General features: G+C 48.9%; 2 protein-coding genes across 4 annotated transcripts in view; one reads left to right on the top strand and one right to left on the bottom strand.

Moving 5' to 3' along the window:
• Window positions 1-20746: 20746 nt before the first annotated feature.
• Window positions 20747-54601, top strand: MED4 (mediator complex subunit 4). The gene is made up of 7 exons (XM_075334396.1): window positions 20747-20852; window positions 24251-24317; window positions 27219-27389; window positions 39009-39066; window positions 47819-47905; window positions 49629-49760; window positions 54081-54601. The coding sequence occupies exons 1-7, from the start codon at window positions 20782-20784 to the stop codon at window positions 54251-54253; spliced, it is 759 nt and encodes a 252-aa protein (XP_075190511.1). The 5' UTR covers window positions 20747-20781; the 3' UTR covers window positions 54254-54601.
• Window positions 54602-69489: 14888 nt separating this feature from the next.
• NUDT15 (nudix hydrolase 15) overlaps window positions 69490-72089 on the bottom strand; it is a 16141-nt gene continuing 13541 nt past the window's right edge. For 2 of the 3 annotated variants that reach the window (XM_075334393.1, XM_075334394.1), the window contains one exon: window positions 70905-72089. This exon is cut by the window's right edge and continues 481 nt beyond it. Coding sequence is in view for 1 of the 3 variants with exons in the window: in XM_075334395.1 (XP_075190510.1) it covers window positions 69520-69623 (104 nt within the window). In the remaining 2 variants the exon portion in view is untranslated. Of the gene's footprint in view, window positions 69624-70904 lie in introns of those variants that run through there. The other variant, XM_075334395.1, reaches the window with a different exon arrangement.

Raw genomic sequence — 72089 nt, 5'->3', positions numbered from 1 at the left:
AAGCTAACCAAAAATCCTTGTTGCCTTCCTCCAGGGGCTGATGTTCACACCAGGGGGTGGGCCAGGCGGTTGGCTCCGCCCACCGAGGAGGACACAGCTCTGGAGGCGGGAGAAACCAGGCAGTTGAGCCCAGGCAGGGCTTGTGTGAGGAGTCTAGTTAGGGGAGTGAAGGAGTAAACAGCTAAGTGAAAGTGAAGTGGTAAAGGAGGAGTGAAGTAAGGTGAAAGGTGACAGAAAGAAAAGCCTGAAGTGGTCCAGCTGTGTGCAGGACAGAGTCAGCAAGGTCAGCAACGGCGGTGACTGTCTGGAGGGGGACTGTGTGGAAGTTCCTGGAAGGACCGCGGACGGGTAGTGGCCCGGCGGTCTGGAGCAGTGTACCAAAGGACAGTCAGCACCAGGGCAGGGGCCTCTCGGACCCCGGCAAGGCTAGGAGTCGCCATAATTTGCCAAATCCGTCAGTGAAGGGGACGTAGATCCCCCAACAACCAAGTCCCGATTGAAGGCAACAGCTCAACCATTACAAGGGAGACACCGCCACCGCCAAGGCATCAGTTTCTCAGGGCCAGCGCCTGCAGGCAAAGAGTAGAGCTCCTCCGGTCCAGCTTGAAGCCGGGGAGCGGGTTACCGGTGGGAACCCATCGCTACCAACATAGAAACAAAGGTGCAAGGAAAAGGGACATCACCGTCACCTACTGGGAGAGCAAGTGCAGCCGTCCGTGGGAACCGTCTTTCCAGCCGTGTGGTTTACCGTAAAACTGTGTCAACGTCTCAGGTTGAGTGAGTACCACAGTGCCGCAAGGCACAGCGCTGCCCCCGCGTCCCTGCGCCCACCAGGCCCTGCACCTTCCACACCATCACAGGGCCCCGGGATCACCAACCCCTACCCACGGAGGGGCAACACAACACCTGGCTGCTCCGCATCACCATCCCCGGGATCCCCATATTGAGCAGCGGTGGTGAAATCACCACAACCGTGGGTGACGTCACGGACAATAAACAATCCCCACACCCAACAACCCCCTTTCACTCACGGGCGAGGAGCGCCGCTCGAGAACCCCCGGGATCCGGCCTACAGCTCGTGCCACCACTGAGCAGCGGCCGCCGGACCCGAGCAGAAGGGGGTGAGCGTAGTGTGCTGACACCCTCCTCCCCGCCCGCGACATCCGCGCGACCCCCCACCTGGGTCCGGAGATTCCTATAGCCACCGCGGTTCCGGATCCGAGCGGCCTGGTTGCTGACACGGGGGCGGTACAGAGCCATTTTCAGAAAAGTGGGGTACAGAGAGCTCACTTTGTAAGCAGAGAGGAAAGCTGCACAGCTGCAGTCCTGAGAGCAAGTGAGGCAGGATATGAGGTTTTGGCACCAGACATAATGACCTTAATTGACCTGCAGGATTGGAAACAAGTGGAGGTGATGCTTGGATTAAAAACACAGACGGACGGTACGGATAGCACATGTACATGCTACGTGTCACGTACATGCAGACATGGAACCATTGACTTTAGCAGGTCCGTGTCTGTGTGATGCCAGAGAAACGCGGACATGTCAGCCGTGTGAAAAAATGCACACACGTACAATACACATGGACACACGTTCCATGTGGTTTTACGTGTGTGTGCCTGTTACCATAGGGTAACATTGGTGCACGTGTGCTTGTGCCGCCGGTACGTGTAAAAACGTCCCAAACACGTACTGGCAGCACGGAGGTGTGTTGGCAGCCTTACAGATTGCTGAATGCCTGCGGCCGGCACTTTCACTGTCAGTCTTTTTTTCAAAATGCACCCCCGTCGGGGAGACAAAAAGTCGCACCCTTGGGGGATATGTACCCTGCCTACATCTCGTCCCAGCCCTGCCTAGAGACTGTGTCTATATGTGATTTTAAGTAGAATAAAATCCCTTTTTATGAGTTGGAAGTTTTGCCAATGGGTCTTCACAATTGGCAAACATATCCTTTTGTTTCCTATTTTGGGACGGGGAAGAAGGAGTAGTGTTCATCTATTGGATTTGATTAGATTAAATGGCACTCTGGTATGAGTGTGAAAAATCAATATCAAACTGTCTTTGTTTTTCTGAATTAGAAAATCAGCAAGTTCTTATATAGCAAACACCTATTGATAAATATGTTTATTAACCAGGTGCCTAGCCTAGGATATTTTCTTATAGGTTGAATAAAGTTGAAAAATAAGCTGCAAAATCCACAGCGGAAAAAAACACTGCTGACTTCCCTTCCTGAAAATTAAAGTGAACTATTTGCTGCATGTATATCCCATGGGAACATACCCTGTAGATCAGCAAATAGACACCGGACATGATACAGACTACTATTTTCAAAGTAGGAAACTCAACTTCTGACAAAATCATCTTCTATTAGTTTAGAACTCAGTTGTGCAATGTGTCAATGTGTGGACAAAACAGAGTTTATTGTCTTTCCTCCTCCTCACTCATCTCCTCCAACAAGCCTTTCCATCACACTTGATGGTTGCTCACTCTCCCCAGTCTCACAAGCTCGTTGCCTTGGAGTGACCCTCGACTCTGCTCTATCCTTCAAGCCACACATCCAAGCCCTCTTCACCTCATGCCGATTACAACTCAAAAATATCTCCCGGATCCGTGCTTTTCTTAACCAAGAATCTGCAAAAACATTAGTGCATGCCCTCATCATCTCCCGCCTCGACTACTGCAACCTCCTGCTCTCTGGCCTCCCTTCCAACACTCTTGCACCCCTCCAATCTATCCTAAACTCTGCAGCCCGCTTAATCCACCTCTCCCCTCGCTACTCCCCAGCCTCGCCACTCTGCCAATCCCTTCACTGGCTTCCCATCGCCCAACGACTCCAGTTCAAAACATTAACCATGACATACAAAGCCATGCACAACCTGTCTCCTCCCTACATCTGTGACCTAGTCTCCCGGTACCTACCTGCACGCAACCTTAGATCCTCACAAGATCTCCTTCTCTGCTCCTCTCTTATCTCCTCTTCCCACAATCGTGTACAAGATTTCTCCCGTGCATCCCCCATACTCTGGAACGCTCTACCTCAGCACATCAGACTCTCCACGACCGTGGAAAGCTTCAAGAGGAACCTCAAGACCCACCTCTTCCAACAAGCCTACAACCTACAATAGCCTTCAGCCCAGTAGACCACTGCGCAACCAGCTCTGTCCTTACCTATTGTACCATCACCCATTCCCTGTAGACTGTGAGCCCTCGCGGGCAGGGTCCTCTCTCCTCCTATACCAGTCTGTCTTGTACTGTTAATGATTGTTGTACGTATACCCTCTTTCACTTGTAAAGCGCCATGGAATAAATGGCGCTATAATAATAAATAATAATAATAATAATAATAATGTGTCAGATATGTTCCTGGCAGAACAATCTCTTGTAGATGTGGTGTCCCTGAGGCTTCGGTCGCCACAGGGTGCTGCACCACACTTAAGGTACAGTGCTTGACCGAGATCCAGAGGAGGTCAGTACCGGTTCCACTTACACAACTCATACACACAACCAGGTTGCCCTACCCACTGGGGACTGGGCTAGGGTCGGGTTTTTTAAGGCAGTCACCAAACATGGGGGGCAGCCACCCACTAGTGACAGGGAACCGGGGGAGGAGCATCCATCAGGGGGAGTTAGGAGCCAAGCGGGCTTTACATGCAACAACATCGCTAACGAGATGTCGTTGGGGGTCACGAAATTCGTGACGCACATCTGGCCTCGTTAGGGACATTGTTGCGTGTGAAACGCAGGAACGACTGTTAACGATCAAAAATACTCACCATATCGGTGATCGTTGACACGTCGTTCTAATCCCATTTTTCGATTCTGTTGCAGGACGCAGGTTGTTCGTCTTTCCTGTGGCAGCACACATCGCTATGTGTGACACCGCAGGAACGAGGAACATCCCCGTACCTGCGGCCGCCCGCAATGAGGAAGGAAGGAGGTGGGCGGGATGTTTGGTCCGCTCATCTCCGCCCCTCCGCTTCTATTGGGTGGCCGCTTAGTGAAGCCGCTGTGACGCTGAACGAACCGCCCCCTTAGAAAGGAGGTGGTTCGCCAGCCACAACGATGTTGCTAGGCAGGTAAGTCCGTCTGATGGGTGTTACCTATGTTGTGCGCCATGGGCAGCAATTTGCCTGTGACGCACAACCGACGGGGGCGCGTGCTTTCACCAGCGACATTGGTAGCCTTAGTAAGGCTTAAGCCACACGGCATGAAAATCGGACCGAGTGGAATGCGATAAAACAAAGCATAATGGGGCGCCCTGGACAAGCCAGGGGCCACAGAGAACAACACCCACACACCCCACACTCCCAGCAGGCACACCGAAGTCAGAACACAAAATCCTTGTTGCCTTCCTCCAGGGGCTGATGTCCACACCAGGGGGTGGACCAGGCGGTTGGTCCCGCCCACCGAGGAGTTCACAGTCCTGGAGGCGAGAAAACAGACAGTTCAGTTTTGGAGGTGAAAGTGGAAGGAGGTGAAGTGGTAGTGGAGCAACTAACTGACAGCGTCCGGATGTGTGGCCCGGGGGGTACAGCAAGGTTGGCAGACGGTGGTGACCGTCTGCAGGAGTGACCGATTGGAGTCTACCGTAAGGACCGTGGACGGGCGGTGGCCCGGCGGTACCGGACCGGTACACAAAGAGAAGTCAGCACCATCTGGCAGGGGCTTACGGACCCCGGCAAGGCTAGGAGTCGCCATGAATTTGCCAAACTCGTTAGTGAAGGGAACCTCCTGGGTTTCCCAACAGCCAAGTCCCAACAGAAGGCAACAGTCCAACCAAGTGAGGGAGACACCGCCACCGCCAAGGCAACCGTTTCTCAGGGCCAGCGCCTGCGGGCAAAAGGGGCTCCTCCGGCCTATATCCAAGCTGGGGAGCGGGTTCCCAGTGGGAACCCATTGGAACCATCTAACGTATCTAGGTGCAGGGAAAGGCAGTCACCATCAACCTCCCGGGAGAAAACAACACCGCAGCCGTCTGTGGGACCCGTCCATCCAGCCGTGTGTTTTACCGAGAACTGTGTCCTCATCATTGGCTGAGTGAGTACCACCGTGCCGTGCGGCACAGCGCTGCCCCCGCGACCTTGCACCTCGCCAGGCTCTGTAACCCGCCTGCCATCCATCCCTACCCCATCACCGGGCCCCGGGACAACCAATCCCCTACCCACGGAGGGGAGAAATAACAACCAAGCTGCTCCCTGTCACCGCTCCCGGGATCCCCGCGCAGAACAGCGGTGGTGTCACCAATATCACCACAACCAGGGGTGGCGTCACGGACAATAATCAAAAACCCCCACAATCAAAAATCCCCCTTTTCACTCACGGGCGAGGAACGCCGCTCGAGTCCCCGGGATCCGGCCCACCGCTTGAGCCACCACCGAGCAGCAGCAGCCGCAGCAGCAGCGGCAGCCGGACCCGAGCAGTGGGAGAGCGCAGCGTCCCCTCCTCCGCTCGCGACAATTCCACTCGGACCAATATTAACCTATGTCCCAGCACCCATGAGCGATTATTTTCTGGGCCCCAATTGGACCGAGAAAACAATTGCAGCATGCTGCGACTGTAATGCTAGACGCTTTCTCTCGCACCCATTCAATTCTATGGGGTGAGAGAAAGATCGCACTGCACTAGCGGTACACCGGTGTACCGCGCGTGCAGTGCGAGAATGTCAATGGCCGGCTACGGAGAAAAGAGGGAGATAAATCCCTCCCCTCCTCAGTGCCGGCCCGCCCCCGCAGCTGTGGTACGATCGCATGATCGGACCTTAGTCGCAGGGACACTCGCATGACACTCGGCTCCCGCTGTGCTGCCAGCAAGAGGCGAGTGTCATGCGAGGATCGCACTAATACCCCGTGTGACTCTGGCCTAAAGCGAGCTTTACACGCTACGATATATCTAACGAGATGTCGGCGGGGTCACGTCATAAGTGACGCACATCCGGCATCGTTAGTGATATCGTAGCGTGTGACAGCTATGAACGAGCAGAAATACTCACCTTCTCATTCATCGTTGACACGTCACTCATTTTCTAAAAATCGAACGTCTGGTTGTTCATTGTTCCCGAGGCAGCACACATCGCTCCGCGTGACACCCCGGGAACGATGAACACAGCTTACCTGCGTCCTGCCGGCAATGCTGAAGGAAGGAGGTGGGCGGGATGTTACGTCCCGCTCATCTCCGCCCCTCCGCTTCTATTGGCCGGCCGCTGTGTGACGTCGCTGTGATGCTGAACGTCCCTCCCCCTTCAGGAAGTGGATGTTCTCCGCCCACAGTGAGGTCGTTTGGAAGGTAAGTACGTGTGACGGGGGGTTACAGCATTGTGCGACACGGGCAAGAAATTGCCCGTGCCGCACAAACGATGGGGGCAAGTGCGATCGCAAATGCGATCGCAAATGCGATCGCACGACATATTGAAACGTGTAAAGCAGGTTTTAGAGAGTTCTCCAGCAGGAGAGAAGCAGACGGTTTTACTGGTAGCTCTGGTGGGATTCAGGAGTTCATACGGTCGCAGAGGTGTGACCTTGATTGCTCCTTCGGGATCAGCGCAGCACAGTGTGCAGGACCCTAGGGGAGATCATACTTCAAGTTGGTCTTCCAGAATCTGCTGCACAGGGAGATTGTACATCCCTCTGGCCAACACAGTGCCTGGAGCACAGTGCCACATAGGATCCGGGGCCTAGATTGGAGTCGGGCCCCACTGTGGAACCGCGGCACCTGCAAACTGGACGGGAGTTTTCACTCAGCACAGACTGGGGTCCTCAAGTAGCTTCAAGCCACGTGGATCCATCTTACACGGCGCAGAGAGAAATGGCCCATCGACCACCGCACCAGACTAACCTCTAAAGAATCCGGGTTCGATGGGGCCCATCACAGCAGGTGACCGGTACTTCCCGGGCGAGCAGCATAACTGTTAGCAAAACACCTGGAACCCGAACAAACTGTGTCCGCCTGTCATTCCCGGTGCCGCCGTCCCGAGCTTTGGCGCCCGCCATTACTACTCCCCTCATCATCCTCCCCGGGGCCAGCTCCACCCGTGGGTAGCAGAAATATGTCAGCTGCTACTACCATCCGCCCCGGAGGACAGCAACAGCAGCAGCAGCTAATTACCTGGCCGCATACCGCAGGTGGCATCAGGAAATCAACCTCCACCATCATCTCACCTTTATTGTACAACTTGGGGACACGAAACCGGCAAAAGGGCCACCCCGTGACATCCCCAGACACGACATCACCAGGCCAGGCGATGAGTAATTTAACCCCTTGCCCCGTGGGTGCTACATAGACACAATTTGGATGATGATTCATGAGTTACAGAATGTAGGCAGCCAAATATGGTTGATCGATCATGCAGCTGAACAAACAGGAACAATGGTAACACTTAGAAAAAAGCAAATATAAATGATATACAGCTGGCATAACATAGAATATGCACTAAAGTAATAGAGACATCTTTGTCCAATCACAAGGGCTCATTAAGACATCAGTATTTTTTCTCATATGCAAAGTACTAACTAATTTTCATCAGTGTTTTGGATCAGATTTTCACCAGTGTTTGGTCAGTGTGTCAACTTTTACCCTCAGAGTTTCCCCAGTTTTTCTCAAATGCAACCACTCCCAAAAAAATCCAAAATTGATGGAGATTTCTCAACCTTCTCTTAGCAGTCAATGAAAAGTGCACAGCACACGAAATTCTATCCATGAACAACTGATGCCTGTATGATCCCTAAGGGGTACTTTGCACACTACGACACCGCAGGTGCGATATCGGTGGGTCAAATCGAAAGTGACTCACATCCGGCGTCACTGTCGACATCGCAGTATGTGAATCCTTTTACATACGATTAACGAGCGCAAAAGCGTCGTTATTGTATGATCGGTGTAGGGTCCGACATTTCCATAATTTCGCAGCAGCGACGATACGATGTTGTTCCTCGTTCCAGCAGGCAGCACACATCGCTATGTGTGAAGCCGTAGGAGCGAGGAACATCACCTTAGCTGCGTCCACCGGCTATGTGGAAGGAAGGAGGTGGGCCGGATGTTTACGTCCCGCTCATTTCCGCCCCTCAGCTCCTATTGGCTGCCTGCCATGTGACGTCGCTGTGACGCCGCACGTGCCGCCCCCTTAGGAAGGAGGTGGTTCGCTGGCCAGAGCGACGTCGCAGGGCAGGTAAGTGCATGTGAAGCTGCCGTAGCGATAATGTTCGCTACGGCAGCCATCACAAGATATCGCTGCTGTGACGGGGGCGGGGACTATCGCGCTCGACATCGCAGCATTGGCTTGCGATGTCGTAGTGTGCAAAGTACCCCTGAGGCCGATGTCACACTTGAGAGAATTGAGTGGCGTCACCCGGCATGGCCTACCGCTCACCAAACAGGTACGTGCAGCTGCATGTATTTCTATTTTGTCATGTCCAGAGAGCAGCAGACCGTGCCGGGTGATGAAACTCGATTCTCGCGTGAGTCACTCACAAGAGTGACATCGGCCTAACAAAGGACAGTGTAACTAAATTATATACGGTACTATGGCAGAATTTTTGGTTTCATTGTACCAGTCAAAATGACATCAAATTTAGGTGAGACAACAACAAATAATAGAGTAGTACAAACAAACAAGAGGATAAAGAACAAATTAGAAAAAGTGAGAACATTTTTGAGACTTTTTTTTCTACCATTATCTTTCCCATTGTCCATCAGACTCTACTCCTAATATATCTCATTCATTTGCAAAGAAACTATATAAAAATATGCAACATGGCAATTTAAACGGTATCCTATCATTTATTGTTATGGCATATAACTAGGATATTTCATACCACTATAATTGGTAGAGATCTTACCTCTAGGACGTAGGTATCTTTTGCCTCTTTTGACCATCCACTGTTGATTTAAGGCTCATTTAGACGTGTTGTGCATCGGTCCAATCTCAGACCACAATGTAAGGACTGGCCATGCGTCTCACGACTGGGGCATGCTAGCTTAATATATTTTTATGAGTCTGTCACGCTCGGATCGGGAGAGCCGCGACGAGTATGTGGATTGCTGTCCAAGATCAAACCGATGTGCACAGAAGTCTGAATGAGTCCTTAGTATTTTAGGTCTCTCGCTAGCTGGTAAAAATACAACTCTACTGGGAAAGGATGTAAACAATGCAGATCTTACTAAGGAAATCCATTGTGAAGGAGATTCCCTTTGACAAGGGTCCAGAATTTGTGAAATTCTTGCTGATAGTTGATTTTTTATTAGTTTACCCAGGAACATTATTATGCATTAAGATCCTCCTCACTTTTTGATCCTTTAGTAAATAGCACTGGTATTTCTAAATATTTGGACACCAACCTCTCTCACAAGGATAAGTTAAGATAAGTTTGCAGTAGTAGTGTTTGTACTAGTTCATCAATCTATCACCAGTTAAGAGGACATAGTACAAATCTAAAGACATATAATACTTTACAGATCACTGCTTTTATTTCCACACTATTATTATTTTTTTAATTTTGTAAATTTTAGATTGTATGTGTCTCTGCAGGAACCAAGGGTTAATGTCTTTTCAGATGGCGAGTGACATTAAGTTGTGAGGAGTCTTATAGGTCATGCAATTAAATTAAATAATTTACAAATAATTTCCCAGAAGATCATTGCATGGAGAGACGTTACACCTTATACCTCGTCAGTCAGCCAAATCAGTCCACTTGCTTTGCACTGATGAGTGACAAACCTCCTGAAACTCATGTCTGCAAATAAGTTTAGCTCTTATCCTAAAGCTAGGTTCAAACATAGCGACAGCGACATCGCTGTTACGTCACCATTTTCTGTGACGCAACAGCGACCTAGTAAGTCGCTGTTATGATCGTTGCTTAGCTGTCAAACACAGCAGACGCAGCAGCGATCATAACGACACGCGTCGCTGTGGAAGCCATGCAGCACTTGGTAACTAAGGTAAATATCAGGTAACCATTACCCGATATTTACCTTGGTTACCAGCGCACACGCTTAGCGCTGGCTCCCTGCTCTACTAGCCAGGGTACACATCGGGTTAATTACCCGATGTGTACTCCGGCTCTGGCTACGTGTGCAGGGAGCCAGCGCTAAGCGGTGTGCTCTCACGCTGCCAGTGACGGCTCCCTGCTCACGCAGCTGGAGTACACATCGGGTAATAACCCGATGTGTACTCTGGCAGTGTGCAGGGAGCCGGCGCTGGCAGCGTCAGAGCGGCGGTGCTAGTAACTAATGTAAATATCGGGTAACCAAGGAAAGGGCTTCTTGGTTACCCGATGTTTACAGCTTACTGCAGGCTGCCAGACGCCGGCTCCTGCTCCCTGCTCGCTTCAGTTCGTCGCTTTCTCGCTGTCACACACAGCGATGTGTGCTTCACAGCGGGAGAGCGACGAGCAAAAAATGAAGCAGGACATTCAGCAACGAGCGGCGACCTCACAACAGGGGCCAGCTCGTTGCTGGATGTCACACACAGCGACAGCAACGGAACGTCGCTGCTACGTCACAGAAAATGGTGACGTAGCAGCGACGTCGTTGTCGCCGTCGCTGTGTGTGACACCACCTTAAGTCATGTACCAAGACTAGTTAAAGGGTCTATATTGACTTTTAGGATTGCTACCACAAATGGGTGCTACTAGAGGTCTAGTCATTTTCCTCCCTGAAAAGACAATTTGCATATCTAGAGGATCCAACACACCAATGCATAATAATCTCAACAGATAGTAAATGCTTCTTTATTTTCTCTTTGGTGCTGTGAAACTACCTGATCAGTTTTTTTAAAGCCTTGTTCGCACACTGCGTTTTTTGGGTTCCGTTTTGGTCCCATTATCTTCCCCAGCAAAGACTATGAGATTTCATTTTTGCTGTGCTCATGTTGCAGCTTTGTTTTGGATTTCTCTTTGTGGTCACCACAAAGATGCAGCATGCCAATTCCTTCTGCGTTTGTGCCAGCGTTTTTGAGCCCTTCCAGTCAATAGATTTGACTTAAAAAACGCACTGGGCAAAAACGCTCTAAAAAAAACGCGGCAAGAAATTGAAACCAAGGGAGCGTTTTTTTGGGACCAAAAATGTGCATCTTTGTGATCACCAGAAAGCTGCAACATGCGCACATAGCCTAACAAACAGGGATTTCAAATGCCCCCTTAAAACCAGCACTCTAAACAAGACTGTTTTTTATTGTTGGGCCTGAATGATGACAGAAGTCTTGCACTGATGTCTCAGGCCCTTTTTTAGAAATACTGTAACACAGAATGGGTAATATATATTTGTGTTTTGTACACATTCTGCACCTTGTTTGGCAAAGGGACACGGTTTAATGGTTTAATGTGCCACATTGTGCATCAAAAAATGCACCAAAATTTTGCAGCAAATTTTTATCTCTTAGATGAGGCTTTGACATATTTTGTAAAGTATCTGTGGGAATTTTTGCCCATTCATCCATAATAGAATCTGTAAGAGCAGTCACTGATGATAAGAGTACCTGGCTTGCAATGCGTGTTTTAGTTAATCCCAAAGTTGTTTGATGGGGTTGAGGTCAGGGCTCTGTGCGGCAAATCAGAGTCAAACTCATATAACCATGCCTTTATATGGAACATGCACAGTTTGTAGTCATCTGGCAGCTCCAAAATGGCTGCCATGAACAGGTCTGGCACAAGCTACTCCGTTTAGAAAAACCCAGGGATTGCCCTGGCCTTCACTCTTTAACCATTGTACAGGTATCTGGATTTCAACAGAGGTTTCTGGGTTAGGGCCACTGAGTCAAGCTGGCAAGAAGGATAGTCAGGAAACCGGGTGTTACAGGTAGGAAGGCAATGACTCTTCCAGCTGGGATGGGGATGTGGAGTCACTGGACCATGGATCACGGGTTTACCCTGTAAAGGTGTGACTAAGCAGCTACCTGAGGTTAGATGTGTGCTACAGGAAGCCGCCAGGCGCCACTCCAAGGCAGTCCGCAGAAGCGGACACTAACGGAAACCAGGAAGACGGAGACGGAGCCACAGTCGGGACAGAATCAGGATAACTGGAAGGGAGGAACCTGTTAATGGTAGAGAACGGGGCAGGTCCAGGTTCCAATAGGAACACGGATTCAGAAACACAGATAGGTACAGAGACACAGAAACAGATGCAGGAACTTAGGCTGGTACCGGACACAGGAACTCAGGCTGGTACCGGACACAGGAACTCAGGCTGGTACCGAACACAGGAACTCAGGCTGGTACCGGACACAGGAACTCAGGCTGCTACCGAACACACAGGAACTCAGGCTGGTACCGGACACAGGAACAGATGCAGGAACTGGGACAAAGGAATGGATACAAGAACAGAGGCTGGAACTGGGACACAGGAACGGATTTGGGAAATCAGGCTGGTACAGGGACACAGGAACGGATACAGGAACTCAGGCTGGTAGCGGCTACATATTCTCCACAATCTATATATATAATTGCCTTATTCTATCTGTCTGTCTGTCTGTCTGTCTGTCATGCTCCAAAATTGTGTCCTTACGGTGACACAAAGCTGATTGGCCGCTGGGCTCGCCATGGCCTCGCCCCCCCCACGGATTGGCCTCTCGCCCCGGCTCTCTGCAGGCCCCGCCCCCCTCACGCAATGCACGCTCGCTCTGGCCCAACTGACACGGAGCTCCGACTCCCAGGTGAGTACACACACACACATCAGATCACACTCACTATCACACACACCTCACACATCACATCCACACACTCACAACATCCTGGGATATCGCTTGCTTCTACACCGGCTCCGTCACGATCCCAGCAGCGCCACACATACCCTTGCGATGCTGGGATCTTGACGGAGCCCGTGAACGCTGGTAACCATTATACACATCGGGTAACTAAGGTCCCTTGGTTACCCGATGTGTATCATAGTTACCAGTGTACACCGGCTCCGTCATGATCCCAGCAGCGCCAGATATAAGCTTGCGATGCTGGGATCTTGACGGAGCCCGTGAACGCTGGTAACCATTATACACATTGGGTAACTAAGGTCCCTTGGTTACCCGATGTGTATCATAGTTACCAGTGTACACCGGCTCCGTCACGATCCCAGCAGCGCCAGACATAGCCTTGCGATGCTGGGATCTTGACGGAGCCCGTGAACGCTGGTAACCATTATACACATCGGGTAACTAAGGTCCCTTAGTTACCCGATGTGTATCATAGTTACCAGTGTACACCGGCTCCCGGTACACATGTGCAGGGAGCCGGCATTATACTCCTCTCCCCCCAGGACTACTCCTCCTATTACAGTCCTCCTATTATACTCCTCTCTGAGTATAATAGGAGAACTATTATAGCATGGGGGATGTAGCACGATGGGGGTGCGCAGCATGGGGGATGTAGCACGATGGGGTGCACAGCATGGGGGATGTAGCACGATGGGGAGTGCGCAGCATGGGGGATGTAGCACGATGGGGGGTGCACAGCATGGGGGATGTAGCACGATGCGGGGTGCGCAGCATGGGGGATGGAGCACGATGGGGGGTGCGCAGCATGGGGGATGTAGCACGATGGGGAGTGCGCAGCATGGGGGATGTAGCACGATGGGGAGTGCGCAGCATGGGGGATGTAGCACGATGGGGAGTGCGCAGCATGGGGGATGTAGCACGATGGGGAGTGCGCAGCATGGGGGATGTAGCACGATGGGGAGTGCGCAGCATGGGGGATGTAGCACGATGGGGAGTGCGCAGCATGGGGGATGTAGCACGATGGGGAGGTGCGCAGCATGGGGGATGTAGCACGATGGGGAGTGTGCAGCATGGCGGATAGAGCACGATGGCGGGTGCGCAGCATGGGGGATGTAGCACGATGGGGAGTGCGCAGCATGGGGGATGTAGCACGATGGGGGATGTAGCACGATGGGGGATGTAGCACGATGAGGGGTGCGCAGCATGGGGGATGTAGCACGATGGGGAGTGCGCAGCATGGGGGATGTAGCACGATGGGGAGTGCGCAGCATGGGGGATGTAGCACGATGGGGAGTGCGCAGCATGGGGGATGTAGCACGATGGGGAGTGCGCAGCATGGCGGATGTAGCACGATGGGGAGTGCGCAGCATGGCGGATGGAGCACGATGGCGGGTGCGCAGCATGGGGGATGTAGCACGATGGGGAGTGCGCAGCATGGGTGATGTAGCACGATGGGGAGTGCGCAGCATGGGGGATATAGCACGATGAGGAGTGCGCAGCATGGGGGATGTAGCACGATGGGGAGTGCGCAGCATGGGGGATGTAGCACGATGGGGAGTGTGCAGCATGGCGGATAGAGCACGATGGCGGGTGCGCAGCATGGGGGATGTAGCACGATGGGGAGTGCGCAGCATGGGGGATGTAGCACGATGGGGGATGTAGCACGATGGGGGATGTAGCACGATGAGGGGTGCGCAGCATGGGGGATGTAGCACGATGGGGAGTGCGCAGCATGGGGGATGTAGCACGATGGGGAGTGCGCAGCATGGGGGATGTAGCACGATGGGGAGTGCGCAGCATGGGGGATGTAGCACGATGGGGAGTGCGCAGCATGGCGGATGTAGCACGATGGGGAGTGCGCAGCATGGCGGATGGAGCACGATGGCGGGTGCGCAGCATGGGGGATGTAGCACGATGGGGAGTGCGCAGCATGGGTGATGTAGCACGATGGGGAGTGCGCAGCATGGGGGATATAGCACGATGAGGAGTGCGCAGCATGGGGGATGTAGCACGATGGGGAGTGCGCAGCATGGGGGATGTAGCACGATCGGGGATGTAGCACGATGGGGGATGTAGCACGATGAGGGGTGCGCAGCATGGGGGATGTAGCACGATGGGGAGTGCGCAGCATGGGGGATGTAGCACGATGGGGAGTGCGCAGCATGGGGGATGTAGCACGATGGGGAGTGCGCAGCATGGGGGATGTAGCACGATGGGGAGTGCGCAGCATGGGGGATGTAGCACGATGGGGAGTGCGCAGCATGGGGGATGTAGCACGATGGCGGGTGCGCAGCATGGGGGATGTAGCACGATGGGGAGTGCGCAGCATGGGGGATGTAGCACGATGGGGGATGTAGCACGATGGGGGATGTAGCACGATGGGGGGTGCGCAGCATGGGGGATGTAGCACGATGGGGAGTGCGCAGCATGGGGGATGTAGCACGATGGGGAGTGCGCAGCATGGGGGATGTAGCACGATGGGGGGTGCGCAGCATGGGGGATGTAGCATGATGGGGGGTGCGCAGCATGGGGGATGTAGCATGATGGGGGGTGCGCAGCATGGGGGATGGAGCATGATGGGGAGTGCGCAGCATGGAGGATGGAGCACGATGGGGAGTGCGCAGCATGGAGGATGGAGCACGATGGGGAGTGCGCAGCATGGGGGATGGAGCACGATGGGGGGTGCGCAGCATGGGGGATGGAGCACGATGGGGAATGCGCAGCATAGGGGATGGGGCATGATGGGGGGTGCGCAGCATGGGGGATGGAGCACGATGGGAGGTGCACACCTCCCCCCAACACACACACACACACACACACAGGGAACCACAAACACCGCCATACACAGACACCTACACACACAGACAACGCTGCACACACACAAACACCGCGGCATACATAAATATACGCACATACCGCACAACACACACATTGCACAAAACATACCTCCCCCCAAAACACACCACACCCACACAAACCGCGCAACACACACACACACAACGCTACAGACACACAGCGCTCCACAAACAACGCAACACACATACAACACCGCTCTCACCCCCCGCCACACCCAGACAACACCCAGAACATGTACAGCGCCCTACACAAACACTTGGTAACTACACACAACAACATGATGCATGTAGCATGATGGGGGGTGCGCAGCATGGGGGATGGAGCACGATGGGAGGTGCACACCTCCCCCCAACACACACACACACACACACAGGGAACCACAAACACCGCCATACACAGACACCCACACACACAGACAACGCTGCACATACACAAACACCGCAGCATACATAAATATACGCACATACCGCACAACACACACATTGCACAAAACATACCTCCCCCCAAAACACACCACACCCACACAAACCGCGCAACACACAACGCTACAGACACACAGCGCTCCACAAACAACGCAACACACATACAACACTGCTCTCACCCCCCGCCAAACCCAGACAACACCCAGAACATGTACAGCGCCCTACACAAACACTTGGTAACTACACACAACAACATCTATATATATATATATATATATATATATATATATATATATATATATATATATCTATATCTATAACAAAAATCATACATGAACTACACAATACGTAAATTCTAGAATACCCGATGCGTAGAATCGGGCCACCTTCTAGTCTATATATATAATTGCCTTATTCTGTCTGTCTGTCTGTCATGCTCCAAAATTGTGTCCTTACGGTGACACAAAGCTGATTGGCCGCTGGGCTTGCCATGGCCCCGCCCCCCCATGGATTGGCCTCTCGCCCGGCTCTCTGCAGGCCCCGCCCCCCCACGCAATGCACGCTCGCTCTGGCCCAACTGACACGGAGCTCCGACTCCCAGGTGAGTACACACACACACATCAGATCACACTCACTCTCACACACACCTCACATCCACACACTCACAACATCCTGGGATATCGCTTGCTTCTACACCGGCTCCGTCACGATCCCAGCAGCGCCAGACATAACCTTGCGATGCTGGGATCTTGACGGAGCCCGTGAACGCTGGTAACCATTATACACATCGGGTAACTAAGGTCCCTTAGTTACCCGATGTGTATCATAGTTACCAGTGTACACCGGCTCCCGGTACACATGTGCAGGGAGCCGGCATTATACTCCTCTCCCCCCAAGGACTACTCCTCCTATTACAGTCCTTCTATTATACTCCTCTCTGAGTATAATAGGAGAACTATTATAGCATGGGGGATGTAGCACGATGGGGGGTGCGCAGCATGGGGGATGTAGCACGATGGGGTGCGCAGCATGGGGGATGTAGCACGATGGGGAGTGCACAGCATGGGGGATGTAGCACGATGGGGAGTGCGCAGCATGGGGGATGTAGCACGATGGGGGGTGCGCAGCATGGGGGATGGAGCACGATGGGGGGTGCGCAGCATGGGGGATGTAGCACGATGGGGAGTGCGCAGCATGGGGGATGTAGCACGATGGGGGGTGCGCAGCATGGGGGATGTAGCACGATGGGGAGTGCGCAGCATGGGGGATGGAGCACGATGGGGGGTGCGCTGCATGGGGGATGGAGCACGATGGGGAATGCGCAGCATAGGGGATGGGGCATGATGGGGGTGCGCAGCATGGGGAATGGAGCACGATGGGAGGTGCACACCTCCCCCCAACACACACACACACACACACACACAGGGAACCACAAACACCGCCATACACAGACACCCACACACACAGACAACGCTGCACACACACAACATCCAACACACAAACACCGCGGCATACATAAATATACGCACATACCGCACAACACACACATTGCACAAAACATACCTCCCCCCAAAACACACCACACCCACACAAACTGCGCAACACACACACACACAACGCTACAGACACACAGCGCTCCACAAACAACGCAACACACGCAACACAGATACAACACCGCTCTCACCCCCCGCCACACCCAGACAACACCCAGAACATGTACAGCGCCCTACACAAACACTTGGTAACTACACACAACAACATATATATATATATATATATATATATATATCTATAACAAAAATCATACATGAACTACACAATATGTAAATTCTAGAATTCCCGATGCGTAGAATCGGGCCACCTTCTAGTCTCAAATAACTGCAGTGGGTGAGCAGACCCCCTGCAAAAGGGAGCATAGTTAACCCGGAAATGTTATTAATAAAAATGTTTTATTTGTATGTGCATGTGTATTGTGTTAGGGTACCCCTAGTGGCCGGGTGGGACGGCTGTCACCACAGTGGGGAGGAGGAGCCGGCAGAGACAAGGGGAGGAGAGAGCAAGGGTGTGAGGAAAAGATTAGATCAAGGGGGCAGTCGTCTCGGGGACAGGAGCGGAGCAGCAGAGCCGGGGCAGAGTGTGGGAGCTGGAAATCAGGGAAGCCGGTGAGAAAAGGAGCGGGCGGAACCTCATAGTGTGAAGCAGTCCGGTGTGGGTCCGGGCTGTGGGTAGCCAGAAGTGGGAGCCGGGCGAAGTGGAGTAGCCAGGCACATCCCCACTGGAGGGGACGCAAGGACAGGCTTCCCCCAGCTAAGAAAGCGTATCATCACCTTTATTGCTTTGTTTGGGACTTTGTGAAGAATAAAAGAATGTTTGTTCATTGCATTGAACCCTGCCTGAAGAGTGTTTGTGCGCCGGATAACATCTGCATCACCACCACACTCTGCCCCACCAAGTCATCTCCTGTCCCCATAGTGACGGTGGAACCAGGGGTAAGCCTGATCGCAAGGGCCACGACTACAAGGCCAGAGGCGCCCCTGGCGCCCCCGTTACATGTGGCGTAGTCGGCAGGATCCGAGTCCCCTGCCAGGGACCCAGGAGGCTGGAGATCGGGTCGTGCCTGAAGCACAGGATCCGGACCAGGATACAAGATTTCCAGTCCTGTGGTGGGAAGAGAACCCAGTACCCGTAGCGTTGGACCGGGTACAAGATGGCGGTAAGGAGGCCGTTATCTGTGAGGAAGAAAAGGCGCGGAAAATTGGCGCCGAAAGAAGAGCCTGGGGCTGGCCGGTGCCGAAGAGAAAGCATGGAGTACTCCGCCCAAAGAGGGGAGGCGCCAGCTCCAGGGCACGGAAGAAGAAAAAGAAGTACCTCAGCGGAGGAGTCAAGATGATGCGTGGGGATGGGGGTGGAGTCTGTTTAAGAGCGGGAAACGAGGACCCGTCTCCACTCTACCCAGTCTCAGCATTGACACCGCCGCCGTTACCAGCAAGATTGTCAGGGGCAGCGACGCCTTCACCACCGAGAGGAGCTGCAGCAGCTGCGCCTGTGGAGCCACCCTACGCCCCTGCGTCCTTCCAGAGGATCCGTCAGCAGCCGGGACAATCCCTGGGGGCATACATCCAGGCCCAAGCGGAGGAATGGAAGAGGGCCTGGCCCCCAGAGTAAGTCACCACTGCTGATCTGTTGTTTAAGTCCGGCGCCGTTTAGCCGGCAGAAGTTCTTTTAAAGTTTCACGGGACGAGCTCCCTGCTGTGTGTTTGTACGGGCAGTCGCCCCATCTAAGACCGGGAGCGCTGTTGCCAAGCCTCCGGGCGCCCATCTAAGACCGGGAGCGCTGTTGAGCCTCCGGGCGCTAGTTGAAAGAAGGACCGGGAGCGCTGCAGAAACCGCCGGGCGCGGGACTGGTGGCCGTCCAGAGGAGGAGAGCTGCGCACACTGGTGGCCGTCCAGAGGAGGAGTGCTGCGCGGGACTGGTGGCCGTCCAGAGGAGGAGAACTGGGCACACTGATGGCCGTCCAGAGGAGGAGAGCTGCGCACACTGGTGGCCGTCCAGAGGAGGAGAGCTGTGCACACTGGTGGCCGTCCAGAGGAGGAGAACTGGGCACACTGGAGCCCTCTGTGTGGGTGCTGCGCCTATTGTGGACGGTATTGCAGACTTTACGTGCTTCTGTGTGTTTTAAGTAAGAGCCGTGCCGGGAGGCTCGGGTTTTAAGAGGGGAGGTATGCAGTGGGTGAGCAGACCCCCTGCAAAAGGGAGCATAGTTAACCCGGAAATGTTATTAATAAAAATGTTTTATTTGTATGTGCATGTGTATTGTGTTAGGGTACCCCTAGTGGCCGGGTGGGACGGCTGTCACCACAGTGGGGAGGAGGAGCCGGCAGAGACAAGGGGAGGAGAGAGCAAGGGTGTGAGGAAAAGATTAGATCAAGGGGGCAGTCGTCTCGGGGACAGGAGCGGAGCAGCAGAGCCGGGGCAGAGTGTGGGAGCTGGAAATCAGGGAAGCCGGTGAGAAAAGGAGCGGGCGGAACCTCATAGTGTGAAGCAGTCCGGTGTGGGTCCGGGCTGTGGGTAGCCAGAAGTGGGAGCCGGGCGAAGTGGAGTAGTCAGGCACATCCCCACTGGAGGGGACGCAAGGACAGGCTTCCCCCAGCTAAGAAAGCGTATCATCACCTTTATTGCTTTGTTTGGGACTTTGTGAAGAATAAAAGAATGTTTGTTCATTGCATTGAACCCTGCCTGAAGAGTGTTTGTGCGCCGGATAACATCTGCATCACCACCACACTCTGCCCCACCAAGTCATCTCCTGTCCCCATAGTGACGGTGGAACCAGGGGTAAGCCTGATCGCAAGGGCCACGACTACAAGGCCAGAGGCGCCCCTGGCGCCCCGTTACATAACTATTGGCCAAAAAAAATTCCTGGTTATTAGTTGGAATGGATTGTTAATCTTAGGGTGATCTGCAAGGACAGAATCATGAGACTCCTTGAGTACTTGTAGACAAAACTGGGGAGACACGTGTACCCTGTGACAACACCGCTCCCACTTCAATATCTGAGGCATCAACCTCCACTATCAAAAGATGTTCTAAATCAGGCTGGACCAATACAGGGTCAGATTGGAAAAGTCAGAATAATTCATTTTTACACCAGGTAATTCCAGGTAACCATGGCAAAAGTGACGTAAGAGAGGCGCCGCACTGCAGCAGAGGAGCCAGCAGGTGGCGCTGTTGCAAAACACGAACCTTCTCTGCGGTTGCCGCCTCTTTTCACGTGGGCTTACCGCAGTGCATGCTGGGAGTCCAGAGCTGTAATGGCGGCCACGGAGAAGAGCACGAAAGAGAAGTTAGTGAGTGTGCTGGATGACTTGGAGGTGCTGTCCAGGTAACGTCCGCGGCGCTGCCGTGCCACATGTGACCGCCGGAGCCATACACACAGTGCTGCCGATTTCCTTGTGCTCGGTGCTGCCGTCCGTGTATAGTCTGTGGTAGAGGCTGCCTGTGTATTGCAGAGATACCTGCTCTCAGACCTCCCAGTGTAACATTGCTGTGGGGCCTCTGATGGACACCTGGGGTTATTATTTTACCTATGTGATCTATATGTTATGCGTCCCATTGATCGTATCTGCATAGAGGCCGCCTGCCGGGTGATGTCTGACCCCTTTGTTATTCATTGGGGTATAAAGTGCTGCTCCCATTGCTCAGCAGCTCTGCCCTCTGTACACTTCAGAGGCCGCTACCGATGTCACAGCAGCGGCCATACACGGGCACAGAGCTGTGCTGCTCCGCGCTGTGCCCTGGTTACATCTGGCCGCTACTGGAGACAGCAGATCACTGGGTAGACCGGCCTGACATCCACTGATCCGGCTTTGATGGCCGAGGGAAGGTGTGAGATATCATACAAGGGAGACACCCCTTCAATTCCCCCTTTATGGGTGATTTTTGCTTGAGACATTACCCCTCCCCCCACTCCTCCACCTCTGGGACCCTCTGATCACTACAATCAGGCCACAGTGCAGAACAATAGATCAGCAGTGGAGGATGCGCACCATTCCTCCATTAGCACTGAGCCTGCTCCATACATGTAAAGTGCTAGGAGCGTGTACAGTACATCTATATGAGAAGAGGTTCTGGTAAACTTGTCCAGATAAAGTTTTTTTGGTTTTCTTTATATATGTGATTCTAACTCACTAAAAGCTCATAAAATATGAGGAAGTTAAATAGTAAATTATTTCCCATCTGGTATCAATGTTTTATTTCAAGAGATGTAAGACCTTGTGCACACGTTAAAGAACCAACCACCAGGATTTTGCTATATGAGGTATAAGCGGTGCCATACAGAGGCAGTAAGATGCTGAATCCAGGCATACCTGTTATAGAAAGAGCCAATACTTGGTTGGTTTGAATATCTTTAAACCAAGTTGTAGAAATGCCCTGCTCTTTGATGGATGCAATGGGATGGGCCTTTGTGGCCGGGTCCTCACGTTTATTCCTCCTCCAGCGTCCTCTATGATGTGCCCTCTTCTCTTTATTTGAATATCGCGCCTCCATTGCTTTATTGGCAGTGCGTGATATTGCCACAGACTTACTTAGATCTTCGTTAAAATGGTGTCGCAGTCCGCGCATGTGCGTACCGCAATCTCCGGCGCCATTGTATTTAACACACTGCAGTGAAGACCATGAGAAACATCGGTGGATGTGAAGATTTTTTTTTTTCTACATCTGCACATGCACCGATGCTTATCATCTTCACCGCAGTGTGTTCAATAAAATAGTGGCGGAGATCGCGGTACACGCATGGCCAGACTGTGGCGCCATTTTAATGAAGACCTGAGTACTGTGGCACTGCACAAATGCCGCCATCATCAGCAGTGACAGCGTGATATTCAAATAAAGAAAAGGGGGCATGCCAGAGGACGACAGGAGGAATAAACGTGAGGACCCGACCCACTGAGACCTGCCCCGGTGCACCCATCAAAGAGCAGTGCATTTCAGCAACTTTGATTTAAAGATATTTAATCAACCAAGCATCGGATCTTTCTATAACAGCTATGCCTGGATTCAGCATCGTACTGCCTAAGGCTATGTGTCCACGGTAGAATGTACCTGCGGATTTTTCTGCATGAAAATCCGCGGCAAATCCGCACCTTATTTTTGCCGCGGATTTTGATGCGGATTATTTTTTTTTTCCTAATTCTATACCCAAAATCCGCACCAAAATCCGCAACAATAATTGACATGCTGCAGATTTTTCGGATCAAAATCCGCGGCAAATCCGCCGCGGAAAAATCCGCAGCATGGACACAGCATTTCCAAAATGCCATTGAAATGGCTTGGAAGTGCCGCTGCTGCAGATTTTCGGTAAATCCGCGGCAAAATCCGCAGCGTGGGCACATAGCCTAATGGGCACCGCCTCTACCTCATATAGCAAAATCCTGGTGGTTGGTCCTCTAAGTATTTGAGTTTTTTTTCCTCACGTTTTTGTAAGTTAAAACCAGGAGTAGAACAATCGGAGGAAAAGTAAAATAGAATCACGGGCACCACTTATGCATTTATCACACACTTCTGGTTTAGACTTAAAAATACTGAGGTAAAAACTTCCCCAAATACAGCGGAACCTTTGTTAACGAGAACAATCCGTTCTGGGACTGTGCTTGTTAACCAAGTTACTCGTTCAGCAAAGCAAGATTTCCCATAGGAAATCATTGCAATGCAGACAATGCGTTCCACAACTTGTTAAATCTCCCATCCTGGTCCCCTATTGTGCCATTCCACACATGCACAAACGCACACACACTTCCTGGATCTTGCAGTTTGCCGGTACAAGATGTGTATCGGTTAACAATCGCGACGAGGAAGCAACTTCGCTGCCAGAGCTCTGACATCAAAGGCAGGAGCCGCTTGCCTCTGATTGGTCAGCGCGCTGCCTTTGAGAAGCGGCTGACAGCGGAAGTTCCTCCATCGTCGTGATGGTTACCGGATACACATCCTGTAGCAGCGAACTAAAAGAACCATGAGGCCGGCGATAGAACGGAAGGTAAGGTGAGCATAATATGTGTGTTTGTGTCATAATTTGTGTGTTTGTGCGGACTGCAAGAGCGGGTTAGAGCGCGGTGGATGTACGGAACCGGAAGTGTGTGCGGTGAGTATTTTGCTCGTACAGCAAAGCTTGCTCGTAAACTGAGTTACAAATATACAGGAAGCTTTGCTCATTAAGCGAAATACTCGCTAACTGGGTTACTCGTTAAGCGAGGTTCCACTGTACTCAGTGTGCATGTGACCTCTGTCAATGCAGGATCCGTGGTATACAGTAAGGCTATGTGTCCACGCTGCGGATTTTGCGCAGATTTTGCAGCGGATTTACCGCGGATTTTCCGAAAATCTGCAGCAGCGGCACTTCCAAGCCATTTCAATGGCATTTTGGAAATGCTGTGTCTATGCTGCGGATTTTTCCGCGGAGGATTTGCCGTGTATTTTGATCCGGAAAAATCTGCAGCATGTCAATTATTGTTGCGGATTTTGGGTTTAGAATGGGGGAAAAAAAAAAAAATATCCGCATCAAAATCCGCGGTAATCCGCGGCAAAAATAAGGTGCGGATTTGCCGCAAAAGTCGCGGATTTTCATGCAGAAAAATCCGCAGGTACATTCTACCGTGGACACAAAGCCTTATAGCTGCTGTTTCTGGCTCTGCATGTTCTATAGCACTGTGCCTATAGCTCGTGTGGCCATAGGTGTCATCTGATTTATTTTATATTGTAACAGGTTTCTGTAATTTCTTTCAGAGAGCTGATAGAATTATTGGCGCTTTCAAGGAGTCAAAAACTAAGTCAACCTGGAGAAGAAAACCAGGTAAAATTCTGAAAGCCTTCTAAGAAAACCGGAATCGTGTTCTTTCTGACCATACTAATCTGTTATAACCCAAAATGCTTAAAAGGGTTATCCATTACTTTTACATTGATGGCCTATTCTTAGGAGAGGTGAGCAATGTCTGATCGGCCGGAGTCCAAATCCCGTCACCCCTGATGATCAGCTGTTCTCGGTGTAGGCGGCAGCAGCTGGAAACGCTCAGTTCTGGACCTGCTCTGTCTTTTGATAGTGGCGTGGTACTGCACATCTACCACCTATTGATTTCAATGGAATGCGTATGTGCAGTACCCGGCCACGGCCGCTATCTGTTGGCGGGGCAGCCCTAAAACTGAGCATTTCTGGCTGCTGCCACTGACCCTGGAAAGGTTTAATCTGATTCCATGTCAGATAGTAAGAAAAACATGCAGATGTGTCTTTTTAGATATTGTACAGTTGAAACCAGAAGTTTACATACACTATCATTATTCTCAGCAGGATTGACCTGTGCCGCTGAGAACAATGATTTTATGTCCGCTTACAAACTCATTTCACTCAACGAAAAAGTGTTTTGCTCATTTGTTAAGTTAATGCACTGCCTGATTATCGGGGAAACAAGCTTACCCTCTGTAGCAGTAATTGTGGAGTGTAAATCCAGCTTTAGGCTATGTGCCCACAGGAGATTAAACCTGCGTATTTTCTCGATTTTTCCAGATAAATCCGCAGGTTTCAGCATGCACAGACACTCCCCATGTTATCCTATGGGACAGGGGAAGTGCTGTGTCCATGCTGCGGATACATGCGGCTGCGGATACGTGCTGTGGATGTCCCGCAGCCGCACGTAATTGCATATCAATTCTTTCTGCGGAATTACCTGCGGAAATCCCGGCCCTCCACTATGGAGATAGGGCCGGGACTTCCGCAGGTAATTCACATGAATGTCCGCAGGTTTACCGCAGATATTTCTCTGTACTAATGTACTCCGGCGAGCAGCTGCGGGAAACCTGCCACCATACCTGCGGATATATCTGCAGGTACAAACTCCCATGGGCACATAGCCTAACTCTGACTTTTTGCTATAGTTACACTTTTTAATAAACTTTCTAACTTTGTTATGAGAGAGACTGTGAAAAGTGTCCAACATACAGGTGAACCTGCATGGATTGACCCCTTTGTGATGAAGTGACCCTATGATATACTCGTTTGACATCTTTTTATATTCTAAAGACCCAACATAGGGAGGGGAGTCAGTTGTTAATGGAACCCACTGTGGGCTGTTAATAGTTTTGAAGCATATCATATAGCTGTAATATCAAAATAAAGCTATGTGCGCACGTTGCGTACAGTCACTGCAGAAATTTCTGCAGCGATCTGAAGAGCACACATGCGCTTCAAATCGCTGCAGAAAATGTCCGTAGTGAAAAAAAAAAAAAGCCGATTCCATGCGCTCTGCCTGCAGCTCCTCCCATAGACAGAGCAGGAGCTGCCGGCAAAGCGCACAGAAGAAGTGACATGTCACTTCTTAGAACGCGCGCTTCGGGCAGCAGCCGAAGCGCTGCGCTCTAATACGCCACGTGCGCACGGCTCCTGCATAATCTTCATAGCTTATGCAGGGGATGCAGGACGCAGGCAGTTACGCTGCGCTACAAAGCGCAGCGTAACTGCATGTAGTTACGCAACGTGCGCACATAGCCTTACTGTGGCATGTGTAGCCTTACTAATGTATTACAACACACATTCAGGTTTACCATTTACCAGTGTAGAGACTTAAAGGGAAGGTGTTGTCAAAAAAAAATAAAACAATAACTAAAAAATGCAAAGTTTTAATGTTTAGTTTAAATATTATTTGTTTTTAATTGAGAAAAATATAAAAAATTTAAGTTTGATATTTTCCACTCTTAAACACTAGGAGTGGCTACTGAAATCCTATTGTAGAACTCGCTCACATTACATCTGCAGTAAAAGTCGGTGAAATAATGTGTGATGTCACACCTCCCCCCCCTCCCCCCATCTGAGTGTTTCCCAATGGAGAAGGGAAGATGAAGTTTAGGATCACTGTGCAGAGCCATTTTGTTGGTGACCGCAAAGTGATCTTAATCTCTAAAGTGTCACTAAGGACAGCGTCCCACTGTATACTGTGCTGCTGGTCAGGATCGGAGGTCCAAGGTGACATGGGGTGGGGTAGGGGTGATCTGCAGCCTGAGCCCGGCACTGCACTACAGATATCACGCCGCGATCACTGCTTCTAGCCGCATGCACTCACCTCAGACCTGCGCCCCCAGCAGCCTGTCCTGTCAGCCTGGTGTCTGTTCCTCCTGTCAGCAATCACAGCACATAGGAGCAGAGGCCTGAGGTGAGCACATGCAGGGAGTGAGCGGTGGGGGAGGGGAGCAGCATGCCAGGATCACTTACGGTGCAATTACCACTGCCCGCCACTGGTACTCGCCCCATCCCGTCGGGTGACGGGGAAAGTGCAGCACACAGCATACGCTGTAAGCTCCACAAAGATGGCGGCAATCTTCGTCTGCTGAGAGCTGGACAGCCCAGGGGTCGCGTCCAGTTCACACCAGGGAGCTCTCTGTGTTAGAAAATAGGGTCGCAGTCCGACAATCGGACCCAATGCACAGAGGGCTGCCATAAAGGAGGTAACTGTTGTTACAAACAGCAGATCCAAGATGGCAGCCCCCAGTGTTTCAGTAAAAATAGAATTAAGTAAAAACTAAATAAACAATGAGTTTCATTTTTGTATTATAAATACTTTATTTCATAATCACTATTATTAATACAAAAATAAAAATATGCGACACCTTACCTTTTAAAGGAAGTGAATAACATCCATAAACAGCCAATTTTTTTGTCTTTTATTCTGTAATAAAATGTGCTTTCTGCTGTGTTTTGCTCTTTCAGGTTTTAGAGTTATTAATTCAGAAGGATGGAGAGTTTCAGGAGCTCATGAAAGTGGCTTTCAATCAGGCTAAGGTGCACCAAGAAATGCAGCTTTTGGAAAAGGAAGTCGAAAAAAGGGACAGCGATATCCAGCAACTGCAAAAGCAGCTAAAAGAGGCTGAACACATTCTGGTAAGTGGTTCTCCTTACAATTGGGATCCATGTCTTCCTTTACTCTACGTCCCAAATATGGAGCCAGTGCTGTTTAATGCAATTCTGCAGAAATCCATATGTTTGCCTACATTGCTGTAAAACATGATTTACTTCCTCACCCAATTTTTTATTTGCTTATTTGTATTTTAAAGAGGTATTCCATCCCTTTTGTTGTAGTAAACATATGGCCTGAGTGCTATAAAAACAAAGTGCACACAGATCCCGTCAATTCTTCATCCCACTGGTCAGGTCTCGCTCTCCTCTGTCCCTTCTGGTTTGGTCAGCCCTTAACCAACCAGTAAAATCCAACACGTGATCAGCACTCAACCCTCAAAGGTTGGTGCACGTGGAAAACTGTCCAGGAAAGAAGAAAATAAACCCAACACTCAAATATATTCAATCCATTTTATTACTTTATTCATTTCTTGAACGTTTCAGCACGCCCTGAGCTTTCAGCAGCAGTTCAAGAGGTGAATAAAGCAACAAAATAGATTGAATATAATTGAGTGTCTGGTAGAGAAGAGCAAACCTCAGGCTCTGGGTTCGGGCTGAGAAAATGACCCGAAAATCACCTTGGTGAGTATCTTTCTGTGCTGGTGTTTGAGTGATGCGTAGCAATCTGAGCACTGCGTTAAGAGTGTGATCGGCTCAAATTTGACAAATTTTGCATTCTAAGATGTAATGTTCACGGAGAAATTAAATTAAAAAAACACCGCCCACCCACCTTCAGAAGTATTTAGCTTTTAGCCCACAGCAAAACATTTCCAGAGGTGGGTGAGCGGTGCTTTTTTATTTTTTTTTTATTTTATTTCTCTGTGAACGCAGAATATAAGTCAAATTTGAGCCGATCACACACTTCCGCAGTGCACCCATTGCTGCGTATCACTCATACCACCACAGTGCAATACTCACTAGAGTGATTTTCATGTAATTTTCCAAGCCTGAATCCAGAGCCTGAGGTTCACTCAATTCTAGTGTTGGGTTCTTTCTTTTTTCATTAACCAACCAGTGTCCGCAGCAGTGACTTGTTCGACACACATGTCCTGACACTCAATGCCCTATGATGGTGATTAGTGCAGTTTACACGTTGCCTAAAAGTGGCTTCTGCTAACATCTTTGTTCCAGATACCACAGGCCATGTTCAGAAGTCTTGTGCAGTGTATGCCTGGCAACGAAAATCCATTTCTTCATCGTTCCTATGGGAGACCCTGACCATGGGTGTATAGCTTCTGCCTCCGGAGGACACACAAAGTACTACACTAAAAAGTGTAGCTCCTCCCTCCGAGCATATACACCCCCTGGATAACCAAATATAGCCAGTTCAATGCTTTGTGTTCAGGAGGCACACATCCACACATGCATTCTCATCTGATTTTTGATTTTAAAGAGTTTAAAGAAAAGCGGGTCCAAGCTGGACCCCCGGCATGTCCCTTCTCACCCCACTGTGTCGGCGGTGTTGTTAAGGTTGATTTCAAGGCTGGAGCCTTACATGCCGCGCTCCTTCACCATCCCTCGGGCTCTGGCTTGAAGTGGGAGCCAGCACGGTTCTCACTGCTTTGCAGGAGACCGGTCTCCATCCGCAGCCCTTTCAGGACCCTGCCGGACGGAGCACTCATCCCTCAGGGACCTGGCCCTGCGTCTCACAAGCTAAGTATTTGAGACGTTATTGCAGGGGGTCCCTTGCATCTTTATTGTTGGGGAGAGTGTGTCAGTTTACTTTTGTGACATTTCCGGCCGGTTCTCTGGTTTTCACCTGAGAACCGCGCCGAGGGTGCCTGCGCGCCGGCCGCATTGTAAAATTTAGGCTTCGGCTGAGGCCTAGTTTCGTTTTCACTGCCCCTGCATGTCAGTCATGCAGAGGGACAGTGCGGCGCCGCCCACCGGCCGTTCGGCACAGGGGAGGACACTCCTCTCTGAAGAGATGTTTCCCTCCCCTGTATATCTCCTTGGCCCTCCGGTTCCCGCTCTTGGACTAGGCCCCGCCCCCTCTCCTCGGCGCCATTTTATCAGCGTTCTCACACTGATCGGCGCTGGCTGCTGCATCTCTGCATAACCTGTCTGGGGGTCCGAGCTGTGGGATCCGGAGGGCACACAAACGGTCTGGTAAGCCACAACCTCTGGTTGTGGACCTTCTTATACACTCTCTGGGGGTCATTCTGAAGGAGTGTGTTCTTTACTGCAGAGCCCCCACCTCAGCAGCATGTCTCACACTAGGAGCAAGGCTGTACTCAATATGCACTGCATGTAAGCTCGTACTGCCTGAACCGAGCACATATCCACATTGTGATGCCTGCTCTAACATGGTGGTGCCTCAGCCTGGAGTCTCCCCAGTGGTCCCTCCGGCTGCTCCGGCCCCGGTGACTGAACCCCCGGCTTGGGTAGAATTGTTTTCTAAGTCTATCTCCCAGTCCTTTGCCGACTCCATGGGAGAGTTGTCCCGGACTCTGCTGAGCATGCATCAGCCCCCTTCTCAGGGCACCTCTGCTGCTTCGGCTCGCTCTGCAGAGCTCACAGAGGATTCTTCATCTGCTCCCAGACCCCGTCCTCCTAAAAGGAGACGCAGGGTCCCCTCTCCTTCCTCGTCCCGCGGCTCCGATTCACGAGCTGACTCGCAGGACGAGGAGGATGTCTTTACTGGGGGCTCGGACGCTACCTCCATGTGCCCCATTGATCTGACCGAGGGTGATGCAGATGTTAGTGATTTGATTGCGTCCATTAATTCTGTACTGGACCTCAATCCGCCAGTATCAGAGGAGCAACCCTCTCTGGCAGAAAAGCACCAGTTTACCTCGCCTAAGAGAACAAGGAGTGTGTTCTTTAACCACTCCAGTTTTCAGGCCACTGTGTCCAAGCCCAGAGCCTGTCCTGACAAACTCTTCCCAAAGCGTGGTTCTGATGACCGTTTTCCTTTTCCACCAGAGGTGGTCAAGGAGTGGGCTCACTCACCAAAGGTAGACCCTCCGGTGTCTAGACTCTCAGCCCGGACAGTTGTATCTGTGGCTGATGGCACCTCACTTAAGGATCCCACTGACCGCCAGGTTGACCTCCTGGCCAAGTCTGTCTATGAGGCGGCAGGGGCCTCGTTCTCCCCATCCTTTGCAGCAGTGTGGGCTCTCAAAGCCATCTCTGCTTCCCTAGAGGAGATGCATTCCCTCACTAGGGACTCTATGCCTGAATTGGTTGCCTTAACTTCCCAGGCTTCAGCCTTTTCAGCCTACGCCATGTCTGCCATGCTGGAGGCTTCTCCCCGCACTGCGGTGGCTTCCACTAATTCCCTCGCTATCCGCAGGATCTTGTGGCTTCGAGAGTGGAAGGCAGATGCTTCTTAAAGAAGTACCTTGCTGGGCTCCCATTTGCTGGGTCCAGGCTGTTCGGTGAACAACTGTATGAAATTATTAAGGAGGCTACTGGCGGGAAGAGTACTTCCTTGCCACAGACTAAAACCAGGAAACCTGTCCAGGGCAGGAACCAGTCGAGGTTTCGTTCCTCTAACTGGTCGTCCTCTAAGCCCTCAGCCTCGTCCACTAACTCAGCCAAGGACCAGAAGCCCACCTGGCGCAAGAAGCCGCGTCCACAAAAGTCCGCAGGAGCTGCTGCCACCAAGGCAGCCTCCTCTTGACTATCTGGCCGAGCCAGCAACGTCCTTGGTCGGTGGCAGGCTCTCCCACTTTGGCGACGTGTGGTTTCAACACGTCTCCGATCAGTGGGTGCGGGATATCATCTCCCACGGCTACAGGATAGAATTCTCTTCCAGCCCGCCAAACAGATTTTTTCTGTCAACTCCTCCCTGCTCCAAGGCCGCCGCCTTCTCTCAGGCCGTGGCATCCTTGCAGGCCAACGGAGTAATTGTACCGGTTCCCGCCAGGGAACGGTTCAGAGGTTTCTACTCAAATCTCTTCCTAGTCCCCAAAAAGGACGGTTCCTTCTGGCCCATCCTGGATCTCAAGCTTCTCAACAAGCATGTTCAGGTGTGGCATTTTCGCATGGAGTCTCTGCGATCAGTCATTGCCTCAATGACCCAAGGAGATTTCCTGGCATCCATCGACATCAGAGATGCCTATCTGCATGTGCCAATTGCAGTTTCATACCAGCGTTGGCTACGTTTTGCAATCGGAGAGGAACATTTCCAATTCGTGGCTCTCCCCTTCGGGTTAGCCACGGCCCCTCGAGTATTCACCAAGGTCATGGCAGCAGTGGTTGCGGTTCTGCACCTCCAGGGGTTGGCAGTGATTCCTTACCTGGACGACCTTCTAGTCAAGGCTTCATCCAGTGCAGACTGTCAGCGGAGTGTCTCGCTCACTCTCGCCACTCTTGTTCAATTCGGGTGGCTTGTCAATCTGCCCAAGTCCACTCTGACCCCGACCCAAAAACTCACGTACCTAGGGATGCAATTCGAGACTCTGCCGGCACTTGTCAAGCTGCCCTTAGTCAAACAGCAGTACCTCCATCTGGCGGTGCGCTCTCTGCTGAGGCCCCGCCGTCATTCCATCAGGCACCTCATGCAGGTGCTGGGTCAGATGGTGGCGTCAATGGAAGCGGTTCCCTTTGCCCAGTTCCATCTGCGTCCTCTGCAGCTGGACATTCTCCGCTGTTGGGACAAGCGGACTTCTTACTTGCACAGGTTGGTGGCTCTGTCGCCACAGACCAGGAGCTCTCTTCAGTGGTGGCTTCGGCCCCTCTCTCTGTCTTAGGGACGCTCCTTCCTGACCCCGTCCTGGGTGATCCTCACCACGGATGCCAGTCTATCCGGCTGGGGAGCAGTATTTCTCCACCACCGAGCACAGGGCACTTGGACTCCGTCCGAATCAGCCCTCTCGATCAATGTGCTGGAAATCAGAGCTGTGCTCCTAGCTCTCGTAGCCTTTCACCACCTGTTGGAGGGCAAGCACATTCGAGTCCAGTCAGACAACGCGACAGCAGTTGCCTACATCAATCACCAGGGCGGGACTCGCAGCCGCCTGGCAATGTTGGAGGTTCAACGCATCCTTCAGTGGACGGAGGACTCAAAGTCCACCATCTCCGCAGTCCACATCCCAGGCGTAGAAAACTGGGAGGCAGATTATCTCAGCCGTCAAACCGTGGACAGCGGCGAGTGGGCTCTGCCCACCCGCTCTGCCCGGATGGCAGTGTTCCGGTCGATCTGCCGCAAGTGGGGCACTCCGGAAGTGGATCTAATGGCATCCCGGCACAACAACAAGGTCCCGGTTTACGTGGCTCGCTCCCACGATCCTCAGGCCTTTGCAGCGGACGCGCTGGTTCAGGATTGGTCCCAGTTCCGTCTGTCTTACGTGTTTCCCCCTCTAGCTCTCTTGCCCAGAGTCCTGCGCAAGATCAGAATGGAGGGCCGTCGGGTCATACTCATTGCTCCAGAATGGCCCAGGCGAGCTTGGTACCCAGACCTGCTCCATCTGTCCGTAGAGGTGCCGTGGCATCTCCCGTACCGCCCAGACCTTCTCTCACAAGGTCCGTTTTTCCGCCAGAATTCTGCGGCTCTCAGATTGACGGTGTGGCTCTTGAGTCCTGGATCCTGACGGCTTCCGGCATTCCTCCCGAAGTCATCTCCACTATGACTCAGGCTCGGAAGTCTTCCTCGGCCAAAATTTATCACAGGACTTGGAGAATTTTCCTTAAGGAATAACGTTTGGAACTCCATTCTATGTCTGAACTGGGTGCAAAAAACCTAAAAAACATCACTATGGGGAGATAAGGTATGCACACCAGTGACTATGGAAGGGGAATACATGGAATAGCAGAAACTGCTGTGTGAATACTGACATGAAAAATTCAATAGCTATTTGTTAGAATGAAATGTGAAAAATGGAACCTGCATTACTGCCATGAATATATGAATAAAGAGAAATTTAGCTACTGAATTGATCAATGCAGAAGAGCCCCAACACTACGCCAAAGTATTTCTCTACGTTGGGGTCCCTAGCTTGTGTGTGTCCTCTCATGCAGTTAAAAAACTTACCGTGTATGGGACGCTGAGACCCAGGCTATATATGCGTATAATGTGGATTGGCAATAGGTGTGTATGGGGAGGGTTCACAAACGAAAAACTGGAGGTTCCATTTTTCACATTTCATTCTAACAAATAGCTATTGAATTTTTCATGTCAGTATTCACACAGCAGTTTCTGCTATTCCATGTATTCCCCTTCCATAGTCACTGGTGTGCATACCTTATCTCCCCATAGTGATGTTTTTTAGGTTTTTTGCACCCAGTTCAGACATAGAATGGAGTTCCAAACGTTATTCCTTAATGTTAGTAGTTTTTCGTTTGTGAACCCTCCCCATACACACCTATTGCCAATCCACATTATACGCATATATAGCCTGGGTCTCAGCGTCCCATACACGGTAAGTTTTTTAACTGCATGAGAGGACACACACAAGCTAGGGACCCCAACGTAGAGAAATACTTTGGCGTAGTGTTGGGGCTCTTCTGCATTGATCAATTCAGTAGCTAAATTTCTCTTTATTCATATATTCATGGCAGTAATGCAGGTTCCATTTTTCACATTTCATTCTAACAAATAGCTATTGAATTTTTCATGTCAGTATTCACACAGCAGTTTCTGCTATTCCATGTATTCCCCTTCCATAGTCACTGGTGTGCATACCTTATCTCCCCATATTGGAGAATTTTCCTGTCCTGGTGTCGTTCTTTCGGCCATGCCCCTTGGCCTTTTTCCTTGCCGACCATCCTGTCCTTTCTACAGTCCGGTCTGCAGCTAGGACTATCCCTCAATTCCCTTAAGGGACAGGTCTCGGCTCTGTCAGTGTTGTTCCAGCGGCGTATCGCCCGACTGGCTCAGGTGCGCACCTTCATGCAGGGCGCATCTCACATCATTCCACCTTACCGGCGGCCTTTGGATCCCTGGGACCTTAATCTGGTCCTCACGGCCTTACAGAAACCCCCCTTTGAGCCTCTTAGGGAGGTTTCTTTGTTTCGTCTTTCACAGAAAGTCGTCTTTCTGGTGGCCATAACTTCTCTCAGGAGAGTCTCTGATTTGGCTGCGCTCTCTTCGGAGTCACCTTTTTTGGTTTTTCATCAAGACAAGGTGGTTCTCCGTCCGACTCCGGACTTTCTCCCTAAGGTGGTGTCCCCTTTCCACCTTAACCAGGACATTTCATTGCCTTCCTTTTGTCCGGCTCCTGTTCATTGCTTTGAGAAAGCGTTGCATACTTTAGATCTGGTGCGGGCGCTCCGGATCTATGTGTCACGCACCGCTGTTCTTAGGCGGTGCACCTCTCTTTTTGTGCTGACCACAGGTCAGCGCAAGGGTCTCTCTGCTTCTAAACCGACCCTAGCTCGTTGGATTAGGTCGGCCATATCCGATGCCTACCAGTGTACTCAGGTGCCTCCCCCGCCGGGGATCAAGGCACACTCGACCAGAGCTCTCGGTGCCTCTTGGGCTTTCAGGCACCAGGCTACGGCTCAGCAGGTCTGTCAGGCTGCCACTTGGTCTAGTCTGCCCACCTTTTCGAAGCACTACCAAGTGCATGCTCATGCTTCGGCAAATGCGAGCTTGGGCAGACGCATCCTTCAGGCGGCTGTCGCCCATTTGTGAAGTTAGGTTTCGCCTACTTCTCAGTTTTCTGTTTATTTCCCACCCATGGACTGCTTTGAGACGTCCCATGGTCTGGGTCTCCCATAGGAACGATGAAGAAAAAGAGAATTTTGTTTACTTACCGTAAATTCTTTTTCTTATAGTTCCTTAATGGGAGACCCAGCACCCTCCCTGTTGCCTGTTGGCAGTTTCTTGTTCCGCGTGTTATCACCGGCTGTTGTTGTAGACAGAGGCTCCGGTTGTTCCGGTTTTTTGCTCTATCTCTACTTGTGGGTGGCTATTCTCCTTCAGCTTTTGCACTAAACTGGCTATATTTGGTTATCCAGGGGGTGTATATGCTCGGAGGGAGGAGCTACACTTTTTAGTGTAGTACTTTGTGTGTCCTCCGGAGGCAGAAGCTATACACCCATGGTCTGGGTCTCCCATTACGGAACTATAAAAAAAAGCATTTACGGTAAGTAAACAAAATTCTCTTTTTGTTCCTCTTGCTTGTATATACTGGCGTATAAGCCGACTTTTTACCCCCTTAAAATAATGGCTACAGTGGGGGGTCGTCTTATACGCCGGATATACGGGGGGGGGGGGGGTGTATATATATATATATATATATATATATATATATATATATATATATATATATATATATATATATATATATATATATATATATATATATATATATATATATATATATATATATATATATATATATATATATATATATATATATATATATATATATATATATTATATATATATATATGTACACTGCAGCGTCCAGGGGAGGTGGGGGCAGCAGCTCTGGAGCACAGGGGAACGCTGCGGGCTGCAGCCTTTGATCTCCTGCACCCGCTCATATAATATGCACAGCCGCTGTCCATCTCCAATGGTGCTGAAATCGCACGCAGTGAGGGGCTGGGGCAGCGGTGCATATTATATGAGCCTGCGTCCCAGTGTGATCGCACATGCCCACCCCTGGGTTAGATTTGGCCCCCAGGCTGCTGCTCATTCTAAAATAAAAAAGCTTTACTTACCCCTGCAGCGTTTCTCCCCGTGTCCCTGCTTCCACTGTGATCAGGCAGGCAGAGATCTCAGGCTGCTGTGCCGATCACATGACCGCACTGAGAACCAGGAAGTGGAAGAACAGAAGCACGGAGCCAGACAGGAGGGAGCTCAGCGCTGGAGGAGATAAGGAAAGAGGGTTTTATTTTACTTTGGGCAGCAGCCTAGGGGCCATATCTGACACAGGGGGACTTGTGCGATCTATAGGGGCCATGGGCAGCACTATGGGGGCGATATCTGACACAGGGGGACTTGTGCGATCTATATAGGGGCCATGGGCAGCACTATGGGGGCGATATCTAACACAGGGGGACTTGTGCGATCTATAGGGACCATGGGCAGCACTATGGGGGAGATATCTAACACAGGGGTACTTGTGCGATCTATATAGGAGCCATGGGCAGAGCACTATGGGGGCGATATCTAACACAGGGGGACTTGTGCGATCTATAGGGACCATGGGCAGCACTATGGGGGAGATATCTAACACAGGGGGACTTGTGCGATCTATATAGGAGCCATGGGCAGAGCACTATGGGGGCGATATCTAACACAGGGGGACTTGTGCGATCTATAGGGGCCATGGGCAGCAGCATGGGGGCGTTATCTAACACGGGAACGTGTGCAATCCATAGGGGACCATAGGCAGCACAGGGGAACGTGTGCCATCACAAGGGGGCTATATTCAATATAAGGGGGCCATATCCAGATTAAGGGGGCTAATTTTAGGATGGGGGGCTATGAGGGACATATACCCTATATGATTTGTTAGAGGGACACTGGCATTATAAGATGGACCCCATTTAACATTAAAAAAAAAAATTCTCTTTTCCTTCACCAAATTTGGGGGTGCGTCTTATAATCAGGTGCGTCTTATAAAGCGAAAAATACGGTATATATCATACAGCAGGGGTCGGGAACCTATGGCTCGCGAGCCAGATATGGCTCTTTTGATGGCCGTATCTGGCTCGCAGACAGGGCTCCTACCTGTCTATGGGCAAATGCCGGGGCCCTGGAGAGCCGGGGGGGCCCACTCGGCCTCGTCAGTTCTCCTGTCCCTTGGCCGGGGCCCACTCGCCTTTATAGTTCTGCTGCCCCCGGCCGAGTTCCGGGGACCACAGTCCTCGGCAGCAATCTGCGGCGCCGTCACTTTAAGGCGCGCAGACATCCTGTTTTGAATTTCATCTGTGGGCGGAGCTACCGCCTTCTCAGTCCCACAGATGAAGGAGGCGAGCTTCTGTCCGGCGCTGTGTGGGCCCCCTCTCCACCGTGACCTAACCGGGTAAATGCCCTCCCCGCCTCCCCATTATGGGCCCCGGTGAGCTGCTTCTAACCCCCCAGATGTATGCCCTGCCAATCCCCCCCCCCCGCCGATGCCGCGGGTGCTGTACCCGCCGAGCCGCGGGTGCAGGCCCCACAGAGCAGCAGAGTTGTGTGTATTTGTCTGTATGTAGCAGAGTTGTATGTGTTTGTCTGTATGTAGCAGAGTTGTATGTGTTTGTCTGTATGTAGCAGAGTTGTGTGTGTTTGTATGTAGCGGAGTTGTGTGTGTTTGTCTGTATGTAGCAGAGTTGTATGTGTTTGTATGTAGCAGAGTTGTGTGTTTGTCTGTTTGTAGCAGAGTTGTGTGTGTTTGTCTGTTTGTAGCAGAGTTGTGTGTGTCTGTTTGTAGCAGAGTGTAGTACCATTGTTTCAGTCCAGTTGTGGCTTTATACAGCAGGGAGGAGCATTCCTTGCTGTACTAAGTGAACATTGGAGCGATTGATCTGTCAATGGCCCTTTAAAAACATATTGTACGGCTCTCGCGGAATTAAAATTAACATGTTGCAATCAAAGCAGACTTTTTTTCATTTGGGAGCGGGGTAGTCTTATACAGTGAGTATATCCCAAATTCTATATTTTTAGGGCAGAAGTTGGGGGTCGTCTTATACGCCGGCATATACGGTACTCAGCAAGTCTGAAAGAAAAATATGCGCCTTTTGGTATAAATAATCGTTATGAAAACTAGGGGTGGAATATTTGTGGTGAACTGAAGGTAATATCCTTAGTGATTGATTGCAGTTCGGCTATAGAAAGTTTTGCTGTTTTCTCTGCAAATGAGACAGCAGAGACTGCAAAAAAAAAATTTCGCTAAAAAACCGTAGCTACCATGAAACAGTTTGTGTCCTAGGAAGAAAGAATGTCCAGGATCAGTTTCTGGGTAGCTCCAGAAAAATGTCCTTCCGCCACTCCACATAAAACTAGGGCTGATGAAGAACTTTGTCAAGGCAATGGATCCTGATGGCCAGGGTTTTGCACACCTTAGAAATAAGTGTCCACAAATCAGTGAGGCCAAGATCAAGGAAGGAATTTTCACAGGGCCACAAATAAGCGAAATTATGAAACGCACTGACTTTGACCCAAAACTAAGCGAGATTGAGGCACTCAAAACTGTAGTGGTGAGCTTCCTTCGTGACCATAAAGCGCCAAACTATAGGACTCTTGTGAAGGAGTTATTATAGATCTATAAAGAATTGGGATTCAATATGTCTCTCAAGGTACATTTCCTGGACTCCCTTTTCGATTTTCGCCTTTATAACCTTAGAGGTGTCGGTGATGAGCATGGGGTGCAGTTTCATCAGGACATCATGCTACCTGAAGGCTATTATAAAGAGAAATGGAGCTCCTCAGACTACTGCTGGGGACTAAAGAGTGACACCCATACAGCTAAATATTCAAGAAAATACAACCTTTTTTTTTTTTTTTTTTTAAATTTTAAACGCATTGCTCAAAATTCCTTTCCGATTCTGATACCAGATTTGGAAACGGGACAAATGACCATAAGAAACAGCCTATTTCATGCATCTAAACGAAAAAAAAAAATAACATTTCGTAGGCCAGTGTAATTTACTGTGACATTGTGGTCACCGCACTTTAATGAATATAGACATTTAACTTTTTTTTTTTATTTTTTTTTTTTTTAGGCAACAGCAGTGTACCAGGCAAAGGAAAAACTGAAATCAATTGAAAAAGCAAGAAAAGGTCGGTGGAATTAATATTATATGTGCCATGTACAGAAGCAGATGACAATTGTATTATATGCCATGAATATTTATCATCTAAACACAACGCTATGGTCATCATAATGGTTCTAGTATAAGCATAATTTTCCTTTGCTAACCGTTCACAGGAATAGTGGGATCTTACAGACTTAACCTTGTTTTGCATTGGTTAAAATAGGACAAATATATTTCTGGCTTGTAAAGTATTTTTACATCAGATTTCCACCTGAAAGGGAAGTTGGACATTGGGTTTGATTCCTTTTGGTTAAGTCATAACTTTAGGGCCTCAGATTTTGAGTAATTCACTTTGAAATGACTAAGGTGGCTAAATCTATTAAATTCTTTCATTAAGGAGGGTATGGAGATTTGAGGCTGAGAAATGTATAGGAGATCGTCTGCTTGCCAAGGCAGCTTTATACTTGACCAATCCAATAGTAATCCCATGGATGTTGTCCATGTTTCTGTTGACATTGGCCAGGTGTTCCATTACCACAATATATAGTAAGGGAATGATAGGGCACCCCTGTCTAGGTTCGTTTTTTTATAGCCAAGGAAGAGGAGAAAGTACTATTAACCCAAACATGTGTATTGGGGTCAGAACATAAAAAAAGTTTTGTTTTTTTTGTTTTTTTTATTTTTTAAATGAACACAGGACCAATACCCACTTGACTCAAAGCCTCTCTCATAAATCCCCCAGTGTCGTCTCTTGGCCCTGGACAAATCCCACTTGATCTGTATTAATAATGGATGGAAGTACCCGCTAATATTTTTTGAGTAAAGCATAATATTGAGTAATGAGATCAGACTATAGGTCGCTGCTATTGAAGGATCTTTCCCTGGTTTAGGAATCTCACTAATGTGGGCTTCTAATCATTGTGGAGCAAAACAAGTACTATTAGTACTAAGTACCAAAGAGTTAAATGTTTTTGCCATCACCACAGGAGCTAAATGGGTTATGAAAAATTTATAGTGCGCTGGTGTAAATCCATCAGGCCCAGGGCACTTGTCAGGAGGAGTGGATTGAATTGCATTATTAATTTCTGTCTCGGAAATATCCTCTTCCAGAACCTCCAAAACCCGACCATCCAGAGAGGGTAAAGACTCCTGTATATATTTCTTCATCGTTCCTATGGGAGACCCAGACCATGGGTGTATAGCTACTGCCTCCGGAGGACACACAAAGTTACTACACTCAAACGTGTAGCTCCTCCCTCCTAGCATATACACCCCCTGCTAGGCAGTCCTAGCCAGTTTCATGCTTTGTGTCAGGAGGATCACACACACACATGCATCCTTTTTTAATTTTTCATTTTTTCTAAAGATTTGGAAGAAAAGCGGGTCCACTGGACCCCCGGCATGTCCCTTCACACCCCCCTGGCGGCGGTGCTGTTAAGGTTGATTCAGGGCAAGAGCCCTTCATGCCGCGCTCCTTCACCATCCCTTAGGGGCTCTGGCTTGAAGTTGGAGCCAACACGGTTCTCACTGCCTTGCAGGAGACCGGCCTCCATCCGCAGCCCTTTGGCAGGACCCTGCTGGACGGAGCACTGGACCCCCACCCCACCCAGGGACTGGACCCTGCGTCTCAAAGCTAAGTATAGAGACGTTATTCAGAGGGTCCTTCTGGAATGTGGGGCACTTTATTGGGGGGACAGTGATTTACTTTGATAATGCTGCTTTTCACTGTGTTCCGGCCGGTTCCACGGTTTTTAATGTGTACCGCGCCGATGATGCCTCATTTTCGGCCGCATGTATAACTCTAGGCCCCGGCTTCAGCCGCGGCCTAGTTTCGTTTCGTTCCCCTGCATGTCAGACATGCAGGGGGACACTGCAGCGCCGTCCACCGGCCGCTCTGCACAGGGGAGGACACTCCTTTTTGAGGAGATGATTCCTTCCCCTGTACATCTTCTTAGCCCTCCGATTCCCGCTCCTGGGTTAACCCCCGCCCCCCCCTCACTCGGGCGCCATTTTCTCAGCGTTCTTAGTACGCTGGTCGGCGCTGGCTGCTCTGCAGTGCAGAGGGAGTGGATATCTGGCTGGGGGTCCAGGCTTGGAACCCGGGGGGCACTCATAATAGCGGCCTGATAAGTCACAACCTCTGGTTGTGCACTTTTATACACTAGCAGGGCATTCTGAAGGAGTTAATTCTTTATTATAGAACCTCCTCCTCTGCAGCATGTCTCACACTAGGAGCAAAGCTCCAAGGCTGTACACTACATGTTCTGCATGTAGGCATATTGTCTGAACTAGCACAGACCCACACTGTAATGGTTCTTATGTGGTGGTACCTCAGCCTGGAGTCTCCCCGGGCTGAACCCCTGTCTTGGGTATTCTAAACATTCTAGACAGAGCCCCCCACCTCTGCAGCATGTCTCACGGAGCGAGGCTGCAGGCTTGGTAGTCTCGTACGGCTACCGAGCTCATAACCACTGTGGCCCCTCAGCTTGGAGGCTCATTTATGGTCCCCCCAGCTCCTCCGGTTTCGGTGGCTGACCCCTGGGGGAATCTTTTTTCCAGGGGTCGGCTGTCCCGGCATCTGCTGAGCATGCAGCCCCCTTCTCAGGGCGTTTTCTGCTCGCTCAGCAAAGCTCACAGACCCCGTCCTCCTCACATGGAGACGTAGGGTCACCTGTACTCCCCGTCCCGCAGCTCCGATTACGAGCTGACTCACTGGGCGAGGAGGATGTCTCCACCAGGGGCTCGGACGCTACTTTAGGTACTTTGATCCGTCCGTAGGTGACGCGGATGCGAATGATTGGATTGCGTCCATTATACTTGTACTGGACCTCCATCCGCCTGTATCAGGGGAGTATTCCCCGCTGGCAGAAAGGCATCAGTATACCTTTAACAGGATGTGGAGCGTGTTCCTTAACCACTCCAGTTTTCAGCCCGCTGCGTCCGAGCCCACAGCCTGTCCTGCAGATCCCACAGCGGGGTTCTTCTGCCTGTCTCCCCCTCCCATCAGAGGTGGTCAAGGAGTGTACTCATTCGCTAGGGGTGGCCACTCCGGTGTCTAGACTTTCAGCCCGGATAGTTGTATCAGTGGCTGACGGCACCTCTATAAGGATCCCACGGTACATTAATTTTGTACTGGACCTCGATCCGCCGGTGTTACCTTATCTAGGGGAACACTATGTGTGTTCCTTAACCACTCCAGTTTTCAGGCCCTGTGACCAGCCCAGGGTCCGCTTTGACAGTCGCTTCCCATGAAGCGTGATTCTGAGGACTGTGTTTCCCCTGCCCACCAATGGTGGTCAAAAGGTGGGCTCATTCACCTCAGGGGGCTCAGCCCGGACCGTTACCTCAGTGGCTGATGGCTCCTCAGAGGAGATGCTTTCCCTCACAGGGACGCTATGCCCAAGACGGTTGCCTGAACTTCCAAACTTCAGTCTTCTCATCCTCTGCCGGGTCTGCCATGCTGGACACCGCACGGCGGTGGTCTTGGCTACTTCCTCACTATCCGCAGGCTCCTGTGGCTTCGGAAATGGAAGGCAGATGCCTCTATAGAGGTTCCTTGCTGGGCTCCCCTTTGGTGGGACCAGTCTCTTCGGAACCAACTGGATGAAATTTAGGAAGCTCTTGGCGAGGAGAGTTCTTCCTTGCCACAAACCTAAACCAGGGATCCTGTCCAGGGCAGGAATCAGTAGAGGTTTCGGTGGTTTCCGTTCCTCCATCTGATCGTCCTCTAGCTCGGCCTAGGTTCATAGAACCAATTGGCTTGAAGCTGCGTCTTCAGAAGACCGCAGGAGATGCTGCCACTTAGTCAGCTTCCTCCGAGCTATCTAGCCACGCCAACCTCCTCCTGGTCGGTGGCAGGCTCCCTCCACTTGGCGTAACACGTCTCCGTTCAGTGGGGGCGGGATATATCTCCCATGGCTACAGGATGGAATTCTGTCCATCCGCCAAACAGATTTTTTCTGTCACCCCCTCCCGGCTCCAAGGCCGCCGCCTTCTCACAGGCCGTGGCATTTCTTGCAGGCCAATGGAGGAATTGTACCGGTTCCCGACTGGGAACGGTTCTGAGATTTTTGTTTAAATCTATTTCTAGTACCCGAAGAGGGCGGTGCCTTCCGACCTGGATCTTTAGCTTTTCAAGCATGGTCAGGTGTGGCGTGTTCACATGGAGTCTCGGTCTTGTTCCGTGTGTTTTTTTTCACCGGATCAATCAAGAACCCAAGGAGATTCCCTAGCGGCCATCGGCATCAGAGATGCCTTTCTGCAGGGGTCAATCGCAGTTTTACACCAGCGTTGACTACGTTTTGCCATCGGAGTGGTCCAATTCGTGGCTCTTCCCTTGGGGTTAGCCACGGCCCCTCGAGTATTCTCATTGGGGGCTGCTGTGATTAGGGTCCTGCACCCCTAGGGATTGGCAGTGACCGTTTGCCCTGGACGGCCTTCTTCTCGGGGCTTCATCCAGTGCAGACTCTTAGCAGAGTACTTCGCTTACTCTCGCCACTCTAGCCTATTCGGGTGGCTTGTCATTCTGTTCAAGTCCACTCTGACTTCGAACCAGAGGTTCTCAAGGACGCAATTCGAGACTCTGTCGGCTCTTGTAAAGCTGCTCTTAGTCGATCAGTAGTCCCTCCGCTGGCGGTCGACGTCGTTCTATCAGACACCAAATACAGGTGCTGGTCAGACGGTGGCGTCAATGGAAGTGATTCCTTGCCCAATTTCTCCTGCGTCCTCTGAGACTGGATGTTTTCCGCTGCACACGCGAACTCCCTCCTTCCACGGGGTGGTGGCTTTGCCACTGACCAGGGGCTCGTTTTCAGTGGTGGTTTCGGCCACTCTGTCTCAGGGACTTCCTGGCCCCGTTCCGGGTGACCCTCACCAGGGTGCTGGTCTTTCCGCCTTGGGAGCAGTATATCTCCATCAGTGGGCTGGAAATCAGAGCTGTATTCCTAGCTCTCTAAGCCTTCACCATCTGTTGGCGGCTAGGCACATTCGAGTTCAGTCGGACAACGTGACAGCATTTTCCTACATCAACTTCCAGGGCGGGACACTCAGCCGCCTGGCAATTTAGCGCCTCAACATTCTTCAGTGGACAAGGGACTCCTAGTCCACCGTATCCGCAGCCCACATCCTAGATGTCCAAACTGCGAGGCAGACTATTTCAGCTGTCCAACCGTGGTCCACAATCCTCAGGTTTTGCGGTAGACACACTGGTTCATGTTTGATCCCAGCTTCGTCTCTACCTCTTGCCCAGAGTCCTGCGCAAGATCAGTAAAGGGGGCCGTCGGGTCATTCTCTTACTCCAGACTGACCCAGGCAGGCTTTGTACCCTGACCTGCTCCTTCTGTCCGTTGGGTTGCCATGGCATCTTCCGGACCGTCCAGACCTTTTCTCAAAAGGTCAGTTTTTTCCGTCAGAATTCTGGATTCTCAGATTGACGGCGTAGCTATTGAGTCCTGGATCTTGGCGACTTCTGGTATCCTTCCTGAAGTCATCTCCGCTATGACTCGAGCCCCAAAGTGTCCTTGGACCTTTTTAGCCTTGCCGACCCTCCTGTCCCTTCCACAGTCCGGTCTACAGCTAGGACTATCCCTCATTAAGGGACAGGTCTCGGCTCTCAGTATGTGCCAGCGGCGTATCGTCCGGCTGGCTCCGGTGCGCTCCTTTTAAGGGCGCATCTCACATCATTCCGCCTTTCCGGCGGCCTATGGAGCCCTGGGACCTTAATCCGGTCCTCCCGGTTCCCGGAAACCCCCCTTTGCGCCTCTTAGGCAGGTTTCCTTGTTTCATCTTTCACAGAAAGTAGTCTTTCTGGTGGCTAGAATTTCCCGCCAGGGAGTTCTGGCTGCACTCTCTCTAAGTCACCCCCTTTTTGGTCTTTTGCATCAAGACAAGGTGGTCTCCGTCCGACTCCGGACTTTTTTCCTTAAGGTGGTTACTGCTTCCACCTTATCCGGGGCAATTTTCCTGCCTTCCTTTTGTCCGGCTCCTGTTCATCGCTTTGAGGAAGCGTTGCATATCCTGGATCTGGTGCGGGCGCCCCGGATCTATGTGTCTCGCACCGCCGTTATTAGGCGGTGCACCTCTCTCTGGTACTGACTGCTAGTCAACGTAGCGGTCTCTCGGCATCTAAGCCGACCCTGGTTCGTTGGCTTAGGTCGGCCATTTCCGAGGCCTGCCAGTGTACTCAAGTGCCTTCCCCGCTGGGGATCAGAGCACATTTGATCAGACCTGTCGGTGCCTTTTGGGCTTTCAGGCGCCAGGCTACGGCTCAGTAGGTCTGTCAGACTGCAGCTCGAATTAGTCTGCATACTTTTTCGAAGCTCTATCCAAGGCATGCTCTTGCTTTGGCAGACGCGGGCTTGGGCAGACGCATCTTTCAGGCGTCTGTCGCCCATTTGTGAAGTTGGGTTTGCCTGCTTCTCAGTTGTCTGTTTATTCCCACCCATGGACTGCTTTAGGACGTCCCATGGTCTGGGTCTCCCATAGGAACGATGAAGAAAAAGAGAATTTTGTTACTTACCGTAAATTCTTTTTCTTATAGTTCCGTCATGGGAGACCCAGCACCCTCCCTATTGCCTGTTGGCAAGTTTCTTGTTCCGTGTGTCTTCACCGGCTGTTATTGTTGTAGACAGACGTTCCGGTTCTTCCGGATTTTACTCTCTTCTTGTGGGTGGATGTCCTCCTTCAGCTTTTGCACTAAACTGGCTAGGACTGCCTAGCAGGGGGTGTATATGCTAGGAGGGAGGAGCTACACGTTTGAGTGTAGTAACTTTGTGTGTCCTCCGGAGGCAGTAGCTATACACCCATGGTCTGGGTCTCCCATGACGGAACTATAAGAAAAAGAATTTACGGTAAGTAACAAAATTCTCTTTTTCTTGATATGTTCAGAGAGCTTAATGGGGGAAAGGTCTGAGTACTGTCCTTTAATATTGTAAAATGTCTCATAATATGAACAAAAGACCTCAATAATTTCATCCGGATTCTGAGCATCGCCACTGCATTGAGTCTTAATGTGCGGACTATTTCGCATTAGCCGAGGGGTGCAGGACTCGTGACAAAGGGTGCCCACGAAAAGAAGAGTTTTAACAGTTCCCTATGCTGGAGAAATTTGTGATCTGAAAGAGATTTAAAAGGAACCTGTCAGTGTAATGTGCACCAAGAACCACGAGCAGTTCTGGGTGCATATTGCTAATCTCTGCCTAACTGTCCTTGTGTCTAGTAGCATAGATAGTTTTTTAGAAAAAGTATTTCTAAAGATCTTTTACCGTATGTTAATGAGCGCAGGGACTAGTCACATCGACGTTAATTCCTGCGCTCATTCCGTCCTCTTAGTCAGTGCAGCATCACCAGCGGTGACGTGCCTTACCCATGACCGCTGATCAGAAATTCCGGCACTTCCTGTTACACGTGCTAAACCTCTCTGAAGCCGGGACGCGTACACCTGGCTTAATACTGTGCATGACCGAACGCTTCGGGCATTCAGATCAGCGGTCACAGCGGACAGAGGTATGTGCGTCACCGCTGGTATTTGATCAAAACGCCTCTCATAACACACTTCAAGGTGTCCCTTTGTATAGGGAGTGAGTTCGGATCTAATGTATGGATTTGGATAAAGAACTGAATGGATTCCTTCAACTCTGTTGAGCACAGGTTGTCTTTGAGAAGATTATTGTTCAATCTCCATGACCAAGAACATTGGTCAGGGGTTGGAACAGACAGAGAAAAATTGGATCGTGATCCAACCATAGTATGTCCCCAGTACTAGGAGGAGGATGCCATGACAGAGCGTGTTGACTCAAAATAATCTTTTAAGATACGCCAGACATCTGTCAGCTGGCGGGCATGGAGAATCCATTTCAGGAAGTGAAGCTTTAATTTGACAGAACTTTGTCCAACGAAGAATCCAATGCAGGGTTCAAAATTAAATTAGTCTCCCTATTTGTAGGGTTTCTGCTACAAAATCAGAGAGGTTAGGAAGGATCGGCATGCGGCAATTTGATCATTATTAGGAAGGTAACAATGTGTTATTGTGAACACTGAATTTGATATCTGCAATTTAAGAAATATGAAACGACCCTGATCATCAATGTGACAATCAATAATGGCATGAACCAAATGTTTGTGTATCGCTCTGAAGATCCCTGTGGACCTAGACCCTGGGTTGGTGCTATGAAACCATAAAATCTGTCCCTTTTTAAATTGGGAGGATGTCCATTCATAAAGTGGGTTTCTTGCAATAAGATGATCATGGTATAGTCATGAAAGGTTTAAAGAGGCCACCACTTTATACTATAGAAATATCACTAATATGTCACCATTTCAATATCAGTTAAGGAGCGGTCCCCCACAGCAGGATCAAGGGGGACCACTAGGTCAGACCTCCACCGATCTTTGCTGGGATGGTATAACCTAGCAATATATGCCATCAATTTATAAGATGGGAAGTACCCTCTTTAAAGGAGTGTTTTTGCATCTTCAGGAGCGCTACACTCCTCTGCTTCTCGGCTTCCTGGATGTTAGGGGTGGTGCCCTCCAGCAGATTGATAGTATTGACAAGTGGCGTGGCCGCACCACAGGTCCGGACTGAGTGCTGCTGTCCCATGCAATAAAATAGTTGATGATGGCTAGATTCTAATATACATCTCAATTTAAACAGTCAGGTTTTTCTTTTTCTCATATTACTTGTGTCCTTCACAGGGGTTTATGTCTGCTAAACAACTTTTCTTAGGTCAGTATGCATGATTTCACATGTTATGCTCCTTTTCTTTTGTCATCTGAAGGCTCCATCTCATCTGAGGAATTGATAAAGTATGCTCATCGAATTAGTGCAAGCAATGCGGTGTGTGCTCCACTGACGTGGGTCCCAGGTAAGCACATTGTCTTTTTTTATTATTCTTTTTGATTATCTAGAGGTTTTTTTTTTTTTTTTTTGTTTTGCTCACTGATTTGTGAGTTTAAAAAAACTGCATAGTTAATATTTTTAAAAAAAGTGGTTGGCCATTCATTTAAAAGGCTACCATTTAAAGGGACATGACAGCTGATTCATACTGCCCAAAACACAGGCAGTATCATACACTGGCTAATTGATTGAGCTGTGTATGGTTTCTCTGAAACGAGAAAACATACTTTGAAAATCAAGGCAGGGACATAGTCCGAGGCAGGTCCCCGGTGACGTTTTCCCATCCCACTCCCCATTGCGGACAGATTTCTCTATATGCACACATTGGAAGAGACCTTTCTGTGGAAGTGAGGCAGGGAGAAGCCATTGGGAACCACACTCTTGGACTAATACTTTTCAAAGTATGTTTTCTCTAAACACTTAAACCTTTTTAAGAGTTCGGGCAGCTTGAATCACCTGGAGAGTTCCTCTAAGGCCTAAGACACACGGCGAGAAAATCGGTGTGAGTGGAGTGCGATAAAACATCGCATTCCCCTCGGACCAATATCAGCCTGTGTGTCAGCGCACATGAGCGATTATTTTCTCAGCCCTAATTGGACCGCGCAAACAATCGCACCATGCTGCGATTGTAAGGAGAGACTTTTCTCTCGCACCCATTCAAGTATATTGGGCGAGAGAAAAAAATCACACTGCACTCGCGGTACTCTGGTGTACTACGAGTGCAGTGCGAGAATCGCAATAGCCGGCTACGGAGGAGAGAGGGAGATAAATCCCTCCCGCCCCTCCGCAGAGCTGGCCCTCCCCCCGCAGCTGAGGTCCGCTCGGACAGTCGGACCTCAGTCGCAGGGAGACTCGCATGACACACTGCTCTGCTGGACTGCCAGTGTGAGCAGAGTGTCTTGCGTGAGGATCGCAGTAGATCCCCGTGTGGCCCCAGCCTAATGCTATGGCTCTCCACTGTGGGGCAAATGTATGTCCAGACACAACCCTCCTAAATTAACAATTCTGACATGCGGATTGCATACCACTGTGGCCTTGATTTCTCAATGTTTGTGACAGAAAACTGGTGTGAAACACAAAAAAAAAAAAAAATTGCACAATGCAGAGTTGCAGAAATGTTGAGACTTTTGGTGCTTTCTCGCCAATTTCAGGAAACTGTCAAGGTGAAGTTTGGAGAAGCCATAGTGGGCCAGTGCGGCAACCCATCAAATTCATCAATAGTGTCTGTTTTTTTTGTCAGAAATATTACTCCAGTCTCAAAATGGAGTAGCATTTCTAGCAGGGCAAACAGGGCCACGCTACTTTGAAGTTGCACCAAATTCATTACTTGGCATGCAATTCTTAGTGAATTTGACATGGCTGCTTTTAAGACTGAGTTGTATCAAGTAAATCTCTTAAATTCGTGATTGTCTGAAAAGTGGGATGCACATCCATGTTCGCTAGTCACAAATCCTACCAGTACCCGATTGGAGTAAGATTTGTCGCATAAGCAACGCTGCTCTTATCATGAATTTGAGGGGTGGGGGATGCCACGTCCCTGTACCACCCAAGTTCCACCCACTTTGTTGAAGCTCGGCAAAATGTCGCAAAATTTAGGAGCAGCCTCACATTGTGCCAAAACTTTGCAACATTTATTTTAAACTTTGTTGCCATTTTAGTTACTTGTAAAAGTTCCTTTTATTTATTTATAGGAGATCCTCGCCGGCCGTACCCCACAGATCTAGAAATGAGGAGTGGCTTACTGGGACAGATGAGTAACCTTCCTACAAATGGCGTCAATGGTCATTTACCAGGGGATGCCTTGGCAGCTGGAAGACTTCCAGGTACATTTTTTTTTTTGGGTTGTGAAACTTGAAAAATTGAAAAGACTTCTTTGCTTCAGACAGTTTTGAATGTAAAACTTACAAGTCAAAATAAACGGAATCTGTCAGCAGGTTTCTACATATGGAAGTAGTGGTACTGCAGTGTATGCGCTTGACACATAATAAAAAAAAGATACCTTTATTGTAGATGTCCCATGTGTCAGTCATGATCATTTTAGCATAAATTTCTGTGCAAATTGGAATGGGGCGTGCTAATGCTCATATAGACATACCCCCAGTGCACACTAGCCTGATTTATGTAGTTTGTGCTCTAGATTTCTCATGGCTGAGACATTGAATCTCAGCAAACAAGGTTTTTATTGGAGAACAAGTGCCTATGCAGATATGCCAAGTCTTCCCTTGTGTAAAAAATGCTGACAGGTTCAATTTAAAGTGCATCAATCACCAGGATTTTTCTATATTACCTAAAGCCAGTGCTACGATGAATACCCACCCCAGCTATCAGCTGCTGTCATTCAAAAAGCTGCTGATTTTACAAACCTATACATACTAGCTGACAACTAAGTATGTATAGAATCAGCCTGATAGTGCCAGTATAGCACTGGCTTTAGGTTATACTGTATAGGAAAATCCTGGTGATTGGTGTGCTTTAAGGATGTTCACACATATGACTGTAAGCCCTTGTTGGATGTTAGCAATCGCTATACAGTGTGTCCACCCATATCCTGTCCACCGCCAATAACTTGAGAACGGCGGCAGCTATAGGCATAGAAGTGGTGTCTAGGTATAGTAAAGTAGCCATGCGCTACGCAATGAAACCAACTATAGCGCCACCTGGTGGAAAACGTTAGCATTTTTATTTTGAAAACTGAACAAGATAGAGGAAAAAAAAGTGAATTACAAAGTTGTAGGGCATCATCAATTCAATACGAATCAACACCTTGCATACAGAAATGCTATGATTAGAATGTGTAAAATCACAAGACTGCGGACATGAAGCGATACCTCATGGAGACCTTCCTACAAGTCATTGGGTATGGTGGCTGCATGGAGTGGCCTCCACGCTCACCTGACCTGACCGCATTGGACTTCTTTCTGTGAGGTCACATCAAACAGCAGATGTATGCGACCCCTCCACCAACATTGCAGGACCTACGACGACGTATTACAGATGCTTGTGCAAACGTGTCACCTACCATATTGCACAACGTGCAGCAAGATACAGTATGCTGTCCAGAGTCCAGATGTGCATTGCAGCTGACGGTGGCCACTTTGAGCATCAAAGGTAAATGAGCGTCATATGCGTGACCAGCATTCAATGTTTTGGGGGGGGGTGTCATGGGTTTCATATCATAGCATTTCTGTATGCAAGGTGTTGATTCGTATTGAATTGATGATGCCCTACAATTTTTTAATTCACTTTTTTTTTTCTCTCGCGTTCCGTTTTCGAGATAAAAAATGTTAACTCCGTTGTTTTCCACCAGGTGGCGCTATAGGTGGTTTCATTGCGTAGCGCATGGCTACTTTACTATACCTAGACACTACTTCTATGCCTATAGCTGCCGGCGTTCTCAAGTTAATGGCGGTGGACACACTGTATGTAAAAGCGATTTACATATACTATTTAGTTGAATCCTTGCCCTGTTCAGTTGATGAGAGCTGCAGTAACTGTTGAACATTATTTTCAATACTAAGCACTAGGGTTACGCCATGACTTTAGTCGCATAATATGAACACCACAGTGTCACATTGCATCTAATTGTCATTTTGGTCCCCTTGTAATCATGATGTGACTGTATCCAAAAACTGTTGATTTTTGGTCTTAATTTAGACAAGACTATTCCAACGTAGACCACAATGTAAACCACATTACCGAAACTTGCTTGCAACCTGGCTCGGATTTTTTTTTCTTTTTTCTTGCAGCCCAATTGTAATTAAAATTAATGAGTTTCTGACACAAATTTTGTGAATATTACTTGTGTGAGACTTGGAAAGTAAGCAATGCTTCATTTCATAAACCAATAGTACATATGAGAATAAGAAACTGTGTAATAAATCTTCAGTTACATCTCCTTTTTTCTCCTGGAATGATCTTTGATTCTTGATGTAGAAAATCTGTATTCACTGAAATACAGATTTCACCCATTACTGAGATAGATGACAGTTGATACTGATAAAGGTCCATGCAAAGGAAGGAGGCGGCAGTCCCCTACGGTCTGCTGCAAGTTCTCCTGAAATGACATTTACACATAAGTGACACTGGCAACAGCTTTTTGCTATGTAATTTGACAGCAGCCTAATATAGGGACAGAGGCCATGATACCAGTGATGTATAACCTTATATACTGGGAGCAGTTATTGTGATCAAATCAGTTTTCTCTCCTGCGGATCTAGCAGTTCTCTGAATGCTGAGCTGTGTATAACCCCACCCACACCACTGATTGGCAGATTTTAGTGTAGAATGAATGTTTACAGATAACTCTTTATCAGTGCTAGGCAGGGCTGAGGCAGCTTATCCTGTAGTGATAATCTTCTGCTGCTAAAACACTGATTGTATTGAGACATCAAAAAACACAACCCAGTAAGGCTGCTTTCACACATCAGTTTTTTTTTTGCATCAGGCACAATCCGGCTCAAAAACCTATGCAACGGATTCGGTGAAAAAAACGGATCCGTTGCATAAGTTTTTCCATGCGGCCCGTCCGTTTTTTGACGGCTGCGGCTTGATACTGAGCATGCCCAGTTAAAAAAAACGCATCCGGTGTCCACAGGCTTGCATTGTAAATCACGCCGGATCCAGCGCGATGCGTTTTCTTTCGGCGCACAAACGTGCCAGGCAATGTTCTATCCGGCTGCCGCATGGGCTAAATATGCCGCATCCGGCAAAAAACGGACGCAACGCAAGGCCATGTGGCACAATACGGCGCTAATGCAAGTCTATGCGGAAAAAAACGCAACCGGCGGCAAAAAAACCCCCACGGTTGCGTTTTTTCTGCAAAGCGCCGTATTTTGTCGCTCAGCAAAAACCGGATGTGTGAAAGCAGCCTAAGTGACACATTGTTGGAATCGGTGTCTCAGCCCCAACATCGTATTGATCTTAGATTACATAGCAAAAACTTACTGACAGATTCCCTTTTAATGTTGTATGACCAAACCTGCTTTTATAACCTTTGAATCATCTCTACATCCCTTCTCGGAGTTTAGCAGTTCATGGGTGCATTACTATGTGACTAGCGCTTCTAACTTATGAATTGGGAGGCAGATATATTTCTGAAACAAGATTAATTGAATACCACCTTTACAATAGGCTGCTTTCACACATCCGGTTTTTCTTCTGCGGCACAATCCGGCACTTTGCAGGAAAATCGCAACCGGTTTTTTTTGCTGCCGGTTGCGATTTTCCTGCATAGACTTTAATTAGTGCCGCATTGTGCCGCATGGCCTTGCGTTCCATCCGGTTTTTGCCGCATGCGGCAGATTTAGCCGATGCGGCGGCCGGATGGAACGTTGCCTAGCACGTTTTTTCGTGCGGCAAAAAATACCGCATTGCGCCGCATTCGGCCGATGCGGCGCATCTCTCAATGCATGCCTATGACGGCCGGATGCGGCGCGATGCGGCAAATACCGCATCCGGCCGCCGCATGCGGTTTTTGCCACTGCGCATGCTCAGTAGCATGCCGCAAGCGGCAAAAACCGGACGGGCCGCAAGGGAAAAACTTATGCAAAGGATGCAGTGTTTTCACCGCATCCGTTGCATAGCTTGCACAGCCGGATTGAGCCGCAGAGCTCAAGCCGGATGTGTGAAAGCAGCCTTAGTTTTCATGTTGATGAATGAAAAGTGACATTTTACTAAAATTTACTACTGGGGATTTTATTGTACACGCCTATACCTAGCTATAGCATGGATTAAAGTGGATCTATCATTTGCAAACAGAGCCATAAAAAAGATAAGGGGTAGGGGATAATATTTTGTCTACACGGCAACATGTATCACATGGTAAAGTGCAACATTGGAGGTAATCATTTCCTATGGGACTACCTTCCTGACTCCGCGTCACAGATGTCTCCAAATCTGTTGGATTCTCTGTCGCTGGTCACAAGCGTCACTTGCTATAGACTTCAATGTAAATTGTGTTTGATGCAACTTGGTTCTTTTAGTTAAAGCTTAATCCGGGCAGTAAAGGTTTGCTGCGTGACTTTTGACAGCTGCTGTCATAAGACAAATCGTCACGTAGTCCAAGGCATTTTTCAGTCTATCTAGAGAGCCAAGCATGTAAGACTTGACATTCCATATTTATGCTTGTCTCTTTGTATTTCCAGATGTCCTGGCTCCACAATACCCATGGCAAACTAATGATATTTCTATGAACATGCTACCTCCAAACCACAGCAATGACTTCTTAATGGAATCTTTAGGCCCCAACAAAGAGAATGAAGATGATGTGGAAGTGATGTCTACAGATTCCTCCAGCAGTAGCAGTGACTCCGACTAATGCTTGGTCCTCTTCATACATCTCGATAAACTGAAGCTGTATCTAGTTTTAATGGGTGGGTTGTATTATTGGATTAGATACAGAATGCTGATGTGTACATGCAGACACCGGCATATTGTAACATCAGTAACCACTGACTCGTATAGTTTACATGTGAAACTCTTCTCATTGCAGATATTGCCCACTATTATTTTTGTATCCTAGTTGATGCCACTGTTGTACATAAACTTATTTGCTTGTCATGTATATATGTTTTTGTTCAGACATGGAGTATGCATAATTGTACATAAGGAATTGCTCGTTATTTCATACCTTTTTCTATTAAAACTATAAAATGGTAGAGAAAAAGTTTTTTCAGCTTTTTAAAGTTTGAATTGATCTTTCTCGCCTCTTGAGATAATGGAGCCATTGTGGAAGTATGGAGCAGAGTCAGAAGCTGTTTTACATAGCCATCATCTGCCTCTGACAGCCGCGTTTAACCACAAGACACTGCCCGGGCGCCCATTGTCCTCTGTGGGGTAATGATACGTTTATCATGGCATTTGAGGGTGTGTTGGGGGCTCTTGTGCCTGCAATGTTAATTCTGGGCGTCATGAAATGGCAATTTTCAGACCGTAGTGGAAAAAAAAATTCATATTGGCAGGTAAATTTTACTGCACAATGAAGGTAGTACAAAAAACCGAAAAGAGCAAAGATGGAATTGCTGTATTTTTTTTCCTTTTTCTGTACATTGTAAAATAAATGGTGTAAAAAAAGTTTACAAAAAAAGTCAGCAGTAAAATGAAAAATGTACAGTTATGGAAGCGTAATACAAAAATTGACAGCATTCTGAAGGGGTTTAAGGACTAAATGTTTTAATAAAGCTTATCTACCCCTTATTTGTATAAAAAAAAATCCTTCGCCGTCTTGTCTGTACAACCTAAAGCGGATGTTCATATACTGCTTTGTATATCGTTAAACGCATGTGGCCGCAATAGTTGCATGACATGGTGATGGAGCCAGATCACAAGCAAAGACGACACCATCACTAATGGCTGTCAGATGTATGATATAGTTTAGTAATGGCCAACCTTTCAGATACCCGAGTGCGTAAACTACAACCCAAAACAAATATTTCTTTGTCGCTCCATTGGGAGACCCAGACAATTGGGTGTATAGCTTCTGCCTCCGGAGGCCACACAAAGTATTACACTTTAAAAAGTGTAACCCCTCCCCTCTGCCTATACACCCTCCCTTGCATCACGGGCTCCTCAGTTTTATGCTTTGTGTGGAAGGAGGCACACATCCACTCATGCATTCTCATTTTAGTTATATCGGTTGGAAGAAAAGTGGGCCCCCACGGGGCCCCCGGCATGTTCCCTTCTCACCCCACTAAGTCGGCGGTGCTGTTAAGGTTGAGGTACCCATTGTGGGTACATAGGCCGGAGCCTCATGCCGTCTCCTTCACCATCCCTTAGCGGCTCTGGGAGAAGTGGGATCCTGAGCGGTCATCCATGCACTGGGACCGTGCTCCCTCCGCAGCCCCTGTGGGAATCTGTCGGACAGGAGTTGATTTATCCTCAGGGACCGGGCCCTACATCACTAAGGTACTCTGTATCGCCATCGGGGATGTGCATGGAGCGCCTTCATCCCGGATGCTGCAGCAGCTGCTTATTTGTGACGGCCGGCGGACTTCCGCGCCGACCGCGCCTGTTTGTCGGCCGCGGTCTTAAATTTAGTCCCCGGCTTCAATTGCGGCCTAGTAGCAAAACTCCCGCCCCCGGGCCTGTCTATCAGGGGTAAGGGCGGGACTGCCGACCTGACGTCGGTTGTGAGGGCCGGAGCATCCTGTATGTTTCCTCCCCCCTCACTGATCACTGTGGGGACTCCAGATTCCTGCACTTTTCTAGCGCCACCCACGGCCCCACTCCTCCCCAGAGAGCTCCGGCAGCCATTTTTTTGGCATTCTGCCTGTGGAGGATTTCCAGGAAAGAGCTCTGCAACGCTGGGAGACCTAAGGCAGGGAATCTGGAGGACACACACTCCGCTTTTTAGCGGTCGGTAAGCCACACCGGTCACCCGGTGCTGGTCCCCTTAGGGTGCCGGAATAGATACTATATATATATTTATATATTTCTGTTTGGTCGGGCTGTATACCCTTTCCCATATACCCTCAGTGATCACTCTCCTAGGAGACAACAGCATGTCGTCCACAAGGAGCAAGGGTGCCAAGGCACAGGGTTATTTTGCAACCTGTACCTCTTGTGCGGCTAAGTTACCTGCGGGTTCCACCTACCCTCACTGTGAGCAATGCTCAACCCCTGTTTTGCTTGCTCAGCCAGAGCCTCGGTCACTAGTGGGCCCCTCGGCTCAGGTAGAACCCCTTGCTCCCCCTGTCCAGGCGGCAGGGACAGAGTTTGCAGTTTTTGCTGAAAAACTCTGAGTCACTCTCACAATCCATGGCTCAGTCTATGGACAAATGGTCTGCCAAGCTGCTTGAAGCTTTGCAGTCCAGACCGGTCCTTCCACAGGCCCCGGGCCCTGTTGGATCTTCGCCTCCAGGCCCCTCTCTGTCCGCGCCGCAGCACGTTCCCAGGGGGGGCCCTAGGTCTTATGTGGAGGACTCCGGCCCGGACCACAGTCCCAGACCGGCTAAGCGGGCCCGCTGGGAATCTTCCCCGACTTCTTCACGCTGCTCTGGTTCCCAGCTTGAGGACTCTCTGGAGGACTAGGCGGACGTCGCAGCTCAGGGCTCTGACCCTGACGTTGCTCTCAATCTTGATACACCTGAAGGGGACGCCATAGTAAATGACCTTATCTCGTCCATCAACCAGGTGTTAGATATATCTCCACCGCCGCCACCTGTAGAGGAGTCGACTTCTCAGCAGGAGAAACACCAGTTTCGGTTCCCTAAACGTACACTGAGTGCGTTTTTCGATCACTCTAACTTCAGAGATGCTGTCCAGAAGCCCAGAGCGGTTCCGGACAAGCGCTTTACTAAACGCCTTACTGACACATGTTACCCCTTCCCCTCTGACGTTGTTAAGGGTTGGGCTCAATGTCCCAAGGTGGATCCCCCAGTCTCTAGATTGGCGGCTAGATCTGTGGTATCGGTTGCAGATGGCTCATCGCTAAAGGATGCCACTGACAGGCAGATAGAGCTCCTGGTGAAATCCATCTATGAAGCCACGGGCGCGTCTTTTGCCCCGGCTTTTGCAGCCGTGTGGGCACTCCAAGCTATCTCAGCTTGTCTGGCTGAGATTACTGCGGTCACACGTAATTCTGCTCCGCAGGTTGCGTCTTTGACTTCTCAGGCGTCAGCCTTTTCTTCCTACGCCATGAACGCAGTTCTAGACTCTGCTAGCCGTACAGCGGTGGCATCCGCTAACTCTGTGGCAGTCCGCAGGGCCATGTGGCTGCGCGAATGGAAGGCAGACTCGGCTTCCAAGACGTTCTTAACCGGTTTGCCGTTTTCTGGCGACCGCTTGTTTGGCGAACGATTGGATGAGATTATTAAGGAATCCAAGGGAAAGGACTCCTCCTTACCCCAGTCCAAACCGAAGAGACCTCAGCAACGGAAAATACAATCGAGGTTTCGGTCCTTTCGTCCCTCCGCCAAGCCCCAATCCTCTTCGTCCAGCAGGCCGGAGAAAGGCCAGAGGAACTCCTATGCGTGGCGGTCCAAGTCACGCCCCCAAAAGGCCGCAGGAGGCACTGCTTCCAAGGCGGCCTCCTCATGACTCTCAGCATCCCCGAACCGCATCCTCGGTCGGTGGCAGGCTCTCCCGCTTTTGCGACGCTTGGTGGCCACATGTGCAAGACCGATGGGTGAGAGACATTCTGTCTCACGGTTACAGGATAGAGTTCAGCTCTCGTCCCCCGACTCGTTTCTTCAGAACCTCTCCGCCCCCCGAGCGAGCCGATGCACTTTTTCAGGCGGTGAACGCTCTGAAGACAGAAGGAGTTGTGATCCCTGTTCCCCCCCAGGAACATGGTCGCGGCTTTTACTCCAACTTGTTTGTGGTGCCAAAGAAGGACGGCTCGTTCCGTCCCGTTCTGGACCTCAAACTGCTCAACAGACATGTGAGCACCAGACTGTTTCGGATGGAATCTCTCCGCTCGGTCATCGCTTCGATGTCACAAGGAGACTTCCTAGCATCGATCGACATCAAGGATGCTTATCTCCATGTGCCGATCGCACCCGAACATCAACGCTTTTTGCGTTTCGCCATCGGGGACGAACACCTTCAGTTCGTGGCTTTGCCTTTCGGCCTGGCGACAGCCCCAAGGGTGTTCACCAAGGTTGTGGCGGTCCTACACTCTCAGGGCCACTCGGTGATTCCCTACTTAGACGATCTTCTGGTCAGGGCACCCTCTCAGATGGCGTGTCAAAACAGCCTTTCCGTCGCTCTGGCGACTCTCCAGCAGTTCGGGTGGATCATCAACTTCCCAAAATCCAAGTTGACACCGACCCAATCACTGACGTACCTTGGGATGGAGTTTCATACTCAGTCAGCAGTAGTCATGCTACCGCTGGACAAACAGCTTTTGCTGCAGGCAGGGGTGCAATCTCTTCTTTGGGGTCAGTCACACCCCTTGAGGCGCCTCATGCACTTCCTGGGGAAGATGGTGGCAGCGATGGAGGCAGTGCCCTTCGCGCAATTCCATCTGCGGCCACTCCAGTGGGACATTCTCCGCAAATGGGACAGGAGGTCGACTTCCCTCGACAGGAACGTACGTCTTTCCCTTGCAACCAAGATGTCACTTCAGTGGTGGCTCCTTCCCAACTCTCTGTCGCAGGGAAAATCCTTCCTACCCCCCACCTGGGCTGTGGTCACCACGGACGCGAGCCTGTCAGGGTGGGGGGCGGTTTTTCTCCATCACAGGGCTCAGGGAACCTGGACTCCGATAGTCATCCCTTCAGATCAATATTCTGGCGATAAGGGCAGTGTATCTAGCCCTATTGGCCTTTCATCGGTGGCTGGAGGGCAGGCAGATCCGGATCCAGTCGGACAACGCCACTGCCGTCGCATACATCAACCACCAAGGCGGCACTCGCAGTCGTCAAGCCTTCCAGGAAGTCCGACGGATTCTGCAGTGGGTGGAAGCCACAGCTTCCACCATCTCCGCAGTTCACATCCCGGGTGTAGAAAACTGGGAAGCAGATTTTCTCAGTCGACAGGGCATGGACGCGGGGGAATGGTCTCTTCACCCAGACGTGTTTCGAGAGATCTGTCGCCGCTGGGGAACGCCGGACGTCGATCTCATGGCGTCACGGCACAACAACAAAGTCCCGGCATTCATGGCCCGGTCTCAAGATCACAGAGCTCTGGCGGCGGACGCATTAGTTCAGGATTGGTCGCAGTTTCGACTGCCCTATGTATTTCCTCCTCTGGCGATGCTGCCCAGAGTGCTGGGCAAAATCAGGTCCGACTGTCGTCGCGCCATTCTCGTCGCCCCAGATTGGCCGAGGCGGTCGTGGTACCCGGATCTGTGGCATCTCACGGTGGGTCAACCGTGGGCGCTCCCAGACCGCCCAGACTTGCTGTCACAAGGGCCGTTTTTCCATCTGAATTCTGCGGCCCTCAACCTGACTGTGTGGCCATTGAGTCCTGGCTCCTAGCGTCCTCAGGGTTATCTCAAGATGTCATTGCCACTATGAGACAGGCCAGGAAACCAACATCCGCCAAGATCTATCACAGGGCTTGGAGGATCTTCTTATCCTGGTGCTCTGATAATGGTTTTACTCCCTGGCCCTTTGCCTTACCCACTTTTCTTTCATTCCTTCAATCCGGAATGGACAAGGGTTTGTCTCTCGGATCTCTCAAGGGACAAGTATCGGCGCTATCCGTATTTTTTCAAAGGCGTCTAGCCAGGCTTCCGCAGGTCCGCACGTTCCTGCAGGGAGTTTGCCACATAGTCCCACCTTACAAGTGTCCGCTGGAACCCTGGGACCTTAACAGGGTGCTAACGGCTCTTCAGAAACCACCTTTCGAGCCGCTGCGGGATGTCTCCTTATCACGTCTTTCGCAGAAGGTGGCATTTCTAGTGGCAGTTACATCACTCCGAAGAGTGTCGGAGCTGGCAGCACTGTCATGCAAAGCCCCCTTCCTGGTTTTTCACCAGGATAAGGTGGTTCTGCGTCCTGTTCCGGAATTTCTCCCTAAGGTGGTATCTCCTTTTCATCTCAATCAGGATATCTCCTTACCTTCATTTTGCCCTAATCCAATTCACCAATGTGAAAAGAATTTGCACTCATTAGATCTAGTGAGAGCACTCCGGGTCTACGTGTCTCGCACGGCGCCCCTGCACCGTTCAGATGCGCTCTTTGTCCTTGTCGCTGGCCAGCGTAAGGGTTCGCAGGCTTCCAAGTCAACCTTGGCTCGGTGGATCAAGGAACCGATTCTTGAAGCCTACCGTTCTTCTGGGCTTCCGCTTCCTTCGGGGCTGAAAGCCCATTCTACCAGAGCCGTGGGTGCGTCCTGGGCATTGCGGCACCGGGCTACGGCTCAGCAGGTGTGTCAGGCAGCTACCTGGTCTAGTCTGCACACTTTCACAAAACACTATCAGGTGCATACCTATGCTTCGGCAGACGCCAGTCTAGGTAGGCGCGTCCTTCAGGCGGCGGTTGCCCACCTGTAAGAGGGGGTCGTTTCGGCTTTTTTTTTTTATCGAGGTATTCTTTTACCCACCCAGGGACTGCTTTTGGACGTCCCAATTGTCTGGGTCTCCCAATGGAGCGACAAAGAAGGGAATTTTGTTTTACTTACCGTAAATTCCTTTTCTTCTAGCTCCTATTGGGAGACCCAGCACCCGCCCCTGTTCCCTTCGGGCTGGTTGTTCTTTTGTGTACACATGTTGTTCGTGTTGAATTGTTCTTTTGGTTCATGGTTTTCAGTTCTCCGAACATCCTTCGGATTGAATTTACCTTAGACCAATTTATAAGTTTCCTCCTTTTGCACCAAAACTGAGGAGCCCGTGATGCACGGGAGGGTGTATAGGCAGAGGGGAGGGGTTACACTTTTTAAAGTGTAATACTTTGTGTGGCCTCCGGAGGCAGAAGCTATACACCCAATTGTCTGGGTCTCCCAATAGGAGCTAGAAGAAAAGGAATTTACGGTAAGTAAACAAAATTCCCTTCTTTCCCCAAATTTTAGAGGGTACTTAGGGACCCGCCATACCTTATTATTTTGTTGGTGATGAGGCATTTAAATTGGCAAGCAATATGATGCGACTATATCCCAGACGTACATTAACTCCTATGCGACGCATTTTCAATTACAGACTCTCGAGGGCCAGAAGGGTAGTTGAATGTGCTTTTGGGATAATGTGTGCTAAATGGCGAATACTGTACACACATATTCAGCTAAATGAACAAAATGTAATTAAAGCAATAGTAATTCTGCATAATGTGACACGAACAAAAGAATGTCTTGATGCAGTAAATCAAGATATTCCTTTTTTTCAAGATCCCCATTTGTTAATTCGTTCACAAAATGTAGATCAACTTTGGTCAGGGATAAGAGTGCGCAATCATCTATGTAATTACTTCAATACAGCTTCTGGATCAATTCCATGGCAACCATATTGGTGACATTTTTTGCTTTGCGCCTTCTACCCCTGGTGTATGTTGGTGCCTGATGTGTCGAGATATCTAGTGCACTGTTTTGATTTGAGGTTTCAAAATCAACATCATTTTCATTAGTTACATTATTTGTATTCAAATCATTGTTTTCCTGTGATCCTGCCTCAATTGGTCCTGATGCTGCTTCATTTTCCACTTCATGCATGTTATCTTGTACATCTCCATCCTCATAATTTGTCTCCCTTTTGTGTGTCAGATTCGGATATTGTGTCTTTATCTGTCAAATTTGAATCAGTACTGAAAATGTAATGTATGGAGACATTTTTATTTTTTGGACAAATGAAAAAAAGCATATTTTAAAGAAACAAATTATTTTCTTCACAATTAGTGCCATTTGTCATGCAGCGACATTATTAGCAATCTTTGTCTCGATGTGAAAATAAAGTTTGCATGTGCTTGTGTTTGACTTTGAGTTTGTGTTCAAAGATATTTTTATAAAAAAATTAAATAGCACTTGCGAAATTTAGTTTCACAATGTGAACAAGATCGCTAACTATGTCGCAACGGCCTAATTACCAGTGAATGTTCATCATATGAGCAATCTCTATTTCTTTATCATTCCTTTGGGAGACCCAGACCATGGGTGTTTAGCTTCTGCCTCTGGAGGACACACAAAGTACTACACTTAAAAGTGTATCTCCTCCCTCTGAGCTTATACACCCCCTGGTAGCCAGTCCTAGCCAGTTTATCGCTTTGTGTCAGGAGGCATACATCCACACATGCATTCTCATCTGATTTGTTTGACTTTTAGCCGCCTGGCAATGTTGGAGGTCCAACGCATTCTTCAATGGGCGGAGGACTCAAAGTCCACCATATCTGCAGTCCACATCCCTGGCGTAGAAAACTGGGAGGCAGATTATCTCAGCCGTCAATCCGTGGACGGTGGCGAGTGGTCCCTGCACCCGGCAGTGTTTCAGTCAATCTGCCGCAAGTGGGGCACTCCGGACGTGGACCTAATGGCATCCCGTCACAACAACAAGGTTCTGGTTTACGTGGCTTGCTTCCACGATCCTCAGGCCTTCGCCGCGGACGCTCTGGTTCAAGACTGGTCCCAGTTTCGTCTGTCCTACGTGTTTCCCCCTCTAGCTCTCTTGCCCAGAGTCCTGCGCAAGATCAGAATGGAGGGCCGTCGAGTCATCCTCATTGCACCGGACTGGCCTAGGCGAGCTTGGTATCCGGACCTGCTCCAACTGTCCGTGGAGATGCCGTGGCATCTTCCGGACCGTCCAGACCTGCTCTCGCAAGGTCCATTTGTCCGCCCGAATTCTGCGGCACTCAAATTGACGGCGTGGCTCTTGGGTCCTGGATTTTGACGGCTTCTGGTATTCCTCCTGAAGTCATCTCCACTACGACTCGGGCCCGTAAGTCTTCCTCCGTCAAGATCTATCACAGGACTTGGAAAATTTTCCTGTCCTGGTGTCGCTCTTCCGGCCATTCTCCTTGGCCATTCTCGTTGCCGACCCTTCTGTCTTTTTTACAGTCCGGTCTGCAGCTAGGACTGTCCCTCAACTCTCTCAAGGGACAAGTCTCAGCTCTATCAGTGCTGTTCCAGCAGCGTCTCGCCCGGCTGGCTCAGGTCCGCACCTTCATGCAAGGTGCGTCTCACATCATTCCGCCTTATCGGCGGCCCTTGGATCCCTGGGACCTTAACTTGGTCCTCACGGTATTGCAGAAAGCCCCTTAGGGAGGTTTCTTTGTATCGTCTTTCTCAAAAGGTGGCCTTTCTAGTTGCCATAACTTCTCTCAGGAGAGTCTCTGATTTGGCTGCGCTCTCCTCGGAGTCAACTTTTTTGGTTTTTCACCAAGACAAGGTAGTTCTCCGTCCGACTCCGGACTTTTTTCCTAAGGTGGTCTCTCCCTTCCACCTTAACCAGGACATTTCCTTGCCTTCCTTCTGTCCGGCCCCTGTTCATTGCTTTGAGAAAGCGCTGCATACTCTAGATCTGGTGTGCGCTCTCCGGATTTATGTGTCTCGCACTGCTGCGCTTAGGCGGTGCACCTCTCTTTTTTTGTGCTAACCACAGGGCGGCGCAAGGGTCTCTCTGCTTCTAAGCAGACCTTGGCCCGTTGGATTAGATCGACCATTTCGGACGCCTACCAGAGTACTCAGGTGCCTCTCCCGCCGGGGATCAAAGCACTCGACCAGAGCTGTCGGTGCCTCTTGGGCTTTTAGGCACCAGGCTACGGCTCAACAAGTCTGTCAGGCTGCCACTTGGACTAGCCTGCATACCTTTTCGAAGCACTACCAAGTGCATGCTCATGCTTCGGCAGATGCGAGCTTGGGCAGACGCATCCTTCAGGCGGCTGTCGCCCACTTGTGAAGTTAGGCTCCGCCTACTTCTTAGTTTTTTCTGTTTATTCCCACCCAGGGACAGCTTTGGAACGTCCCATGGTCTGGGTCTCCCAAAGGAACGATAAAGAAAAAGAGAATTTTGTTACTTACCGTAAATTCTTTTTCTTATAGTTCCGTATTGGGAGACCCAGCTCCCTCCCTGTTGCCTGTTGGCAATTTTCTTGTTCCGTGTGTTATCACCAGCTGTTGTTGTGGACAGAGTCTCCGGTTCCGGTTCTTACTCGGTTCTACTTGTGGGTGGCTATTCTCCTTCAGCTTTTGCACTAAACTGGCTAGGACTGGCTACCAGGGGGTGTATAAGCTCAGAGGGAGGAGCTACACTTTTAAGTGTAGTACTTTGTGTGTCCTCCGGAGGCAGAAGCTAAACACCCATGGTCTGGGTCTCCCAATACGGAACTATAAGAAAAAGAATTTACGGTAAGTAACAAAATGCTTTTTTTTTGTTTAAGATTTTATGATAGATTTAAAATAATGTTTAGTAAAACAATGTTTTTTGGGTTTTTTTAAAGCAAAAAAATTAATTTTTAAACGCTATTTTTAAATATAAAAGAACAAAACACTTACGGACATAAATCAACAATTTGATGTAAGAAATTAAGGCGCTCATAATGTATATATGGCCTCTTATTAGATGCTGCTGAACCACTTGCTGCACGACTTTGCTTTTCCCTCCTGAATTGGTCCCGTACACTTCGCCATCTTTTTGTGATATCTGTAACTGGGTTTTTTTTTATGTTTTAAAAATAAATTTAAAAATAAAAAAATATAGATTTCACCAAAAAATTAAAAACTTGCAATCGTTTTAAAAAATTCATTTTTGAAATAAAAAAAGGAGAATTTAAACACTAAAACAAATAAAAGAAAAAACTCACTCATTCGCAGTTGTGCATCTGGGGTACTATTGTTGAAATGCGGAAACATTTTGCGACAGATCCATAACCAGGAGGCATCGCGTGTAGCCCTGTCTGCATACGAATTGTCCCGCTTGTCCCATAATTCCGGACGTTCCTGAACGAGCACTATGAGCATTTCAACATTGATGTACCTAGCCATGTTGGATATGCATCCGTGGAGCAATAGCCATGTGCTTTTGTAGAGGTAATATACACAAGTGCAACATAATTAAAACAATGACGTGCGATGGTACAGACGTGTTAAATAATTAATTAAAATAGTACCAGCCCAACTCGCAAATTTGAACGGTGTTGTGCGTGTGTGTGCGCCTTCAAAAAACACGCTTCCATAGGGAATCATTGAGACAAATGGTGTGAAAAACTCGCAAAAAAGCAGCATGCTGCGATTTTTTTTTCTCGGTCCGATTTGGACTGAGAAAAAAAATCGCAGATGAGAGCTGCCTCATTGACTAACATGTGTCCGATTCCAATGCGAGTTTTTCTCGCATTGCTCTACTGCGAGAAACTCGCAAGTGAGAAGCAGCCCTAAGTTTGAGAGCAACGCATGCAGTACTCAGGTCATCTTTTAGTCTGTTTCTGATGTCAGATTTTATATAAATTAAAGCTGAAAATTGCCCCATCCTGATGTAGATGGCCCTCATTATTACCTCAGCCTCTTGTGTAGATGGCCCCATCACGCCGCACACAGTAAAGGAAAAAAAAAACCTATTATACTCCCATTCCCTTTCTCCCGGTTTCCTTTGTTGCGGTCTTGCTGGCATCTTATTTGAGCATATAAGCACATGACATCACGGTCATGCGCGCCCACTTACTCTGCCATAAGGTGCCAGCATATTCACTGCTTCGCATGCCCAGGTTTATGGACGTGGAGGGCAGTGAATAATCGTTCTATTTTAATAGGGGCAACGGTGACCACCCAGCCGCTGCAGGAAGTCGGCTGCTGGGCTGTCACATGTGCTGCTATTAAAGAACATGAATATTCACTGCTTCCCATGCCCATAATTCCACCCCCCTTTCAGTACTGGCTTCAGTGCAAAGACTTAGGCAGTTTATGGGCTTGGGGAGCAGTGAATATTCGTATACTTAATTGGTAGGTGCAGTGCCTTTGGCCTAGGAGAGTGAGTGATGTCTTCCTCGCTGCGACACAACTTTGAACTGCTAGTGCTGTTCAAAGCAGCAGTGCGACTCTGGCTAAGGCGATGGCTGTGCCTGCCCTCACTGACGTGTCATAGGTGATACCTTGCTGCAATATGTTTATTTCTGGGAGGAATATTCCTGTTTAACACCATCAGCACCCCACAGCAAAATAATGTCTTAGGGTATGTGTGCACACTACAGTTTTCTTTCGCCAGTGAAAAACGCACTCTGGCTAAAAAAAAGCGCATGCATTTTCAGTGCATTTTTGCCCCTGCATTTTTTTTCTAACATTGTCCATAGAAAAACGCAGGGAAAAACGCAGATAAGAAGTGACATGCTGCTTCTTTTTTCTACAACCAAAACTGCAGGTAACAAAGAAGCAACATGTGCACAGCCTTTTAGATTTCTCAGACTTTGCTGTGGAAGGAAATGCATGCAGCTTAGGACCACAAACTGCACGAAAAAGCAGCAAAAAATGAAGAGTGCGCTTAAGGCCTTAAGCAGCTTCTAAGAGGCTGTGCCTGTGAGGGCTCGCTCATGCAAGTGTGTAACACAAACAAGGGCAATCTGATATAGGATAAACATCAGACAAATGTTATACTATGGGGCACTGCCGGAGAGCACTTTTTTTTTCTCATGACCATTTGGCATGACAAAAAAAAAATCCCAGCACTCTGTGATAGGCAGCGTATATATTGGACAATGCATACCTGTTTAAGTCTGACTGCAGTCTCGTCTGAGCACAGTCAGTTTCTCCACGGACATACAAAAAAGAATTATTTGTCTTCTCACCTGTGATACGAGTCTCTCATGCGAATCAGGTTACAATAAGTGACACTTAACTTGGTCTGCTCAGAGTTTAAATGGAGTGTCGAGTTTTCTCGCATGAGAATAATTGCTCGTGACTCCAGCGGAAGTATAAAACTAAGAGGCTCAATACTCTGCAATACATTAGTATTGCAGTGTATGATACTAGTGACCAAACTAATGTGTTCAAGTCCTATGATAGGACAAAGTATTAAACTGAAAACTTGTTTAACCACTAAAAACACAGGTAATAAAACAGTAATTATCACTGTCTGAAGTAAACCGCTAAACTTCCATTTTTAAATGCATCCAATGAAACTACAAAAAAAACCAACTAAATAGTTCTCATCATACGAACGCAAAAATAGAATGAAATTTAATACAAAATTTGTATGTATATATAATATACACATATACAGTTAGGTCCAGAAATATTTGGACAGTGACACAATTTTCGCGAGTTGGGCTCTGCATGCCACCACATTGGATTTGAAATGAAACCTCTACAACAGAATTCAAGTGCAGATTGTAACGTTTAATTTGAAGGTTTGAACAAAAATATCTGATAGAAATTGTAGGAATTGTACACATTTCTTTACAAACACTCCACATTTTAGGAGGTCAAAAGTAATTGGACAAATAAACCAAACCCAAACAAAATATTTTTATTTTCAATATTTTGTTGCAAATCCTTTGGAGGCAATCACTGCCTTAAGTCTGGAACCCATGGACATCACCAAATGCTGGGTTTCCTCCTTCTTAATGCTTTGCCAGGCCTTTACAGCCGCAGCCTTCAGGTCTTGCTTGTTTGTGGGTCTTTCCGTCTTAACCCAATTGAGCATGCATTTCACTTGCTCAAATCCAGACTTAAGATCTGGTGATTGACTTGGCCATTGCAGAATGTTCCACTTGTTTTGCATTCATGAACTCCTGGGTAGCTTTGGCTGTATGCTTGGGGTCATTGTCCATCTGTACTATGAAGCGCCGTCCGATCAACTTTGCAGCATTTGGCTGAATCTGGGCTGAAAGTATATCCCGGTACACTTCAGAATTCATCCGGCTACTCTTGTCTGCTGTTATGTCATCAATAAACACAAGTGACCCAGTGCCATTGAAAGCCATGCATGCCCATGCCATCACGTTGCCTCCACCATGTTTTACAGAGGATGTGGTGTGCCTTGGATCATGTGCCGTTCCCTTTCTTCTCCAAACTTTTTTCTTCCCATCATTCTGGTACAGGTTGATCTTTGTCTCATCTGTCCATAGAATACTTTTCCAGAAATGAGCTGACTTCATGAGGTGTTTTTCAGCAAATTTAACTCTGGCCTGTCTATTTTTGGAATTGATGAATGGTTTGCATCTAGAAGTGAACCCTTTGTATTTACTTTCATGGAGTCTTCTCTTTACTGTTGACTTAGAGACAGATACACCTACTTCACTGAGAGTGTTCTGGACTTCAGTTGATGTTGTGAACGGGTTCTTCTTCACCAAAGAAAGTATGCGGCGATCATCCACCACTGTTGTCATCCGTGGACGCCCAGGCCTTTTTGAGTTCCCAAGCTCACCAGTCAATTCCTTTTTTCTCAGAATGTACCCGACTGTTGATTTTGCTACTCCAAGCATGTCTGCTATCTCTCTGATGGATTTTTTCTTTTTTTTCAGCCTCAGGATGTTCTGCTTCACCTCAATTGAGAGTTCCTTAGACCGCATGTTGTCTGGTCACAGCAACAGCTTCCAAATGCAAAACCACACACCTGTAATCAACCCCAGACCTTTTAACTACTTCATTGATTACAGGTTAACGAGGGAGACGCCTTCAGAGTTAAATGCAGCCCTTGAAGTCCCTTGTCCAATTACTTTTGGTCCCTTGAAAAAGAGGAGGCTATGCATTACAGAGCTATGATTCCTAAACCCTTTCTCCGATTTGGATGTGAAAACTCTCATATTGCAGCTGGGAGTGTGCACTTTCAGCCCATATTATATATATAATTGTATTTCTGAACATGTTTTTGTAAACAGCTAATATAACAAAACTTGTGTCACTGTCCAAATATTTCTGGACCTAACTGTATATATATATATATATATATATATATATATATATATATATAAAAAAGTGGTATCTTTTGAAAACTCATCTTGTCCCGCAAAGCAAACAAACCCCAAGCGGTTTGGTAGCTGTGGTGGCAGTTTAGTGTGCAAAGTAGAAAATCTTTAAAAAGCCAATATAAATATGGTATCGCTGTATACGTACTCTCCTGAAGAATGAATTTGTCTGGTTACTTTATCACACAGGGAATAGTGTAAATGGCATATAAAAAAATAAAATTAATGAATTACTGTGTTTTGCTCGCTATCACACCCAAGAATGTAAAAAAAAAAAAAAGTGATAAATTTACGTAGTCCAATATAGTACCAATAAATAGTTCAACTAGTTACTTACAGGCTCTAGAAAAGCAACATGGCTTCCAAAGACCAATCCAATAAAATCCACTCTTCTACAGCCAAATGGTCCACCTTTCATGAATGGCATTGCTGCAGAGGGGAGAGTCCATTTAAAGCGAACCGTGCCAAGCTTTTACAACTTAAAGGGAACCTGTCAGGTGCAAAATGCAGCCAGGACCACAAGCTTTTCTGGGTGTATATTGCTAATCCCTGCCTAACCGTCCCTGTATACACTAGCATAGATAAAGAGATCTTTAGAAAAAGTATTTCTAAAGATCTTTTATCGTATGCTAATGAGTGCTGTGACTAGTCCCTTTGGCGTTCATTCCCTTGGCTCGTCTGCTCAATTAACATGCAAGTACGCCCCTATGGGTATGCTATTGAATGTGCAGCGTCAGAGGATAATCTCACTCACCTCTCCGTTGCCATCGTGCCAGATGCTGGATTTCGGCTCTGCGCATGACCCAGGAGTTTGGTAAATGAAAAAAAAGTTTCAGAAATGTATTTAACTCATCTGCTGCCCAGAAATAAACCATAGAAGTAATCAGCTCTATAAAACACTAGCCTAGGTAGGTAAGGTTAAAATACATCAGATATATCTAACACATTGTATTATAGTAAGATTATTTTTACATTACGCTGTTTTAAAAGGGAAATAAAAATGTATCCACATTTTGTCTAGAAGTAAAGGCTCATATCGGACTCAATTTGTGATATTACCACTCACTTTGAGTGATCCATTCTGAGATGCTATGATATCCTTATGGCAGGGGGAGGGGTTGCTCATTGCTCGTTATGGAAGGCAGCTGTTCGACCAAAATGAAGATTTACAGAAGTGGGGATTTAAATCACACTCACATTTTGACACTGTGATTTAAGGAGTTAACAGGTGCCAGTGGATCGCGGATCCACTCGTGCCTGCGAGGCACACGTCAACTGTTCAAGTCAGCTGACGTGCGCAGATCACCAGCAGCTGCCCACAGCAGCCGCAGGTGATAACAACTACGGGCCGTACTGTTACGTCCTAAGCGGTCATAGTGTAAAGGGGTTAAAGACAAACAGTGCTCTCCTTCCCTCCTCGTGTGCCAACATAAAAAACACCAAAAAGAGGAATAAAAACCTCCAAAAGTTAAACAAAAACCCACAGACTAATGGCAGAAGATGTAAACTGCCCAGGCCAAAAAAAACAGTGACCTATGCAAGCCACAAGTGTGCAATTTTACTACCATCTCCCTTTGCACCTGTGATGTCTCCATTTAATGGAGGTCTTGCTGCATCCTGGCAGTGCATTAGTCTTTTTGGCCTGGGCAGTTTACATCTTCTGCCATTAGTCTGTGAGTTTTTGTTTCCCTCCTCGTGTGCCTAAACATATGGAGTGTTCATGCTTTCAGAAAAATTGTATAGAAAAAAAATTGTAAGGTCCATTTTATCCTATTTTCATTACTGCAATTGAAAACATTGAGGCTAAAGCAACATTATAGTACAAAAAAGTTACTTGAAGCACCTGAAGGGTTAAAAAAAACCCAACTACCTAAATGTGAAGTTGAAATTTTTTGAGGGTGCAGTTTTTATAATAGTTTGGTTTGGGAGATTTTCTGATACACAGGTACTTAAAATGAATCCAAAAGTGCAGTGGTTTTATAAAAAGTAAGTTTATTTGAAAAAAGTTAATTGCTGCTAAACATTTAACCCTTCTAATATCAAATTAAAAGGGTGTCGCAAAAAGAATGAGGACGTAATATGGACATATGGTAAATGTTAACTATTTTGTGTTATATGACTGTTTTTTATTTGATAGTTTTATTAAATAACGACAAATCTCATTGATCTCAATTTACCACTTTGCATGTGTATATATCCCAGAATCACTGGTGTACGTATATATTACACACACACACACCTGCCCGCATGTTAATGGTAGCCTGACCGCTAGTATATTGCCCATGCTGCCCGATCCATGGGCAGGAAGTATCAGATGACGTCTGCTGCAGGGTTTCAGCCATGTATGTGTAACTTGATTTTAAAGAAAAGCATAGGTTACTAGCCGCTGGGGACCAAGCTGCACAGGCAGGCCCCCCCCTCACTGCTCCAGAGTGACAGGTCTGTCCCTGCATGGGTATATAGGACAAGACCTATCACTCCAGGGCAGCGTGCGGGAAGAAGCTATCGGAGACCTGCCTGTCTGACTTGACTAGTCACCCGTACTGTTTAGTTCCCTATGTTTTTCCCTGAAACGCTGCAATATTTCAGAGTTGAGTATGTATGGCTGATCCCCCGGCTGCATAGATCAGCTGTCAGGTTCCCTTTAAAGTAACACGTCTGAGTTGAAAAATCTGGCCTGTTGAAGGTGAAAATGGGCTGTGGTGGTGAGGGGCTAAAGGGTATTCCCATCTCCAAGATCCTATCCCAATATGGAGCAGGGATAATAATATTGACAAATACTTCCAATTAGAAATATAGTATAGTTCTCCTGATATAGCCATGTCTCTTATCTCATGTGCAGGGCATTGCAGCTTAGGTAGCCATGGTTATGACCACTCATAGTGACAGTTGCTT

The sequence above is a fragment of the Anomaloglossus baeobatrachus genome, chromosome 2 (genome assembly GCF_048569485.1).
Source record: "Anomaloglossus baeobatrachus isolate aAnoBae1 chromosome 2, aAnoBae1.hap1, whole genome shotgun sequence".
Lineage (NCBI taxonomy): Eukaryota > Metazoa > Chordata > Amphibia > Anura > Aromobatidae > Anomaloglossus > Anomaloglossus baeobatrachus.
Note: the sequence above shows the minus strand (reverse complement) of the source record. Positions and strands in the feature narration are given on the sequence as shown.

Bases quoted from the DNA above. Each gene is read 5' to 3' on its own strand.
- MED4 (XM_075334396.1), top strand. From the start codon at position 20,782: ATGGCGGCCACGGAGAAGAGCACGAAAGAGAAGTTAGTGAGTGTGCTG. The intron at 24,318-27,218 runs GTAAAATTCTGA...TTGCTCTTTCAG, and splicing joins AACCTGGAGAAGAAAACCAG to GTTTTAGAGTTATTAATTCA. The intron at 27,390-39,008 runs GTAAGTGGTTCT...TTTTTTTTTTAG, and splicing joins AAGAGGCTGAACACATTCTG to GCAACAGCAGTGTACCAGGC.